Source organism: Sinohyriopsis cumingii, chromosome 9 (assembly GCF_028554795.1).
Source record: "Sinohyriopsis cumingii isolate HCF-2022 chromosome 9, ASM2855479v2, whole genome shotgun sequence".
NCBI lineage: Eukaryota > Metazoa > Mollusca > Bivalvia > Unionida > Unionidae > Sinohyriopsis > Sinohyriopsis cumingii.
In genome coordinates, this window is record NC_142969.1 from 99395969 (window position 1) to 99468057 (window position 72089).

General features: G+C 37.5%; 1 protein-coding gene and 1 long non-coding RNA gene across 2 annotated transcripts; one reads left to right on the top strand and one right to left on the bottom strand.

Moving 5' to 3' along the window:
• Positions 1-16212: 16212 nt before the first annotated feature.
• LOC149792332 (arginine kinase-like) lies at positions 16213-33208 on the bottom strand. The gene is made up of 7 exons (XM_089970907.1): positions 32904-33208; positions 24632-24735; positions 22884-23042; positions 20576-20724; positions 18438-18603; positions 17737-17917; positions 16213-17387 (listed from the first exon to the last, which is right to left on the bottom strand). Exons 1-7 carry the CDS (start codon positions 33142-33144, stop codon positions 17242-17244), a joined length of 1146 nt encoding a protein of 381 aa, XP_089827033.1. The 5' UTR covers positions 33145-33208; the 3' UTR covers positions 16213-17241.
• Positions 33209-33355: 147 nt separating this feature from the next.
• Positions 33356-50688, top strand: LOC149792333 (uncharacterized). The gene is made up of 3 exons (XR_016423546.1): positions 33356-33622; positions 42761-42888; positions 50321-50688. It is a non-coding gene; the product is annotated as an uncharacterized LOC149792333 (long non-coding RNA).
• Positions 50689-72089: the final 21401 nt, after the last annotated feature.

A 72089-nucleotide genomic window follows, 5' to 3' on the forward strand; every position in this document is an offset into this window, starting at 1 on the left:
TTCAGTCACTTCATTCAAATTAACACAAATTTCCAAAATATGTCCTAATGATATATGCTAATTTTCCACGTGTTTCATCCAAATTATTGTTTAACGAGAGTAGTATAGAATTGATTTAGGTTAGTTTAATGAAATGGACTTAAATCAACTTGTATAAAAATAGTTAATTACCCCCACCCACCCAAAAAAATACCAAAAATAAATAAAAATGGGATATGGAAAAAAGGAAGAAATGTGACTTATCGTAAATGTACCTCATATTTTGTTTAATTATGGAATTTCATGTTTATCTAATAAAATTATTGCTTAGCTTTTAAGTGCATCACAAAATCTTCTATTAATGGTCAGATACAGTAAAATAAATACCGAATCTATCCCATCGTTATACTAGTAATGCTCTGTATTCACTGGATGCAGTTCCCCATAGCTATCAGGGTTTCGAGCATGGTCTTCAAGCTTTCCCGACGATCGGTGCAGATTCTTATCGGACGATTGTGCAGGTTTTTTTTTGGTTTTTTTTTTTGTAATTTGATTTACTCTTTTTCTCTATGCATCGTCCCTTCATCTTGGAGAAGATCCATTAATACTAATGCACACCCTTTCGGAGACTGTCGATGAGAGTCCACAATGATGGGTGTTTGTGACCAAACAGTTCTGAAAACACCAGATTTCTCTCACACAAGTTACGTTTGCGGTTGCTCACATAAAGAGTGACCTGATGGACAGTCCACATTATTCGTGGGAACAGAAGAGGCAGATGTGGAAGCGGACTGGAGACACGTCATCAAAACCGTCTGCTAGAGGCGGCTGAAAAACGCCTGCTCTGTACCTACCTGGGTATTAGTAAGCATAAATCTCATGTCCTCTACAACGTCATCCACAGGGGAAAAGGCCGATCCATTCAGCATCTCACAAAACAGCCGGAACTCTTCCTCCGTCTTGTAATGGATAGCCAATCCTATAGTTTGAATCTTCCTCCAAGTACTTTGGGTGAAGCTGAAGAAACAACCCTGGAATTTAACGTGAGGACACTTAAAAGTTGGTGCGGTCCTGGATAGCTGCTGTTTTCAAGAACAATAATCACATCATATGGGTAAATATTGAAGCTCTGCTCTTCACATTTCCCCAATACAGCTCTCTTGGCGTATCCTCATTGCCCGGTAGTGCTCGCATGACGTACAACTGGTTACAGATGTGCGGTGATATCGTATAACTTCATGTACCACTTGTTTGATTAGGCAAGGTGACGCAATACAAAGTCGGTGGGGAACACCAGTGGATCCCCCGGTCCACGGTCTTGGATGAGAAACTGGTGTGGGTCAAGACCATCCGTTGTGGTCCATTCGTGTGGATGACGAGGTCTCACAGAGAATGGGATTGGTTAACTAAAATACCGCATCTCTAACGTCTAATGGCCCACTTCAGTTTGCTTTAGATAGAGCGCAAATGTCGCATTGCCCCTGATTATCTCCATACAGATCATTTAGTTTCAAGTGGTTCACATACCCAAAACTATAACTTATTATATGGCGATTAACAACGGGTTCTTTTTACTCCGACAAACAAAAATAAGTCCAAAACCAATGGGGCTCTTTTTCTAAATACGTTTTGGAGGTAGGGGATAGTTTCGTACATTGGACCCTGTCCAATTTCTTAACTTAAGGCTATGGTGTGCTTTTTCAGCTATTTTTGTGTACTAATGGATATATTTGTGAACTAGGCCTTTTGGGCGTGTATTGTTCTTGAAATTGATGTCACTCATGTACACCTTCCATAGTTACTCTGCAGTATGTAGATAGTGAAATTCTAATAGTCGGCTAGGGAGAAGAGCTAGCCTCCCATAGTAGTAAACCTGTGAGTTCAGGGCAAGTAGAATATCTCAAACACGGCTTGGATGACGACTATCTTCAACTGCATCAGCCTATTTAGTGCACAATGTTTCGCAGAATTATCACCGAGGAAAATGGCTTGTGTTTGCAACGTGGCTTCAAAAATGATCTTCGGACGTATAAAACGCAGGTATAAATTTGGGGTTGGGGTCATAAACTTTTTTTGTGCTATGAACTGCCATTGACTTCACTTGTCTTTCGCTTTGTTGACATTTGACCTCATTGTTTATATTTTTAATGATTTTCTATACTAGCCCGGTGAATGCGGCATTGAATTTTTGCCTAAAACTGTCCCTTGCACCCTTACGAAAATCTGATATTTGTATTGGTGCAGTCAGTCGTATTTGTTATACATTTCTGTTTTGTTGTATATATTTATATAATGTTTATGCATTAGCTTCATTATATTTCCTTCCTTTTTCCATGTATCACTTGGTGTTGTATATAATGCTCTTTTGAGGGGGAGGTAACTGTGTTTAGTACTTCAATGTTATAACTACAAATGACAAAGTAGTATATTTTGAACATTGGACTTTTCTTGCCATTTCTGTAGGTGTCAAGGTTCGCACCACTATTTTAATGAATATTAATCATATTTCAGTACAGACACTCAGAAAGAATAGCATAACATGTCAGCATGCATTCTTAAATGTAATTTAATTCTACGGGAGCAGATACACGTCAGTGTTGCACATGGTATATTGCGGGCTATATTTTAGGTGTGAAGAATAAACTTTTTAGCACACCGACTTAGTTTCAACCTTCATGACCCCACTGTAATGTTGACATCAGAGATTCATATCTCACACTTGAGTGATAATATAAAATGTATCAATGTTATGCATGTATCTTGAAATTTCTAGGTTCAGTTATCAAAGGGGAAAGGTTAAATTAAGTGGAAATTGTATGCATTTGACAATACACATACAGTTTCTCCTCTGAAATTCTTGTTTTTACTGAATGTTAAAAGTACATCAATATCACTTGTTTCTTTCCTTTTTGCAGGTCTCAGTTTACATGGTAGTATATTAGAATTAATCGGTCAGTCATGCTGAAAGAAACAATAGCTTCAATCTCATCCAGATACTCATTCTGATCCAAGTGCACAAGAGAGTGACTTTAACGGAAAGATTTAGCTTCCGCAAAAGTTGTGCCTTTTTGGTAAAAATTTAAAAACAAGCAGTTAAAATGCTTTTTATCTAGAACAGAATTTTCCACTGTTAATATTTGTTCTGCACCTTCTGTTATTATTTACTATAATTTTATCAACTCCGGAAATTATCAAAGTCAGTTTGTAAATGAATTGATGTCTAAGAGAAATTTCTCTGTTAAATTGTATTGAGTGATTTATATATGTATGGTCAATTTCAGTGACTCTGGACAATGGATTTATTATATATGTTACTCTATAAGTTTACCAGGGTCCCACACATCAGTATATCAGTATTCCAATATGGCCTGATGTTAGTTGATTAAACTTCGATCTCTCCTGATTAGCTAGACTGTTGATGTGATCACCCCCAGCACAAACCCACACAACACTGATGTTCCTATTCATGTTTCCAGAATAATAGTGAAAGGTTAGGAACTGTTTCTTTTATACCAGACTAAAATTACTCCTAAAGCACATTATTTACTTGAATGTGTAGTTTCTTTCTCTTACCTTTGCTAGAAAAGTCGATGCAGTCTTTTCTGATCTGTCACTGACAATACAGCATTTATGTCATTCACTCCTAAAATTTGTAACTCCCAAATTCCATCTTGGCATTCAAGAAGTATTGTAAAGGAATTTTAATTAAAGACAAAACACGTATGCGGTTGCACACAATTTGAAATCTTTTCAAGAAAAGCAGTCAGTCATAACTCACAATGTAAACAATACAATGCTTTTCGACGCAAAGTAGTCGCTTTTCTAAAAGAGTAATACCATTTTTAGTTTTGCATAATAAATACTTTTCTTTGTACACTTTTACTAGATAATGCCTGTATATGTGACATGTACACATATTTTGACATAAACTATGTTAAGTCAAATTCTTAAGATGGCAGGGATAGTTTCGTAAATTGGCTCCCGACAAATTTCTTAACTTAAGGTTATGGTACGATTTTTCATGTATTATTGTTTACTACTTAAATATATGGATATATTTGTGAAGTAGGTATTTCGGGCTTGTGTTGTTCATGAAATTGGTGTGAGACATATACACCTATTATATCTACTCTGCAGTAAATATTGAAATGCCAATAGTCAGCTACGAAGAAGAGCTACCCCCAGCCCCCAGCCCCCCCCCCCCCCCTCACGGCAATAAACACGCGGGTTCATTGCAAGTACAATATCTTTTTTAAAAATTACGGCTTGGATGGCAACTTTTTTCAACTGCATCAGCCTGTTTAGTACACAGTGTTTTGCAGAATTATCACCAAGGAAAAGGGCAAGTGTTTGCACTGTTAGCATCACAAGGTGTCCAAAGTGACCTTCGGACGCGCAAAATGCTGGTATAAATTTGTGTTGGGGTGCATAAACTTCATTTGCTATAAACCGCCATTGACTTCCCTTGCCAAGTGAATACTATTCTTATAGTTTGTTTTAAATAAAACATCGCAGAAGGATTCAGTGCCCTGGCTTAATAGCTGTGTGATGATGCTTGTGAGAACATGGCGGCAAAGAATATGGTAATGCAGTTAATCTTTAAATAAGAACCTAGCATCATAATCTCCCTTTCTGTCAAGATCCAACATATTCGGTTTAACCTGACTTGCATACTATATGTCAACAGAATAAAAATCTCCGACACTTTCAACTACACAAGGGAAGCCGACACTAATTTTCAAAGGGTCAACAAGCGAGAATATATAGGCCAATGCAAAACTTCAAAAGGTCCAAAAAGATGTGTATTTCTGCAAAGCAAGCAAGTAAAGAAAAAGGGGGCTAATCAAACTGGGGACCGGGATTATGACCTAAGTTTTGTTTTGCCCGGCGTGTGTATAATGAATAAGGATATTTTGTTATGTGGGGATATGAAGGGGGGGGGGGGCTTTTCTGTTATCGAGGGGTGGATGGGGGTGTTTTGTTGCTGTGTAGTAAAACACCGAACCAATGCTGTCAGAATAAGAAGTTAAACATCATCAGCTTGTGTATAAATATATCGTAAGGTCAAAACGTGATAAGTTTGTTTCGAGCTTAAACAAACAATGATGACCTAATATATTAGTAAATACGTTTAGCAGCTTTGTAGGTCTGATGAGTCAACATTAATTTACCTGCTATTAGTTGAGTACGGTACCAGCATACAGTTCAGCAACGGCCCCACGTAGACTGATTAGTAAAGGCTATTGTTTAATTATCTTTCCGAAATTATCTTTTGGTAACCATTCACTTCATGCAATATGAGCAGACCCAGACTGAGTTAGAAGATGGTTTGTTAACTACACATGAATGTGTGTATGAAGACTTTAAACAAATAAGGGCACTAATTGTCTTTGACATTGATCTCTCGATAAAAAAGAGACAAGCAGACAAATGGACGGACCGACTGATTGACAGAAGATAACTACTGAATGATTGAGACTGAGGAGAGAGAGGCAGACAGATAAATGGACATACAAACGGACAGAAAATAAAAAGTAATACATAGTAAACGTTATTTTACCGATTAATTTTGACAAGTTTGCAAAACTGGTGTAAAGGAGCATTCACGATAGAGATGTATGAAGGAAATGAAACATGTTCAGTTGTGCGCTAATTTATCAAAGGCATATGACTGTTTAGACATAGTTTTGAAATCAAGTTGTTTAATTACTCAACAACGAATGTGTTTTCTAATTCTTGCATTCAGATTTTATTACCAAAGTGGACATTTGATTGGTCCATGAACAGATCTAATATGCAGTTGCTGGGTCCATGAACACATCTAATGTATATTTTTTACTTTATAGTATGTACTTGACCTTTGTCTGTGATTGAGGGTAGAGGTTTTGGACTACCTGACTATTATCATGTTTTAAACGATTTTTACTCAAGTTTGAGTATATGGCCTAACCTTATTTACGACTTCAGAATGTTCTAGAAGCGGATTTCTCCATTATTTTTTCAGAAGATGTATGTAAATGATGTGGTAAACAAATTATTCATTCCTATTTTATTACCAGTCTTTGGTAATCTGTGAGCGGAGTTTTAGTGTTATCCACTGTTATAATTTGAGAGGAATTATTTATTTAAATTATTCTTTGGAATTACAAAATTTTCATTGACTATTTGGACTAAAACACTACTTTGAGATTATGAAGGACCCATTTAAAGACATACTAGATTGTATATTTGTGGTACATGAACACATTCAAGACTATTTGTACATTAGGACATTCAAGATTATTGGAATACATTCGGAACATTCTATACTTTTGAGCTTATGAAAGAACATTTAGCTTAATTGTTTGTTGAAGTCGACTAAATTTGCTAGTCTTTCTTCTTTCTGTTACAGCTTAAGAGCAAAGATCGTAAAACTAATATACATTTGCTGGGTGCATGAACAGATCTACGAATCATGTTTTCTTCTTGGCTTAGAAAGAGCTACATCGATGTATGGTGGGGTTAGGGTTTGGGGGTATAATTTCATGTATTAATCATCATATACCTATTTTTAAAATGCCACATTGGTTAAAATCATGCATAAACATCCAGCTGGTGCAATGCACACGTGCACGTATCTGACTGAAAGAAAAAGAAATAACGTCAGGGAGAACTCACTTTGTCTACGAATATGTGATTAATACACACACAGTCCGTCACTCCGCAGACTTAACTCGTAAATCCTTAGATTCGAACCTAAACAGTATCGACTGGAATAGAAAGTCTTGAGACAAACCTAAATAGCAATGATGGTAAAAAAAGAATGACTAGAGGATTAAAAATTAATCAGTATAATAATGTACTTGGATCATTTTTAAAAATAATTGATCTCTGATCGGCGCAGGTGGGTGGGGGTATTTGTATGACGTTGATGTAATTTAGGTAATGTCATATTTCGGCTTACATGTAGTAATAATGAACACTGCGCATTGATTTTGCCAAGTTTACTCGATGACCGTCGTCGAGATGCCAACAGTACTAAGCGTGTAAGCAGTTGTAATTCATCGTTCTGTCTCTTACTTTAGTCATTTCTGATGTCAATTTGTGTTACTTAACAGCTCTTATCTCATTACATTTAACCATTTAGAGGGATATAAACTGAAGCATGGTGTGAGTTTATTAAATTGAACCATTAGTGGGCTAAAAACTAAAGCATGGTGTGAGTTTATTAAATTGAACCATTAGTGGGCTAAAAACTAAAGCATGGTGTGAGTTTATTAAATTGAACCCACTAGAGGGCTATAAACTGAAGCATGGTGTGAGTAATTAAATTGAACCCATTAGAGGGCTATAAACTGAAGCATGGTGTGAGTTTATTAAATTGAACCCATTAGAGGACTATAAACTGAAGCATTGTGTGAGTAATTAAATTGAACCCATTAGAGGGCTATAAACTGAAGCACGGTGTGAGTTTATTAAATTGAACCCATTAGAGGGCTATAAACTGAAGCATGGTGTGAGTAATTCAATTGAACCCATTAGAGGGCTATACACTGAAACATGGTATGAGTTTATTAAATTGAACCCATTAGAGGGCTATAAACTGAAGCATGGTGTGAGTTTATTAAATTGAACCCACTAGAGGGCTATAAACTGAAGCATGGTGTTAGTAATTAAACTGAACTCATTAGAGGGCTATAAACCGAAGCATAGTGTGAGTTATCACATTTAGCCCATTGGAAGAGCTATAAGGGTTTAGTGTGAGTAATTACATTTAACCTATGGGAAGGGCTATAAACTGAAGCCTTGTGCAAGTGTATTACGTTACATAATGAGGGACATTATGTGGGGAAATGTTCCCCGCAGTTGAAATAAAATAATATAGTCTTTAAAAAAAAATTGTATGTTAAAAAATATTTTCTTCGAGCAAATTTTGGAAAGGTCTGCTTACTTACCGGCGTTTCAAAACTACAGCAGATGTGATGTGTTAATTAACTAACTGATATATTTTTAGTGTTACAAAAGAAATCTAATTAACAATCTTCATAATTATATATCTGTAGATATTATGTAACTGGGATTTTGTCACCATCTATTATGCACAAATAATTTCAATCCGAATATAACAGTGCAGTTGCATTTATTGGCTGGTCTTTCATAGATATTTTAATACTGCGAATTTAGATCGATCATATGAGAGAGAGAGAGAGAGGGAGGGGAGAATTCAAGCATACATACATACATGCATACAGTGTATCGAGTTTAATCCTGCAATCATGATTAGTATAACAAATATCGATATACATACTTGATTCGCTTGATTTGTTAATTTTGGTATCTTATCCATGTATCAGTTACTATGCCAAAGAAAACAGTACTTTTGGAACCTTAAACTTTAATTCTTCCCATTGTAGCCTTGAGGTCAATATCTCATTTATTGAAAACTGCTCACCAGTAATAAATCTCATAAACCGTTTAGAAGCAACAATTGTCTGTAACAAATATCTCCCCGCTGAATAGATTTTTCTGCAACAATTATTGTGTATTGGATTATTGTGCATTGGATTGTTAGGGGCGACTTAGCCCAACCCGAGGAAGGTAATGGGAATGATTAAACAATAGACTGGTAGATTGTTATCGAAATAACGTCCTATAGCAAAGTCGGTGATAAAACAAAACCGTACATACATGTACACACCTTAACTGGAAGGTATACAGTACCTGACCAGCAATGGGTCCCACTTAAAAAAAAATCAAACTAAAATAATATAACTTATACAGTAATTAACGCCTTTTAAAATCAGTTACGCAATGCATGAGCGGCCGTACAAAGCATATAGAGTAATCGATTATCAGGCTTTATGACCAGGGGTAAATGGGGGACGGGGGCGGGGAAGGGAGCACACTCCTCCCCTAATATGAGCGCGAAGCTACCGAAACGTTTTCTACATTAAATTTTCTTACCAGATCGATTGTTAAAATTATGCCATGAAAATACTTTAAATGCAGGAACTCCTGGTGATTTCGCCGCCACCCCCCACAGACCCTTATTCTTACTACGCACCCTCGGGGATCGCTCAATGGTCTAATGGTCTAAGGCGTTTGCCGTTACCAATCACTCACATCTCACCTTGTCCGCGTAGGTTCGAGTCTTGCCGTTAGCTTTCCGTATACTGATGGTTCTTCCCGGCTTCTTCCTCCACCACGTGAACTGGTCGCCAGGTATAGCCTATCATGTACTGAAATTTAGTGTTAAACAAACAAAACCACAAAAATCTAATGACCCCCCCCCCTCCCGATATTTCTGGACCCACCACGATCACTTCATATATCCTCAGGGTCGGCCTTACGCAGATTGAACCTATTTGGACCAATCGGACTCCGCGCTCACAAGTGCCTGGCACGTTAGTAATTTTTAGAAAGCATATCTATAAAGAAAATGTAATTTTAAAGCGATGGAAGAAAACTGTATGTTCAATATTTCCAAATGCCGTGCTCATAGAGGGCCCCGCGCGTAAATCGGGGGTGTGGGTGGGGGTTCCAAAATGATCCAAATCGGGCCTCGTGTTTGCTGAGGCCGCTACTGCATATTCTATGAGAAAAGAAGGCTAATTCCGAGAATCACAAAAAGATATATAGATAATACAGAATCTCGAGTATCAAATATCAAAACTATATTTTAACGATTGCTTAGAAATATTGTCGAAGTACGCAAGAAGGACGCATTAATATAGAACGAGTTTTTGGGGGTGTCATGAACCAATGCGTCACATGGTGCGGTTTTAACCAGTCTTAATAACTGTTACAAAGGTTTTGTAAAATAAAAATTAATTATTGATAGTTAGTCCTTTCATATTCAGTATATTACTGCAAGAAAACATGAAAAAGGATAAGACTTCCATGACAACCAGGTGGAAAATCCATTTTCAAATCCTACTCCAGTATGACGGGGCAGTTGTAATCAAATTTTGGAATGAACTATTCTTAAGAACATAATCTGCCAGAATTTGTTTTGACTGGAAGTCTTAGAAAAGTTACCTCTTCTAAAGCAACCAGGTAGAAACCTAGGTTCGACTCCTTCTTCAGAATATGTCAGCTAATTTTAATTATACTTGTTAGAAAAGTTCCTAAGGATCAGCTGTGCCATTTGTGCGAGCTGTTCACCCAGTAACAGTGTGGCTTCCATAGTAACCAGGTGAAAAACCTATAAATGATATTCATCTCACACAAAGTGCAATTACTGTTACGGATATAAATATCAGATCTTCATAGAAGGAATTTTTCTTCAAAACAGTCTGACAATATCAAATAAAATTTGATCGGCTGAACCCAAGATCTGACACATTTTTTCACATGCATATGAAAGATGACAATACTATCTTTAGTTCAGTCAAAGTTACTAAAGGTAGAAGCACGGTTATACAGCAAGTCAAACACCAACATTTGCAACCAAATAGCTGAAAATTATCGTGACAAAAGTTACCTACTATAGTAATACTACATTGACCTTTTAGACTAACGTATGCCATGTGAGCGATATCAGCCACACGTGGGCCTCTTTATTTTTCGTATGCAAACTTTAGCATTTGATGCTCGTAAGTTTCTTTTCCCATCTTCTCACCATAGCTTCGTACTTACGAAAAAACGATGAATCCTGACATTTAGGCTCATGTGTTATCTAAAGTAGAACACGTCCATGTTTATGTTGGCCTGACAGTTTTGTTTAAGCATTCAATGTGCACCAGATGCTGTGGATATCGACATCAGCATGATTAACACCAGGAACGAGTGCGGAAAAAAATGAGAGTAAATGCCCAATATTAGAAAGTAAAAACGTGCGTCAAATGTTTGAGATGAAAGTAAACAAGTTTTGCCGGTCAGATTTTTAAAAACTCTGTATAGACACCGGCATATTCAGTGACTACAATATATCATCTGAGGACATGTTTACGAATTTTTTTTTGTCAGAACAGGCGAGAGGATAAAAATACATAATTTTGTCATATTACCTTACATTTTTTAAGTTCACAAGGCGGATATCAAAATGCGAAGAAAATGTCCGATTTAAATTATGATCAATCCATAAACTACAGGAAGAATTTTATTTAGGATAATAAGAGATCTCTGTATTTAGCATTTTTCTCCGCAAGGATGGAACGTCTTGTCAAAGACATGCGTATGAGGGAACGATATTTTTTTTAATACTGTGGAGCATAAGCTCCCCCCCACCCCATAAAAAATAAATGTCGCGCACGTGGAATTAGGTGTTGTGCAAATCGTCTGTCTTCAAACCAGATACCAGTGTATACAGAGCAATCACAAGTGCGCCTCAGTGTGACATTCTTCTAGAAAGACAACAACAACAAAATGCATAACTTGCTGTATCCAATTCGGAAACAAGTACAGTTCTTACCCACTGTGGTGAGTGCGAATGGAATTATGTATTGATTTTTACGCAAACACGATTCTTCTTTCCTCTTGGTGTTTATTATCTACGAAGAAAGCTCCTACAATTAGCGAATCCTCCCATAACTCGTTCAACCAGACGTCTCACTTGGTTCCGCGAGATATGTGCCAAATGATGATCTGCTTTAAACAAAAAACAAAAACAAAAAAAAAAAATACTGCGTTATCTCGTGCGGCCAAAAGGAAACGTGATTTGATTGGCTGATGAGATGAAATGACGTAATACGCTATTGGTTATTGTGAAAATGGCGTGCAGTTTCGTTCTGTAATTGAGAAACACATGCATCAGCCTCTGTTACAAAGTGATCTTTAATGGAGGTCTTTGGAAGCTTGCAATATAATTTTGTTTTGATGGATTGCAGAAATTGTGTCTTTGGAAATTTTTGCAATATAATTTTGGTTTGATTGATCGCAGACATTTCGAGATAGGAAGTTACGTTTTCACTTATTCGTGTCAAAAAATTGGACCAAAAAAGCACATTCTGTCGATAGCACGCTACAAAAGCACAATGGAAATATAACAGCAGTTGCTATTGCTTATACATGTACTTTGCTTACGAATGACGTCATGTGTACGCCACACAACCACGCACCATCAAAGTGTTCATTTCGACGACTCGACTGAGATGATTTATTTTTGACCGAAACGTTTCTATCTTTGTTTCCTCAATTCAAACATGAGCTCACTAGGTAACATTTTTTGTGCTGAAATTGTAAAAATATTTCCAATATCCATGATATGTGTACCTTTTTTTTTCTTGTGTGATTGCATCATTTTTTAAAATCGTTTTGTGTATTTGCATCATTTTTTAAATTCTTTTTTTATATTAAGCTAAAGAGACAGAAACATTTTACAAAGATATGGACAAACAAAATGACACATACAAATACATACAAACCTAAACATTACAACACATATGTCACACATAGGAAGATATACATCCTAACACGTACAAATACATACAAACCTAAACATTACAACACGTATGTCACACATAGGAAGATATACATCCTAACGCACACAACTACATACAAACCTAAACATTACAACACGTATGTCACATATAGAAAGATATTCATCCTGACACATACAAATACATACAAACCTAAACATTACAACATGTATGTCACATATAGGAAGATATACATCCTGACACATACAAATACATTTTTTTATAAACCTGAACATTACGGGAACGGGGAGCGAGTGGTCTAAGACACTCTTCTTTATACATCACTCATCAATCTCACCTCTGTCCGCGTGGGTTCGAATCTCGGTTTGACCAACGTGGGTATGTGAGAAGGTTTCGCCAGTAGCTTTCTGTGGGTTGGTGGTTCTTCGTCCACTAGATAAACAGGCCGCCATGTTTACGATGTGTGTGTGCGTGTGTGCATTGTTATAAATGCACTATTTGCGACATATCAAATACTATATGGAAGTCTAAGTCATTTTGGTACCACATAATGATATATAATGTGTGAAGCTTTTAGCAATCAGTCATGTCAACTAGGTATCAATATTGGACTGCTTTGCCTTTGAAATATAATCTTTGGCTTTAAATACGTACTAAAATTTAGATTCGAAATTTAAAAATGTAAAGGTGATCTCGAATTAATGGGCGGACTTTAGCATGTGACAGAATTATATGGTGATTTCCCCCATTTTTACGCTGTTTCACTCAATCGAAATATTTTCCAGATCTAATTTGGCAAACTGATCTCTAGTGACGCAAACCTTTTGACCCGGGGTTTGGTCGCATTTTGAGTTGTCATTTCAATTATTTCTAAGTAAACTTTTGGTGAAAAAAGATGAAACAGAAACTGATTTGTGCTAAAGTTGCTGCTAAAGGCTTAAAACCTCGGTATTTTCCTGTACTATTGCGAATCCCTTGAAAAAATGAGGTAAAACAAAGAGCAGATATTTCTCCATAGACTGTTTGCAATATGTGCTGGCAGACGGTTTAGGAAATTGGTATAAAATCAGACTGGCATTTTTAACAGACCCTCATCGAATGTCAACTGTCTTTGTCGTCTTATTATAAGAGAAAGTAAATAAAATCTTCTGATGTAAATAATCGCTATTTTGAAATGCCATTGAAACCCTTTGCTGTTATTACAACACAATATCTTCAACAAAGTCACAATGACTAAACGACGTTTCATCACTATCAACATCGTAAGCAACAATCGATTGAAACCGAATGAGTTTTTTTTTCTTCATTTTTTTAATTACAAAGTTATACGAATGCATTAAGAGATTAGATTTCAGATATTTCATTGATTCTTGAAAGGTCGTCAATTATTTTTCTCAACATCTGTATTTCGCCAAAAACTTAACAATTTGGGACGTATCACTACAATTACACCCGAGTCTCTTTCACAGAGTCGAAGTTATTCGACTCACATGGAAAAGAGAGTAGCTGTTCCGAATGATCAGTCCCTCACTGAACCACGCTAGAGTCTGTTTGAAATGAGACTAACAACATGACGTTTAGAAGGAGGCTAGAGATTCTGGAGGACTCAAGGTACTAATTCAGTCCCCATAGTAAACATATAAACACTATGTTGTTAAAAATTCAGTACCTTTACATTTCTGAGTGCTCATGATCAAGCCATAGATGAAACCCATATGTTAGCTTCTGTGTAGAGAAAGGATATGAGTCGCGCCATTTTCTGGATGTACGTGTGTTTGAAACATGTGCTTTCAATTTCGCACCCAAAAGTCAGGGGCTAATTTCAGTCGTGTTCCAAACTCAACACTGTTAAGGACCGAAATTCTGTCAATAAAACTTGGTCCATATTTGTTCAGCTACAGCTAGGATAAGTTCTCAAAGGATTCTTTTTTGTTCTATATAATAGCTTACATTATTAACAAGTCCGGACCAGCCAAATCCATATATATATATATATATATATATATATATATATATATATATATATATATATATATACTCTATTTTATGTTCACGCATTTTCAGACTGGTTCCATTTTTTCACACATTTAGTACCGTGCGTCCTTGAGAAAATCGCCATGCTTGTACGCTAATAAATAGTCATTCTACGCAAGCCGGATGTAAGATTTGGCTCCACGTGCACATTAGATGGAAATCATTTTTATCTGATTTTATTGGACAGAACTACTCGGAGAATTGTTCACCATCCTGATAAATTCTGCCAACGTTTTGAATTTTACTTCACTTCTATGAACTTAAATTAGCACTGGAATAAAGCAGGGAATTTGTCGACCATTTTGTTTTAAACTGGCAGCAGTCATATTTTAGCAACTTATGTATTCTCTTGCTCAAAATCAATCGCAATTTCTTGCATTAATCATGTTCTAAGAGTAATCCGGAGTGATACACGAAAAGAGGAAATAGGGAAATACGTGTGATGAATGCCGTACAGGAAAATATTATATTAATACATCTTCCTGAGTTGTCTTGAGTAGTTCGCTTCTAATTCATCATATGACCGAAATTACCAACTGACTAGGTTTTAGCTTTCGAAGTAATGGAATGGCTCACACAGTATCTTAAGGTCACTGTAAGCAACTGTCTGCGAATACAACTTGCCTAAGCGACAAATATTCTCGAGTATTGTCGTAAAAAGCCTCAAGACACTATTCATGTCTCATCAATATTTTAAATTATGTCTTCCAACAAACTACTGGCTCATTTATCAGGAATTACTGTTACAATGTTATGCACTCATTTTTTTATATATTTATTTATAGTCCTAAAACGTACTTAAAACACGAACATTTGGATATTAATGGGAGGGACTGAGTGGCGGATGGTGAAGATGGAGACGTTTATGTATATAGTTATATACATATAAAGATATCACCTCCCGTAGATGACAATGTCCTCCTTCTCCACAACCAAAATATCCAGCATTATTGAGATTTCTGTGCTTCAAAAAGGTTAACATGAAAACTGGTTAAGCATAACAAACTTTTGGCACAAAATTAGTACCCATCAGATTTGGAATGTTTATACTGTTCTTTATATACAGAGGAAGTTATTATATAGTTTAAAAAGAAAACATGAGCCCCCTGTCCACGTTAGACAGATATCCTGTATGCAGAGAATAGTAATATCAGATTTTCATTGCGAATTATGGAAAGCGTTCATTATAGAAAGGTGCTCTTTAAATATAGATATTATTCGAGGAGGCTCCATTATTTACTTGTCGATTTTTAAGAAACATGGCATAATAAAATATTCCGTAAAATAAGACCCCCATATCTGTATTGATAATGATGGATAAGTTGTTTGTCTCACCTGTTCATTAAAATTTGCAATTTTTCTGCATGCAAATTTTCCGCAACACGTCCCATTACAGTTCAGATATTTTCCGGTATTTAGCAACAGCCTATCTAGCACGAAATTAAAAATGGCCACAGTACATAGGGTTGTGTTATTCCGCGTGGGGTTACAAGTCGCCAAACGTAGTATCCAATCCGGAAATATTATGTACATATCGCCAAAAGGACCCTTCAACCGACGATAGCTCAAGAGATGAGAGAAATATCGGAAAGGGTCTAAAATATATACAGATATGTTACGGACAGGTTTGTCTGCAAACAATTACTCGATTTTATTAATAGCACGTCAGACCCATACATAGTCCAAAAGTCTCAACAAAGTTTTGGGGGTCTGATTTATCGGATTATTAATATACAAAAGTGAATTTGAAATGTCCAGTGTTTAGAGATGTAATTCGGTGGCAAAGCGGATTCTATGCCCCTTAAAACAAGTTTTCCTACAATTAAATGACAACTAAAAGTTTTGTTTCATAAATACCGTTTTATTTCGATTGGATAAATTATAATACTGTAGTCAGTGCTGTATTATTTTTTTTAACAAAGCAATTTGAAAACATTGACTATATTCAAACAATAACAAGATTTCATATAAGTAACACTACGTCTGGTAAAAATAAAACATCACGCAAAGTTTATCACACAAATTATTAGAACTCCAAAACCAGTGTCACTGTCCATAGGCAATACATTTTTCCTTGTAAACAAAATATTTTCATTTTTGAAAATAAGTCTGTATCAAATGTGTGATTCATTTTTTGCATTAATCAAAAGAAGCATAAATCTATTGAAACATATTTTTCTCTTCCAATTAAACAAAGCAAACCCTAATATTCCTTCATCGGATTTATATTTTAGCTGTCAAATTCATATAGTAAAAAGGTACCACAGAGAATTTGCTTTCTCTGATGAACTACTTGTAAAAATGCAAATGTTCACCCATTTAAATCTTACAATTAGTGACCAGTTTTCAACTGCCATGGAAACATTATTTGTTTCTAAAAATGAAAATAACTTAATCTCGAAGAAATGTCCTTTATATTCAGACCTGCGCAGTCAAGCCAACATTAGGAATGTGGAACTTTTCCTCCAACCTTCTACAGACTAGAGTCTCCTGATAAATGAATCATTTCAACGTGCATTTTTCAAAAAGCAAATGTTCGCCCCCATACGACAATGACCGTTTGCGGATGGCAAGTAAAGCAGTTATGCCGTAATAACGTGCTTGGGTGTCTTGGGAATGTATTATGGTTTCATTACAGCACACAGTGTAACAGGTGCACAGACGTCAGTGAACTAGCCATTGTTTATTTATATGGTGCTTACCAACCTATATCGTCAACAATGGACTACCAGAGCATCATCCGACAGAACTTTATTATCCACGGTTTTCCGAGTTCGACATTATCGTATAAGAGACTAAACACAGTCAAAATTCTAGCTAAATTAACAGTCATTCACACGGCGTTAGTAAATCCAAGATGTCCTAAAGTTTATTTCAATTTCTTTTCCGCCTCTATAACAGCCTGAACTCCCTTCCTCATTTCTTCGATTGCCTCAATCTCACTTAGTCCCAACCTCCTCTTGTTGGATATGTCGTAGACACCACCCTCACTTTCAGTGTGCTCACCGTGGATACCTGGAAAAGTTGGAGTTCAAAGTTAGGTATTAAAATCAGTCAAATCTGTCTCAAACAGACACCTGTGGGAAGTAGAATACGCCATCTTTGAAAAGAAACAAATTTCTACATAATTTGCTTTACGTCCCGTAAAAGAAACCTACAAACAAATGGCCTTTCAAGACAAGGGATTGCTTACTATATGCGACCTTAAAGAAACAGTACATTATCTATCCGTTAAAACAAAAAAAATCTCCTGTCCCCAAAACATAGTGGTAGCATTTATTTTCGTCAACATATTTTGACTGACTGACTGACTGACTGACTGACCGGCTCTCTCTGTCTCTGTCTCTCTCAAAATTGCACTCACCTCGAGGCTGAAGATTGAACTTGGCACAGATGTCATTAAGTTGGTTGGCGGCTGCAAGCTTAGGCACTTTGATATGAACGCTGGCTCGGAGAGTCGTACCCAGGTTTGTGGGACAGAAAGTCAGGTATCCATAACCGTCCTTCTTGGCAAAAGTCAACTTCTTCTCTAATTGATTGATAGCCTGCAATACAATAGAATAGTTACGTTTTATAAACTGCCTTCTCTCCGTCTCCATCCCTCCCCTCTCTGGGATTCTAATCTTCTAAAATCGATCGTGTACTTTATAATCACTATTAGAGTTAATGTACAATGGTCTTTTCTCTTTTTTTAGAACGCAAACGCAAATGATTCGATCTTTTATTGTTTGAGATTCTAAACTTTTTCTTTTCTATCACCAAGATTAAATGAAAGAGTAATATGGATCATCTCTATCGATCGATGTGTGCATTTTCAATACAGCTCTTCGACCGTTTATATATTGATCTCATCACTAATCTTAATTTCAATATACCATCGTTAATAATAAAACGGAGAGACTTGGCATATGCTGGGTACAGAAGTAAGTCAACAATAATTTCGTCTACCTCTAACCTTTTGAATTCCTGGATGGAATAGTTTTTCTGTTTTCGAAAACTATCAAAAATTCCCTGACGTTGGTTTATTAATCAGTTAAAATCATTGTCACCATTATCGTCACTTACATTAACCAATCTCTTGTAAACCTCGGCCAAGTTTCCTCCTTGCTGCATGGAGATGAACCTGAGATGGTCCTCCTCGTTGATCCAGACCAAGAATGTCTTGCTGGGATTGTGGAAAATACCTCTGCCCTCTGGCCAAAAACTGTAACCGCCAGCATCCCTCAGGAATCTGAAATAATAATAATAATAATAATAATAATAATAATAACAGTTTTTCCTGATTATAGGGTACTCATAAATTTTAATGACAGTCATTCATTGTAAACTATTAGGGTACTTATAGACTACTCTAATGACAGCCAACCACTGTAAAATGTTATGGTACATATAAATTGTAATAACAACTAATCACTGTACACTGTTAGAGTACTTACAAATTGTAATGACAGCCAATCACTGGACACTGTTAGGGTACTTACTGTAATAACAGCCAATTGCTGTACACTGTTAGAGTACTTATAAACTATAATTACAGCAAATCACTGTACATTGTTAGGGTACCTATAAATTGTAATAACAGCCAATCACTGTACACTGTTAGGGTACTTATTGTAATAACAGCCAATCACTGTATACTTTCAGAGTACTTATAAATTGCAATGATAGTAAATCACTGTAAACTGTTAGAGAACTTGTAAACTGTAATAACAGTCAATCACTGTACACTGTTAGGGTACTTGTAAACTGTAATAACAACCAATCACTATACACTGTTAGGATACTTTTAAATTGTAATGACAAAACATCACTGTACAGTGTTAGAGAACTTATAAACTATAATAACAGCCAATTCTTATAAACTGTAATAACAGCCAATAGCTGTACACTGCTAGCGTTCTTATAAACTGTAACAACAGCCAATCACTGTACACTGTTAGAGTACTTATGAATTGTAATGACATCCAATCACTGTACACTGTTAGGGTACTTATAAATTGTAATGACAGCAAATTACTTGAAACTGTAAGGAACAGAAGACATCCAGCTTCCAGGTGACCAAAGAATGAATTTTTCAAAAATCCAAATTTAACGAATAAAAGTAATTTTGTATAAAACGCTGAAAACATATATAGCCACAGTGAATAAGGGAAATGATAGGGTTTTTTAAAATAATTTTCAAACTGTTTTACAAAGGAAACAATCTTGCATTTCAAGTAACAGGGTAATTTTAATAAAATCTCGGGTTTTTAGGTGAGTGTATGTTCTAGTGTACAACAGTGTGTGTGTTTATCAAAATAAGAACGAAGTGAGTTGAGGTTTCAAGGGGTATTAAGATGCATAAATTCTAAAGGAAGATTATATGGAGCATTCAGCAAATAAAATTTAAAGGAGAATATTTGACTGATAAAGGAAGCATCCGCTTGGCATTGAATTATGGCGACACTATTAAAACCATTTATATCTGGACAGTCTCGATCTTCATAAACATACAGCTGTCAAAGTGGACATGATAAACATTGCGGTGGAAGACTTGGTCAGGAAAACTCTATTTATACAATTTATACAGTACACCCAAAAGCGGAGACAGACACTTTGGACCTTCCAAAGAAGATAAGGTGTAGGGTCGTGTTGAATGCAGAAGAGAGTCTGAGAAAAGAAACTCGCAAACTGTGTGAGAGAAAGCGAAAACGTCCTCCCTACAGTTTAAGAAAACCCGTTGAAATGAAAGCAAAAAGGCTTACTGAGATTTGACAGTAAAGCAACAAAATCTGCGTGGAGAGGGAAGGCGATTTATGGACAGTTATTACAAACTCAACATACCAGTGTTGACACACCGTATTTAGAAGTGGCTAGAATGTATTGCCATGAAGATGGCGACAAAAGGAGCACTGACAGCAAATCAAGATCGTAAAGATGATAATAGTTGTACAATATCAAGAAGTCTCTCCGAGAAAACGCTTTATTCACATGATCAGAGTTCGCAGTTGGCTGATCCAAATGAACATAATATGGAAGTCCACCGCCCTCTCCCCCATAAATTCCGGAGAATAGCATTGTCAACTGATCCTTTTCTCAGTCTCCTTCATAATTTTCTCTCTGTGACTAACTCTTAGTGGTCTAGTAGAAAATCAAATATGTGGGATTCGTTTTTTCTTCTGTTTCATTAAAGATAAGGTGATGCTTAAAAAATCCCAACGAACCTGTCGTCATCCTTGAATAAGAAGTGATCGTCTATAAGCTGTTTTTGGTCTTCTTTGGACATCGTTTCCAGAGAGTAATATTTACCCTTCAGTTCTCCTTCTAATGTGTTCAAAGCCTCTATTGTCTTTTTCTCCATATCCTTACGATCCTAGAAAAGACAATTAGAAAATTCTTTGAAAGCCAATATACAAGTTCACAGTATTCCAGGTTTCTCATGTCTTGTTTTTATTTATTTCTCAGCTTTTGATTTTTACGTTAGGGATCAAGTTTTTAAGATGCAAATGACCACGTGAGAATTGTATCCCACTGTTAGGATATTGTCTTAAATTAATAGTTCTTATTTATTGCAAAAGTGCGCAATTAAGATCAGAATATGGCCAGAAGTAGGAACAATAGAAAACGTATCAAAATAGTTTGCTAAACGTTTCTCTAGTCACTACAAATATTCATGTTTATCAGTTCTGAGATCAAATACGGCCATGGAAGTTACACAGTATCAAATAGTACTAAGTTATAACTTTAAAAAAAAAAACATATCACAGCACGAAAATGCACTTTTCTTTGTCTATCATGTCATATGTTGACAGTGAAAGCACCAGCAGCCATTGGTGTCATCCGTCTAACATGGTTCACACTTCATATTTCGGTTTAATGAAAACCGATTATGTAACATAATGCTAATTAATAATACCCAAGTCTTACGACACTAAACTGATTTGTTTTGACTTAACTCTTACTGCAGTAAACTGAGGTGTTTAGACTTAACTCTTACAACACCAAACTGAAGTGTTTTGACTTAACTCTTACAACACTAAACTGATGTATTTTGACTTAACTCTTAATGCAATAAACTGAGGTGTTTAGACTTAACTTTTACAACACCAAACTGAAGTGTTTTGACTTAACTCTTATAACACTAAACTGATGTATTTTGACTTAACTCTTAATGCAATAAACTAAGGTGTTTAGACTGAACTCTTACAACACCAAACTGAAGTGTTTTGACTTAACTCTTACAACACTAAACTGATGTGTTTTAACTTAACTCTTACAACATTAAACTGATGTATTTTGACTTAACTCTTAATGCAATAAACTAAGGTGTTTAGACTTAACTCTTACAACACCAAACTGATGTGTTTTGACTTAACTCTTACAACACCAAACTGATGTGTTTTGACTTAACTCTTACAACACTAAACTGATGTGTTTTGACTTAACTCTTAATGCAATAAACTGAAGTTTTGGACGTAATTCTAACAACACTAAACTGATGTTTCGACTTAACTCTTACTGCAATAAACTGAGGTGTTTTGCCTTAACTCTTATAGCACTAAAGTGAGGTGAGGTCTTTTGATTTACCTCTTACAACACTAAACTGGGGTGTTTTGACTTAACTCTTACTGCAATAAACTGAGGTGTTTTGACTTAAATCTTACAAAACTATACTGAGGTGTTTTGACCTAACTCTTACTATACTTAACTGGCGTGTTTTGACCTAACTCTTACTAAATTAAACTTACGTATTTTGACTTAACCCTTACAACACCAATCTGGGGTGTTTTGACTAAACTCTTACTGCACTAAACTGAGGTGTTTTGACTTAACTCTTACGACACTAAACTGAGGTGTTTTGATCTAACCCTTACTGCACTAAATGAGGTGTTTGTACGTAACTCTTACTGCAATAAATTGCGTGTTTTGACTTAACTCTTACAACACTTAACTGAGGTGTTTTAACTTAACTCTTACTGCACTAAACTGAGGTGTTTTGACTTAACTCTTACAACACTAAACTGAGGCGTTATGACTTAACTCTTACAACATTAAAATGAGGCGTTTTGTACTGTTGGATATAGAATAGGGCATGGGGTGCTGCAGATGGCATATTATTTCATTTCGTTATGTGACAACGCGCGAGGCTGATCTAGTATTTCCCCGACAATACATAATAGTGATAACGTTGATGTAACGCCAGTATTAATTTTTGACACGATTTTTAAACTTTTTAACGTTCAAAATTTTATTGAGAGCTCAGACTTAAAAACCTCCAAAATCAGATACAAAATGGGGGTTATATTTGTGTAACTGAACTTTTAAGGAGGAGAACTAAAACCTAAAAAAAGGCTTGAGAGATTCATAACTCGTATTTAATTCTGGAAAAGTTACGGAACGTCTCTCTGGAGTGTGATCGTTTTTTATTCATCTATTTGCATTTATTTAATAATCCTACGCAATATCAAGCAATATTTCTTCTGATCATGAAACAAATACTGACGACATTGCAATATTACTTTGTGTACTTACCTCAGAACTCTTTATGCTTGGCGGGAAGGAATAGCCGTCATGACTTCTGCCAACTCGAACACGGGTAGAAATGATCATTTCTCCTTTTGGGTCAAGGTCACCGAAGTCAAGTTTATTGATATCACCAAAATTTGGTTTGGGATGGTTCAGACCATTTACCTGTAATAAAATGAAGAAAATATTACACCAAAGATACACATAAACAGAGACAGACAGACAGACAGACACCAAATTCTTTCACCGATCCGGTGGCCTAAGTGGTTAGAGCGTCCGACTCGGATGCGGGAGGTCGCTGGTTTGAATTTCTGTTTGTATGTTAATTAATGGATGAGTCGTCATCTAAAAACTGTAACTAAAATGGAATGGTTAAGATTACAATATAGCTGACACCACGTAAAAGAAAGTATGCTAACATTAGAGAGCTTGTTGATCTACACTGAAGCCTAAAATTTACAAGTTTAAATAATACCCAGAGCAAACTTTGAGAGGGACATAAAAACTTGGGCATAATAGTTATTGGAAAGGGTCAGTAAACATAAAACACTTACTCAACAAACGAGAAAATATTTAGTGGATTAGAGTTATTCAAACACAAAATAGTTGATATCTTGAAGATCTAAGGATGATACGCAGTCTTACAAAGGAATATATGTACAGAACACATTAGTGTATGCTGCTAGTAGTAAGCAAAAGATAGTATTGCTATTTTAGGTTGGGATTTTTAAATCCGAAAAGGTTCCAAAAAATGGATTTGGCCCGAATATTTTTCAAAGCATCCCATTTGGCCATCACGTTGGCATACATGATACGTGTCGAACGTTTGATTAAAAGGATCATAAATATAAGTACCTAAATGCATGGTAATATTGATATGGGTTTTCACCAAAAGATTTATGCTGTCAAGCTGGTCCATAACAAAAACTGACAAAATGGAAAACTTTTAAACATTTGACAATCAAAAGAAGAATACATCTAATATTCAAAATTAATTTGAGACAAATACATCTGTAAAAAAAAAGACAATTAAAATTACTTTTAAGTATTTATTCATGATAAATGAAAACATGTTGCTAATATCATTTAATTCCTAACAAGATTACTCAGTAATTTCCGTACATTCCTTGCTGACAGAAACGAACGAAATACCGGTACAGTGAAAAAGTACCGTGGTACGTAACACAGAAAAAAAAACATACCGTGGTAAAACGATATACCTGTAATACAGCGCATCTCAAAATCACAAGTATAGAGAACAGTTCTTGGCCTGACCTCCTTGACCTTTATGCGATATTGGATCTTGGTATACGTTCTTGGAACTTCAGCTCGACCAAACTGTATCTTGCAACTTCCGAGGTGCATTATGCGCGCGGAAAGGACATGTTTTGACAGAATCTTTTTGATAAATTTGGCGATATAATTCCGAGAAATTTTGTATAGGTCTAGGAGAAAACCTGTACGTATCCCATTAATTACGTTCATGTTAAGAAAAAAAATCAAATTGTTGAGGCTGACTACTGAAGTTATCGGAGAAAAAAAATGACGCAACAAATTTTTAATTCTTCCGATGTTATGAGAAATAACCACAATCTCTTCAATATACCGGGAACCGGAAACGGTCTGAAAATTAATTCTTAAATCTTTCATTTAGTGTAACACAGTGACATGAGAGAGAGAGAGAGAGAGAGAGAGAGAGAGAGAGAGAGAGAGAAGAAGAAGACGAAGAAGAAGAAGAAAAGAAACAGACGTACCTTGTGATAATCTTTGATGACCGCATCGAACAGATTTTTGAAAGTTGTGTAAGCTTCGGGGTCGCAGGCATAAAGACCCACACCGCTGTCCAAATTACAGCATCCTGTGAGAAGAAATACAAAAACAAATAATGTCCTCGTTCCTGATATAATTACTAGCTGCCTGTGCAACTTATACTGTTTCAATATCTTTATTGATTTTTTTCAGTTAAACAGGGGACCATGGAGGAGATACGTGGATCACTCACTATCTTCACAAGTACGTTTAAAAAGAATCGACACCTTCCCATCCCCATTCTCTACCCTGTCCCCGCACAAATAATGACGGCATAGTTAACACAGTCTTCACTACTTGTTGAAGTCATAAATTTCATCTTCTATTTAAATCAGAATTGGAACATTGAAAGAAGGTTATTTAATCCTATATTTCTTCCAGTTTGGTCTCATTAGTCAAACTGTATCATTTTGAAAATCAATTACATTGTATTCGTGCAGCATTGAAGTTTCAATGCAGTTACACGATGAGAAGTTGGGGGGGGGGGGGAGACTCGCACTCGAATTAACTCGCTTCCCTCTTCAGGTCCATAAACACGAAAGATTCTGATCCTGTTTTTTTTGGGGGGGGATGAGGGGGGGTATTTCTTTTGGGGGAGGGTTACTTTTGGGGGTTATTCTGTAGGTGATGTTTTTTTTTTCTTCTTCTATGTTATGGTTCATATAATCTCGTGTTTCCAAAGAAGTTCAAGCTGTGTCATCATCGTTTTTGGATTCAATCTAAACTTCTGAATATGTAACACACAAATGGAAATGCGGAAAGACGCAATTTACTTTTTGCTAGTACGATTCCTGTATTCCGTGTCTGAATTGACAATGTTACCTTTAAATTTCACCTTAACTTCGTTGTTCTTTACATATACTAAATATGTATTTAACAACCACTGAGAAGCCCGGCTAAGTGTTGTCGTTAACAATTGCTGGTCCTTATCTTAACACAAATGTGTTCTTTTTTTAAAATAAATTAGGATCTATTTAACATGGTTTTTATCGCACGAGTAGTCTTCATATGCAGGTGCTCGTTGAAGCAGGTTTGACTATTACTTTACTCGACCAGCATACCTAATTCAGCAGAGTTGTCTCAAACATTTGTTTCTGTGAAAATATGTGAAAAATGTAAGTTGTTGGCCTTGTAACCGAATTAGGATGATCCGTATGATGCATAAGATCAGATGCAACTTGGACGACTAAAACTATAAATTCGTCAGTACAACAATGTGAATGATACACCCGTCCATGTGATAAATAACAACATAATTTGTTTTCAAATAAAATAAAAGACAGTGATGTTATTCCAAGGGATGTACATCCATTAATGGCACAAAATCACCGCCTTTATATTTTTAGGTTCCTTTATATAAATAACGAACACGAGAACAATGACACATCGAAAGACAACTTTTTTTCTGTTGATCAGAGGTTAATTTACTATAATAATTTTTCTGTAAGAGACCTTAAAGAACTTGCATTTTAAGACAGATTTGTGTGTAATACAGGTGGTCTTTCAGGCAGATTTAACATGTGTATAAACCAGAGCACACGTAATTGGAGTGATATCTATCAAGTTACACATTGTGACCTTATTCTAAACAGTCGCTAATCAAATATTTTTCCTTCAAACTGTTTGTACTGACATGCAGCGTTATTCATTTATTTATGCTTGACATAAACATATTTCTTGAGAAACATTTCCATTAATTCTTTAACAGAAGTATTTTCTAGGTGCACATTTGGACATACATACATACACACGGACACAATCATACGAAGAGATAAGCATGCTATGTATACTGTAATCCATATATCAGTATACATATATATATATATATATATATATATATATATATATATATATATATATATATATATATATATATATATATATATATAGATAGATAGATAGATAGATAGATAGATAGATATCGTGTGCTTTAGCAGAAGTAGGGAAAGGAAGAGCATGTAGGAATTTCATTCAAACTTACGTGTAAGATTAAATCTATGTAATACGTATTACTCATTCTAGGAGCACTGCCCTTGATATGTCCTTCAAACAAGATAAGTTCTTTAGTTTATTTATCTACTAAAAGACAGCTGTTCACCGGGTGGTTTCAATAAATAAATGAAGACAAAAAGATATACAGGCAATTTAGGCACTGAGCCAATGTTTCTTTTCTTGTCGAGCCCTGTTTTTAGAATGGAATCGATTCAAAAAGTCACAAGGTTATGAGAAAACAAAGTGGGTCAGAAAACCAAGTCTAGACTGGTAGTCTAAACAATGACGAGCTGTGTTTGCCCAAAATGATGTGAAAAGATCTATTCCCAACTGGTTCGAGTATTTCCGATTGTGTGACAATATTTCAAGTTGTTGCTGTGCGGGGCAAAGTTCGGAACTAAGTTAGGTTAGAGTAGATTATGAGTGCGATTCCTAATTTCAATTCATCAGCAAAGTTGTGAACAAATATCCATGAGTTCGTCAAAGGATAACTTAACCAAATTGCAAGGAAAATATTATTCCCAACCCAAATTATTGTGTGCATTTTTATTCAGCTAAACGTAAATCCATTAACCAGTTGCTTAAAGTCTTAAGTTAAACGATCAGAAATTATTTAAATTGAAAGAAACAAATTGACACAACTCAGCATTTAAATCAAACTGGATGTAGAATAAGACCTTCTGGTTTGGACAGCCAAAACTATTAACCTATACTCCAAAACTCACCTCTACAATTGTCAACAAAGATTTAGCACTGCTGAAAGACTTGTAATGAATAGTGTTAATGGCAAAATATCTCATCTTGATCAGATTAAAGACTTTGTAATCCTTAAATCGTGACCAGGAATTAAAATATCTAATATGAAATTTGGACTTTTAGTCTTCAATACCAAGCACATACTGTACAAAGCCATCTGTAGCATGAAGCTTGGACTTCTAGTCTTCAATACCAAGCACATACTGTACAAAGCCATGTGTAGCATGAAGCTTGGACTTCTAGTCTTCAATACCAAACACATACTGTACAAAGCCATGTGTAACATGAAGCTTGGACTTTTAGTGTTCAATACCAAGCACATACTGTACAAAGCCATCTGTAACATGAAGCTTGGGAGTTTAGTCTTCAATACCAAACACATACTGTACAAAGCCATGTGTAACATGAAGCTTGGGTATTTAGTCTTCAATACCAAGCACATACTGTACAAAGCCATCTGTAACATGAAGCTTGGGAGTTTAGTCTTCAATACCAAGCACATACTGTACAAAGCCATCTGTAACATGAAGCTTGGGAGTTTAGTCTTCAATACCAAGCACATACTGTACAAAGCCATCTGTGACATGAAGCTTGGGAGTTTAGTCTTCAATACCAAGCACATACTGTACAAAGCCATCTGTAACATGAAGCTTGGGAGTTTAGTCTTCAATACCAAGCACATACTGTACAAAGCCATATGTAACATGAAGCTTGGGTATTTAGTCTTCAATACCAAGCATATACTGTACAAAGCCATCTGTAACACGAAGCTTGGGAGTTTAGTCTTCAATACCAAGCACATATTGTACAAAGCCATCTGTAACATGAAGCTTGGGAGTTTAGTCTTCAATACCAAGCACATACTGTTCAAAGCCATATGTAACATGAAGCATGGGAGTTTAGTCTTCAATACAAAGCATATACTGTACAAAGCCATATGTAACATGAAGCTTGGGTATTTAGTCTTCAATACCAAGCACACACTGTACAAAGCCATGTGTAACATGGAGCTTGGGAGTTTAGTCTTCAATACCAAGCACATACTGTACAAAGCCATATGTAACATGAAGCTTGGGTATTTAGTCTTCAATACCAAGCACACACTGTACAAGGCCATATGTAACATGAAGCTTGGGAGTTTAGTCTTCAAAATACCAAGCACATACTGTACAAATCCATATGTAACATGAAGCTTGAGTATTTAGTATTCAATACCATGCACATGCTATACAAGGCCATATGTAACATGAAGCTTGGGTATTTAGTCTTCAGTTACCAAGCCCATACTGTACAAGGCCATATGTAACATGAAGCTTGGGTATTTAGTCTTCAATAATAAGCACATACTGTACAAAGCCATATGTAACATGAAGCTTGGGTTTTTAGTCTTCAAAGTCTAGCCAATGATGTACAAAGCCATATGTAACATGAAGCCTGGGTATTTAGTCTTCAATACCATGCACATACTGTAAAGTCTGCACAAACGTAGTCAGATATAAATGCAGAGAAACAATAGATACGATACTACGTAGTGCGGACATAAGTAGTGCGGACATATATAAAACGAGACAAACAGACCTCCGGGAGGATTTGTATTATTCTGGTTCTGTCCTATTCAGAACCTTGACAACTATATTCGGCTTGTTTTTATGTAACAGTTTGATTTCATTTCACTTAAACTTTGTGAACCACTGTACCACATACGTACATACCGATGAACAGAGAGGCATTACATACATGTATACATGCATGCATACATACATACATACATACATACATACATACATACATACATACATACATACATACACGTTTGGAAATATAAATGAAGAAGGAACAGAGGAAGGGGAACATTACAATATTTTTCAGTCGGAAGTTTTAGAAACAAATAGTTGTGACCTGTAAGCACTGCTGCAAAACTTGGCATATACCTGATACTGGGCGTAATACAAATCGGGCATGGTTACAACATCTGTGTTCACACAGAGAATTCAGTTAAACAAATATCCAATAGACATTGTGGATTAATAAAAGCACTCTACATAATTGAATTTTGTATCAGAATTACTTTCATATTACCAATTGCATAATTAGAATTTATAATTTAAGGACTGCATTTTAATGATTTTTACATGCAATTTACAGCAAAATATTTACAGACATTTTTAAATTCGAGCGACCATTATTTGGAGAGAGAGAGAGCAGGTGTCAAGGTTTCAATGTATGTATTATATTCGTGCATAGCAACATTGTTATGTTTTAAACCCACGTGTCAGTCAGGACCAATGCATCGATTTTTAGTCCTTTTATCGCACTGTCGTTTTTAGCGCAATGTATCTAAGTCTTTTTTTCACTTAAAGCAAACACTCTTATCTATGGGAATTTACCTTTCTGAGTGCACTGCTTTCGTGCTAATGAATGTCAGTGCAAGATCATAGGGGAATGTGTACCAGAGACCAGAGTAACATATTTTTCACGTATGCCGTATGGTTTGGATAACGCGTTTGCAATAATCCCGTAGGGACCAAGAGAGAGAGAGAGAGAGAGAGAGAGAGAGAGAGAGAGAGAGAGTAATTCAAACGTAAAGCAGTACTTTGCTATATACCCTAGCATTTACTGAAATCCAAGTTTCTGCTATGAATGGATTTGATTATTTATTATTTCCAGAAAACACTTTTACATGGATAGTTAGCCACGGATGATTGCCATCTATATTTAGTTACAAAATTAAATGGAAGTCTGAAGTACAAATGCATCTTTTTATGGTGATGTTTCGAGGCGAGAAAAATATACTGAGTAAAATATTAGTAAGAAAGAAACGAATTTGCGAGAAAATAACAGGCAAAGGTAAGAATTAAGAACGATCCTGTCCAAATGGGTTACTCTTTTACATTCATTACGAAGCACAAAATAGATTTGAGTCTTTTCTTAGCCACCTTGAAAAAGCTTTAAAAGTGAAATAAGATGAATATTATAAATACAGATCTACAAATTTTCACCTTAACTTGAGCTTAATAAACAATTCGAACTCGGGCACATATTTTGCATTGCATGTTAAAACATTTATCATTTTTAAATATATCTATCTGGTTGTACAAACACGTGAAACAGCTAATTCCTCCAAAGTGCTTAATTTTGAACTATTGCAGTTTTAGCAAAGATTTAATCCGTACGTTAAAACTTGAGACAAATGTTCAGAAGTGCGTCATGGGATGACTTAATAGTGTCCGGTCACAATCCTATGGAAAGAAAATATTTTAAATAAAGAAAATTTTATACCTAATCAAGGAACACCAAATGAAATGTACCTGATTCACTATTTCTACGTTGATACGCTTTATTGTATGTTTTAAAACTGTGATTGATAAGATACTGAACGAAAATCTTAGTACAAATTTATAAATATTTCATTAGCGGTGAGACATGCCATATTTGATAGAAATCTGAAATCGAATATAAAGAAATTATTTGGTACTTTCAGTTATTAGTTGTATTGTAATGTTGTGTTAATCGCATTTGACAGTTATGCCACTGATAGGCAATTATTTACTTCAGATGATTCTAAAAAGGAGAATTTAAAAAAAAATGCATCAAAGAAATACAATATATCACTATATCCTGTAGCGACAACCAATTGATAATAAGCACAAGAACATGTGCAGTGTGGTGTATGTATTATTGTTTTCATCCTCTGTTATGTCTAATTTTTTAATTGTTGGTCTGTTAGTTTTAAAATTTTTTAGGGAAACAGATTATTTGTTTAATTTTATAAAACTTGTCTTCACTCTTATTTTACTTATTTAACACCTCGTTGGTATGTATGGTAATGGTAGGCCGTTTTTTCTTGGAACGTATTGACTAGGTCCGTTTTGGCTTGATAACCAGCACTTGTGATGAATATAGCAACATTTGTCTCCCATGTTTCAATGTTTACTTCTCTCATAAAAAACACATGCTGCATATTTTGTCGTCTGTTTCAACATAATTACACTATTTCCAGTGTTTTCTTTGTGGTTTTGAGTATGCTTAGTTTAATTTACATCATGTTTGTAGTGGATTTGGGCAGGTTTTGGGTGATTTTGGGTGAATCGTGCGGCCGTCCCAGATGAGGTACACAGCGGCCTTGCAAACAGTTTAGGTGCACAGCGGCCACCTTGCGAATAGCTTCGTCAATACAGCTCTGTTGTTGGCCACAACAATTTCAGGCAAGTTCTAGATTCAGAAGATGCACGTTTTTAAGAAACAGTTTGTTGAAACAATTTAAATATGTAGAGATCACATTATTAAATTTTAGAATTTCTTTCTAAGTTGAAAATCAACATCCCTGAATCTTTATTCTGAGCTAGTGTGTTCAAAGCGTCGAATAAACATAGACTAATAATATATAACATGTGTCATACTAGGTAGGTGTGTGTTGGGGCGGGGGTCGGGGTGGCGCGCTAGCTATTACAAATGTCCTTAACTTGCATAGATTCAAATTTCTGTGCATTCGTTTATTATCGCTGGTGTCGGTTTTCCTGGTTTTGCGAAAATTTTGCATTTTTAGTTGTCCTTAAGTTCGTGGATTGGGGAAGTTTTCCTATTGTTTCCGAAAGAAGGATTGTTGATTGTCGGGTCTTTAAATTCGCGCTGTCTAGCAACCAAGAAATCCATGAAATTTGGTACCGCCTCGAACAATAGTGAATTCACAATGTTCTATGCCATTAACCTATCTAATTGTATTATTAGTGATGGCAATTGCCGTTGAATATACAAACAACTATTGTACTCACTACCATTCACTCACTTCCGCCAAAGTAAAATTTACCATGAAATTAGCTAAGAACCTAACCATGGCTCGTTCAAGGTCATTTCAAGAACATCATATCGATCTCCTTGCAAGGCGCTAGGAAGATCTTATTTCGTTAACTTCATGGAATTCTAAACATTGCTGAAAGCTTAATGTAGTTTTGCTCATGCTTGAAACTGAAATTAAGCGTGTGCAAAGCAAACATATTAAATATCCAAAACATCAATTTGGTTTAGTCACAAAGAAGCTTGCTTGTTTAATTGATGCAGACAGATGACATTTATTTTGTGGGACATTCTGTTCTAAATTATTACGTGAGCAATCGAATTGTGTCGCTATATGTAATAGTTTTTTTTTGTGTTGAGAGACAGATGTCAATGTCATTTTACCTTACGCAAAATTAGCAAGGAAAAATTACAAAAATTAAATGAAATTTCACACACTACATCATCTCTTAGCCATTTTATTCAATCAAATATTTACAGATTATTAGTTATATATGAATTATTTATTATTCCACACGATTATTAAAAGGCGAGCAGGAAATTATATAAACATACATACATACATACATACATACATATATATATATATATATATATATATATATATATATATATATATATATATATATATATATATATATATATATATATATATATATATGAATAAACACTTACCTGAGCGGATACAGTCAGCAAGGGTTCCACCAAGGGACGTCTTGACATTCTTGTATTTCTCATAGACTTCCTTTGTTAGATGCTTTTTCAAAAGCGATTTGCTGTCGCTCTTACTAAGCATTCCCCATAGCTCATCAACGGTGTAATCTTTGGCGTCCTTCTTTGCCATGTTTGCGTTCTTGTCCTTCGTTAAACCAAAGCCGTTCTGAGCCTGAAGCTCACTTGCGTATTTTCTGTACATTTGGAATAACGAGGTGATTGCCAGCACGAATGAATCCCTCAAAACTACTGGTTGCTAGGGAGTATGCGCGACCGTAACTCTAAATTCCAATTGGCTGACACTGTCGCAATCCATGGGCACAGCAGTGACAACCCCGTTCGACAACGAACAGTGATTTACATATTTGTCATTGGTGCACACATAGTTCCTGTGACATGCTAATTTGATATCCCTCTTGTATACGAACCAGTAACACGGTCGTACACGGTCGACTGTCCGCACACGGCTTAAAATTCAAACCCAGTCAGTCAGGACCAGCAACAACACTATTATTCTTACAAAGGTCGTATACAGGGGCTTTAAATTGCCTTAACAGAGCATGAAAATATTGACAGAAATCAATTATGCTCAGTAACAAATGTTCTTAGGTTGTGTGTGCGACATTCGTTGTTACTGGATGTTAAAGTATGGGTACATCAAATATGCCTGCCTGATATTGGTAAATAATCATTTAAATGGCATTAACTTTAGCTATGTATGTTGTAATCAAGCTGACGTAAGTGCGGGCCATACATTGTTCGTCATACCAGGAAAGTTAACGTTACGAACATTTAAAGATTTTGTGAAGCTAAATCTCGAAAATTAATTGTTTCTCTTCTTTTTTTTTAAATCGGATATTCCAAACGTCAACTTCGTTTCGGGATATTTATCGTCCATGTTTCCGGATTTTATTGAATTGATTCAAACTTATTATTTTCTTTTCTCTCTACTTCAAGACAACAGAACAATATATATTGACCGCTTTTGCTCTTTTCAGTACCACAGTATCCGGAAAATATTTTTCGAGTAATGTTTGTATGCATAAGTTTAGTAAGGAATATGTCTTAATTTTGCGGTTGGTTGCTATGCACCAGCTTCCGTATAGTGTTTAAGTGTGTATATAAAGAAACTTTTAAAAATTATCTTATGAGTTAAATTTGTTATGCCATCTGTCATTTTAATGTGAATACATCCGCCGAGGAACTCTGCCAAAATGGAAACAAAGTATTCGCACCAGTACTGGGATTCAAATGCAATCATGAAATAATGCATGTCTCTTATTAATATGGAGTTATATTTCATACCACTGAAATTGTCTATGATGGTGCGGCATATTTAAATCACTTAATCTGGAATTACTTATATTCTTCTTTTCATCATCGTCGTCGTTTTTTACAGTGTGCTGTTGTTGTTGTACGGTTTAAAGACATTTTTCAGCACAAGATAGGCTATACATGGCGGCCAATATTAATGGTGGAGGAAAAACCCCGGAAAGAACCACCAATCCATGAGAAGCTACTCGCAAGCTTTTTCACATACACACATTGGCCGAACCCGAGACTCGAACCCATGCAGACAGAGATGAGATGGCAGTGATCCGTAACGGTGAGCGCTCAGGGCCCCTCTTTTGCATCGTGAATGTTGTGGAGATGATGCGTGTCCGGTAGACGGGTAATGCGTTTTGAAGATACAATTTCGACATGTACTGCCACTTCATTCATGTCAAATCCCGTTCAAGGCCCTAAATTTGTTTACTCGAACTCGGTGATCGACAATTTATTAGATACTAAATCAACTGCATGTGCGGTGAGAGAAGAGCAAAAGGTCACAAACAATATATGTTGTCAGCAGTTTAATCATTCACAAGTCAGCATCTGAGGTCATTCAGTACATATTTTTAAGTGTTTAAATCAGTAATGAAATAATGTGATCAGATGTGTTTAATATGGATTTTTAGTCACGAAGCTGTAAGCAAAAATGGTACCCATTCTAAATTTTTCACAATTTTCATTCTCTGTAATTTCACTTAGATATGCGGCTCCGTTACATAGCATGTCATAAAGAGACCATTATAGTGAGGCTACATGTTTTCCATGGTGTAAGTCCCGTGATGATGTTCTATCCGATGGGGTTTTCAGTAAGTCCCGTGATTCTGTTCTACCCGATGTTGTTTTCAATCTTTAAAAGAGTCAGATTTATATAGTAGAAGTATACCATTTATTTTAAGGATTTCGCGCTTTCCCTATTTCGTTGTTTCCATGCTTTTTGTGATATTTTCTCATTGTGCATGTTATTTTTACGTTTTGTTGGAAAGGATTTTTCTTTCTGAAAATTTGGCACTATATAGTCATGATTGTGCTAATATGATCGATTATGCATACATGTATGCATGTACATACATACATACGTACGTACGTACGCACGCACGCACGCACATACATACATACATACATACATACATACATACATACATGCATGCATGCAGGGAGGCAGGCAGGCGGGCAGACAGACAGACCTGGACCAAAGAGCAAACTCATTAACACCATAGGAAAATTAGATAAATTTTCTGAATATTGAAACTGATCTTAGATTGGAGAAGTCTGAATTCGGGACTTTTGGCTATTTTCAGGATAACTTGTTTTTATTATGAAATAGAGATGTTAAAATTAAAGAAAACTAGGTAAACGATAGATTGCACAATTAATTAGGCTAACTGTCAGTAAGTATTTGTTTGTTGTTATGTTCATTTCTTTTTTCGGTTGGGGGTGAGGTGGGCTTGGTTTTAACAGTATTTTTAACACGCCAATACATGCTGAGGAAAACTGGAGCTAAATACCTTTCCTAAAGACTCGCCAAAGCAGCCGATCCAGACAGTCCTGAGCGGGTATTGAACCCGTGACCCTTAGATTATGTGTCCGACGCTTTATCCATTGAGTTCCCAGTTCTCGATAGTATCATATACCTGAATGGCTCAATGGTCACGTAAACAGTCAATTGTCCATCTTGACGTTATAATTCCGGTAGTTTGAAACTAGCTTGTCAATTTAAGATTTGTACCAGCGAAGTACGTTACATACAGCAGTGGGGAGACAGGGTAATTTTTGCAAGTATTTCCACCTAACATGTGATGGTACGAACTCCTTGTGATACCATCACAGGTATCGGCCATTGTTTGTTGGGGGGGGGGGTACATTTACGTTCACTTTTCAGCTTGAAAATTTACCAAGATAATTTTAAAATAAACGTTGGTGTGTCCGTCCATTTATAGAAAAACTATAGCTTGATAGCATATGTAAGTTCACCTTTAAATACAATTTATTCGATAGGCAAGAAACGCTTCTTATGTTTGAAAATCATAGGATACTAATTTTATTGTGCTCCAATAAATTGACCTTTTTATAGGGACGGTATCCAAAACTGCTAAAATGAATATAAATTACTTTGATTTCAGCAGCTACGAACGTGGTATTGTAAACCGACCCTTTCAGTTGTTTAAGGAGTAACTTTCCATCTGGCTGAGGACATTTAATAGCTCCAAGAGCATTGCCTTCTTTCACAGTTTGTCAGTATGGGTCATGACTCGTCCATGCAGGCTATTTTTAGGTATTAGATAACAACGCGTTGCATCACATCCTCTTCGTTCGTGACCAGCCCTATTCATCGCCGGCCTTTTCAGCTCACTCGACTGTTAAAAGCTCTGCTAGCCGAGCAACTGCGCCATGCATATATTATTTAAAGGCGGGAACATCAGATCCCAATTTTAAATGTGCAAGCTGGCCATAGAGTCAGTCGTCAGTTTCACGGTCAAATGTAATCTGTCAGTGGTCGTATCGCCCGAGTAAAGATAACCTTTCTCTACTCAGTAGCATATCGAAGTATAAAACTCAAAATATTGTATGGTGTCACTTACCCCTTATGAAGTAGTGTCAATTGTTTAATGCATGATGAAAATAGCATGTGTGTGTGTGTGTGTGTGTGTGTGTTGCCACTACTTCGTATTTGAATCATTGTGGTGTTTCCCTTCTCAATTTTGTTTCAATTTTGGAGTTCTAGACGCTCTCGTTCAACTAAGCAACTGACACGGAGACAATTCATTCTGAAATATTGGATTGCAAGGGAGAAAATGCTTTGTTAAAACCACATTAATTCGACTTATGCAAACATAATACTCACCGCCAACAGAATGCAGTACCGACATAAACACATTTACACAACGTTAAGGTAGCACGTGAAATATCCGGCCCCCCCCCCCCATGTTAAACTTGAATTGCTTAAATCAGTGTCGTTTAGTTTGTATTTCATTTATTACTGTCGTCACGCTGCCAAATCTAATTCTTTCGTACCTGTGTATATGTTTGCTTCCTTGATAAAGATCGATGAATGATACAAGTTTGGCATTCAAGCCGATCGTGCGATTTTCAAGTACATGCACGTAGAGTGTCTTTCGAATCAATACGCGTTCTGTTCTTTTATCATTTGCCAAAACTGAAGTATAGAAGATTGAACTACACTGACACGACAAAAACGCTTTGAATGACAGAATGTGAGAGATTTTTGCACACGGCAAAGCTTGCCTGTACGTGCTTATTAACAGAAGGTTTGTCATTGTCAAGGTTACCTATATAATCTAAGTGGTTAATATGAGATACACATGAACTATTTTGTTTGAGGCTGTGTTGCTCTACTAATCAGGACGACTGCTCATATCCATTTTGAAGAATTTACAAACAACTTCATCAAAGACGTACAGTCAATAAAGTGTAAAAAGTAGGTCATTGTGACCTATGTTTATATCACTATGTCGTGCTCTTCAGGATGCATGCATCTGTCAGATACACTGATTGTATAAGCAACACCATCTGAGAAATTCGACATTGGTGGAGTAGAAGAGTCACTACAGCGTCAAAAGTAGGTCAAAGAAAACTACGTCCAGTACTTGCCAGTGCCGGATTACGCATCAAGCACTCAGCACGTGCTATGAGCACCACAGGGGCATCTGAAACAAAATTAAAAATAATTGTTGATGATAAAAATGAATTAATTATTGTTGTTGTTCTAGGGTTTAACGCCATTTTTCAGCACAGGATAGGCTATACATGGCGATCACTATAACTGGTGGAGGAAGAACCCTGGAAAACCCAGGGAAGAACAACAGATCCACGAGAAGCTACTGGCAGGCTTTCCCACGTACCCACGCTAGCCGAGCCTTGGACTCGAACCCACCCAGACAGAGGTGAGATGGCAGTGATCCGGAACGGTGAGCGCTTTAGACCACTTGGCCACTCGGGGCCCCCTGAATGAATTATATAAGACCATTTGGATCGGAATGTACGAATATTTTGATTTGGAATGATGTCAACACTGGTATTTTCACACCTTATTAGCTTTTAATATTTTCTTTTTTTAGTTTCACAATTTGTAGGTGGGTGGGGAACCATAATATTTTCAGCGCTTATGTCCCTGGAAAACTTTAATCCGACACTGAATACTTGCCAGAGTCCACACACAGATCTACTTTCATAACTCTACAGTCTACAAACAACAGTGTCTCAGAAGCTAATCTAGACGTAAAACGTGGACATGATTTTTGTAGCATGAAATCACTGTGCCATGTTATTTGTAAGCTGGGGTACTACTCCTAGGGCTGCATGCAGAAACAACATTCGAGATTGTATCTTAAACAAGAAAAGGTTTACATTTGCTAACATCAACGCGGACGAATATGTCGATGCCGACGACAACTACAAAACCGTGAGTAAAGAAAAAGATCTCTTACACATTGTGCATGCGAAATAAAAAGATAAATATTCCCACTCCCACCCCCGCCAAAGAAAAAGGTGGTACATCAGTGCAATATTCCCTTGCTTGCCAAAAAGATCCCCAATTACATGACCGTTCGGGTGGCCTAAGTTGTTAGAACTTCCACCTCGGATGCGGGTTCGAACCCCTGTAGAGTCATACCAAAGACTTATAAAACTGATTCTAGCGGCTGCCTCGCATGGCGCTCAGCATTAAGAGGTTAGTGTTAGGACTGGTCGGCCTGGTGTCAGGATACTATGACTGGGTGGGACATCATGCTACACGTCTGTGGCATATGCCTCTGTGCTCTAAATTGTCACACTGTATGCATCGTAGCGATATGACTGAACACTTTTTAAATCTTCGTTAAAAATCCAAATCACACACACACACACACACACACACACACACACACACACTTTTTAAATCTTCGTTAAAAATCCAAATCACACACACACACACACACACACACACACACACAATTACATGAAAATGCGGAAAGAATGCGAAAAATATGAAAAATAATTAAATGAAAGTAGATGGATAAAGGTTAGACCAGAGAATATACGTATAATGTGCTATTGTGGCCATGTAATTTAACGCCCACGTAATTTAACGCCCACGTAATTTAACGCCCATCAAGTTTTACAGTGTCCAAAATGATTGCCTTGACCTAGGCACTGTTTCCTTTTATTAATTTTTATATTATTTAATCGGTGTAGTCTTGTCTTTGTTGATCGCGAAGTTGAATAAGTTCGACCCTCGTACAACGTGGACCCATATGAAGGTGTGTACAATAGATAACGATGACCTAGGTTTCATGAAATCTTTATTTCACTGTCAAATTAACCAGACAATATTAAGTACATATCTGAACCGTGTGAACATTGTTTCCAAAGATTAATCTTAGCATAGGACCCCATTTAAAACTTAAAATATCGGGAATTAAATCCAGTGGGTAGTGCTTTTGTTGTGACCCCTCTTCGGAAAATAGTTAAAATTAAACCTTGGATGATTAACCGAAATGTTCTAATTTTTATTCAACGAATATAAAATATATAAGCAATACCTACGAACTTTGAGGTCTCTAACACTTTTAACTCAGATAATGACCGTCAGATTCATTGTGGAAGTGATAGTGCAGCGCAATTTAAACAAGTTCAGAGTATTCTGAAATTTTACATATTTGTTTAAAACATTTCTTACACAGATTATGTAAAACATGTCTACGTCTGTGCTTGGTACACGATTTATTCTATTTACTTAAATCATGGAAAGTATTTTAAATTCTTTTGAGAATAATATTCAATACATGCTCAATTCAAAGGAAGTTGAGCAGGAAATTCACAAAGGAATACATAACTTGATAATGCCAGATCTTTTGCTATCTAAGTTTTTGTAAATGTTATTAATGTATTTTATATAATGTAGGATTGTTGAAAATGTTACTTAAAATTTAAAAGTATGTATTTCTTAGTACGTTATACGGTACATCGTTTGAATGTTTTTCCTACAGCTAAAAGCACCTAATGATATTTTATTTTTCATGAATTACTGGATCTTTTTTCCAACAGAAATTAGTGTGTGTGTGTGTGTGTGTGTGTGTGTGTGTGTGTGTGTGTGTGCGTGGGTGATATTTGCATCTTTATCGTAGCTTTACAAAAAAATTCAGTCATATCTCTACGATGTCTGTTGTGTGGCAGTTTATAGTGATGGTTAGCACTGGGGCATCATGCCGCAGACATGTAGCATGATGTCCCACCCAGTCACATTATCCTGTCATCATTCTGACTAGTCTGATAAATCAACCGGCCCGACTAATCTGTATTGATACTGATGGACTATATGTTGGTCTGATGACACCTGTTCATTAAAATGTGAAAATTTGCTGCATGCAGATCTTATGTCACTTGTTTAGGCTCGAATAAACAGTAACACAAGAAAGAGTGAATACAACAAGCTTTTAAAAAATACAATATTTTATTCCTCTGGAAAAATTCTGTAAAAATGAAGAAGAAAAAAATATCAACTTACGGTTTTATAGAATCGAATCTGAAAATGATCCAAAAATAATCCGAGAATAAAATTTTAGTAGTCCTAATAACAAAATATTCTACTGATTTCAGGTTCAAATCCCAACGAAGAATCCAAGATGAAAGACGATGACGTATGTTGCAATCTGTAGTGTTGAAGTCTACAGTTCCTTGTAGAAATAAGAATTATCACTCCGGTTTCTGATAGCGGAATAAACTTTTATAAAAAAATAAATAAATAAATAAAAAATGTCATTGTTCCACAATATCACATGAGCGCACGTATTTTCCAGAACTAATTAGGGGCCCCGAGTGGCCGAGTGGTCTAAAGCACCCACCGTTCCGGATCACTGCCATCTTACTTCTGTCTGCGTGTGTTCGAGTCCAAGGCTCGGCTAGCGTGGGTACGTGGGAAAGCCTGCCAGTAGCTTCTCGTGGGTCGGTGGTTCTTCCCTGGGTTTTCCAGGGTTCTTCCTCCACCAGTTATACTGGCCGCCATGTATAGCCTATCTTGTGCTGAAAAATGGCGTTAAACCCTAGAATAACAACAACAACAGCCAGAACTAAACCTTTTGAATCCAAGTAATTTTAAATAACTCCAAAAAGCACAACATAAAACAGTTTAACAGCCCAGCTTCTACTGATTAATTCTCCAAAACATGGGTTATTTGGGCTTTCTAAAACGTAAACAATGTTCACGTGATCATCTTCTAGACGTTTATTGAAGCAAATACTTGCTACAGATCACGTTTACCCAGCGTGACCCTGACGAAAACCAACTATTTTTACTCCAAGAAATAAAAATTAAAATAATTGTTTATATCTGAAAGACAAGGTCCCATCATGACCTTGGAAACAACTAATCATTTTAAAATAAAATAGAACTTGTTTACGAAGGTTGCTACAAATTCTGAAACAATGTCAGTATTTAGATCAACACCTGATGTTTATAAACTTACAGTCAAGGTCAAAATATGTTCTACAAAAAGTATCATCTATAGTGAAAACATTTACATTACAATATCATGTAAAGAAAAATAAAAAAATTGAAATAAATATATATGAAATCAGATGTAATTAAATCAAATACACATAACACTTTCCCCCATAAAAAAAAGAAAGATTTATACATAAAGCTTTCTTTTTACCACAGACTAATTATACATGAGGTTTAAAAAAACTCATATAAATTACACGGTATACATGAAATAATATATTGTTATACACTGGAAAGTGCGTCTGCTATTAAATTATCTTTTCCTTTGATGTACCTGATGTCAAGGTTATATTCATGTAACAACAAACTCCACCTTAGTTGTCTTTGATTTTTATTTTTCATCTTACCGATGAAAGTAAGGGGGTTGTGTCACTAAATACAATAATCGAGGAAGGAGGTGAACTAAGGTAAACTTCAAAATGTTGTAAGGCCAGTATCAAAGCCAAATATTCCTTCTCTATTGTTAAATATTTCCTTTGGTGCTTATTTAATTTCTTGGAAAAATAGCACACTGGATGATCAATACCACTTCCTCTTCTTGAATCAAAACTGCTCCAACCCCAACATCACTTGCATCAACAGACAGTTTATAAGATTGGTTGATATTTGGAGTTGTAAGAACTGGAGCGCTTTTAAGTATCGCTTTCAACTTGTCAAAAGTCTCCTTACATTTTTCAGCCCAAAGAAACTTGTTTTTCTTAATAAATTTGTCAGGGATTCAGCAATTATAGAAAAGGTGGAACAAAATTTTCGATAGTATCCGGCCATACCCTAAAATCGCATCAGTTGCCTTTTATTTACAGGCACAGGGAAATCAGAGATAGCCTTGACCTTAGCATATATTGGTTTAAATTATCAATGTCCCACGATATGTCCTAGAAAAGTTACACTAGCACGGCAGAACTGACTTTTAGAAAAATTAATTGTCAAACATGCATCTGTGAGCCTGTCAAAGAATTTTCTAATTGTTGCTAAACGTTCTTTCCAGGTCTCGTTGTAGATGATGGCATCATCGATGTAAGCATCACAATTGTCTAAACCAGAGGCAGTCATATTCATGAGGCGTTGAAATGTACTTGGCGACCCATTCATCCCAAACGGAATTACTTTATATTGGTAAAGTCCATCTGAAGTCATGAATGCCGAAATGTCCTTTGTTCTTTCCGTTAGTGGAATCTGCCAAAATCTTTTCAGAAAGTCAAATTTGGTGACATCCTTGGCATTCCCGATCTTATCAATACAGTCATCGATTCTTGGAAATGGGAATGAATGTCTTTTTGTCACACTATTCACCTTCCTAATGATCAGTACACATACGGAAAGTTTTATCTTGTTTTGGAACAAGTATGCATGATGAACTCTAGTCACTTTTACTGGGCTCTATAAAATCATCTTCAGCAAATACTGAATTTCTTTTTTTCAAGTATTCCTGTTTGAGAGGATTTATCCTGTACATGTGTTGTTTCACAGGTTTAGAATTTACAATTTCAACGTCATGGAAAATTGTGTTAGTCCTTGTAGGAACATATGGAAATAAGTGCTCATATTCAAATAATAACTATTTAAGTTCATTTCTTTCTTGCATTTGAAACTGTGAAAGTTTCGGGTCCAGATCTTTGATAATTTCTGAATTCCAAAGATTTGTCACTCCAGTGTCAGTCGAATCCGATGATATTCCTTCACTTAAATCTTCACTGAGTGGGACAGGTACAACTAAATTAATTGCATGTTTAACCTGACTTTCTCTTTCAGTATACTCTTTTAGCATGTTAATGTGACAGAGTTGTTTTTGTTTACGCCTCCCAGGAGTATTTATAATGTAGTTTAAATTATTTATTTTCCTGTCAACTGTGTAGGGATCATAATATTTGGTCTGAAGAGGATTTTGTGGTATTGACAAGAGAGCCAGGACTCTATCACCAGGCTGAAAGTTCCTTTCCTTCGAGTTTTATCATATCTTGACTTCATTTTGGATTGAGCAGAGTGCAGATTTGCTCTTGCGACCTCACAAGCCTTTGACAGCTTGTATTTAAAATTAGAAACATAATCAAGAAGATTAATTTCAGAAACTTCATTAGAAAGAAGATTTTCTTTCAATAACTTCAATGGTCCACGAACAGTGTGTCCAAAAACCAGTTTAAAGGGACTGAAACCTAAAGATTCTTGAACTGATTCCCTACAGCCAACAATAGTAAATAAATGCCTTCTTCCCAATCTTTACCCGTATCAAAACAATATGATCGAATCAGTCTGATGGAATCTTTCTAATGCCTCTTGGCTCTCGGGGTGATAGGCAGAAGATTTGAATTGTGGAATGCCTAATTCGTACATAACTTGCTGGAAAATTCCAGTCATGAAATTTGAGCCTTGATCAGACTGTACGGACTTGGGAAGACCAAACTGAGTATTAAAAGAAACTTTATCAAAGCTTTTACTATTGTTTTTTGGATTTTATATTCCTCAAGGAAATTGCCCCATGAAACCTTGTTGACGCACACATAATGGTCAACAGGTATTGGTTACCTGACTTGGTCTTAGGTAAGGGACCAACACAGTCTACCATAATTCTACTGAATGGTTCGTCAAAGGCAGGAATAAGTTGTAGATGAGCCTTAGGAATTTTCTGATTGGGTTTTCCTACCATTTGACAGGTATGACAAGATTTACAGTGTTTACAGTATTTACCAACATCACTTTTAATGTTTGGTCCATAGAAATGAGTTAAGATCTTGTGATAAGTTTTACTGATCCCTAAATGACCAGCCAATGGAGTTTCACGGGCCAGACTAAGTATTTCCTGTCTGTGAGGTTTTGGAACTACAATTTGATAGTTAACTGACCATTCGTCAACAGCAGGTACCTCGGGAGGTCTCCATTTTCTCATAACAATTCCATTTTTAATGAAATAACAGACAGGAACTTCAGAGGATTCAGTTTCACTAATGGCCTTCTGAAAAAACAGAAGATCTCATGATCTTTATCATGTTCAACGACAGATGATTGTCGTTTATCACCCTGATTAAAATAAAGAGAATGAGTCGTTAAAAGAGGATTACTGTGATCAATACCTTCTGATTGATCCAAACAAGAAGTGAAAGTGACCTCATCAAAAGCCTGACCAATGCATGTGTCAGCTAAAGGAATACTTTCCTTATCAACATCATTCTCAAGAGCTTTCGTTGCCAAAGCTCTGGTAACTGCACAAGCTGGAAAAACATCAGGGAATTCTTTTTCAATTGGATCGATTTTCTGACCCAAGCAAGGCTTGTCAGTTACAAGTGGATTAACCACAATCTTGTCTCCAGCTAGGTCGTTACCTAGTCATAAATGAATGCCCTCAACGGGTAAAATAGAGACCGTTCCGACTGTCACAGGTCCTGAAACTAAGTCTGACGACAAATTGACACAATGGACAGGAACATGAACAAAGTCGCATTCTACATCCTGAATAAGAACACTCTCATTAGAAGAAGACTTCTCAGAAAAACTCAAAGTACCTGACAATAAAAGACTATGAGAAGCTCCTGTGTCTCATACAATCATAATAGGGATAGGATTGGCCGAATCACTCAAGAGTGATATAGAACCCTTCGATATGAATGGTTCATAATTATCCATAATAAAATCAGACTTTTTTTAGACCCAACAAATGTATTGCTTTCAATACATGACCGTGACCTTGACCTCTTAAAAATAAGAGCATTTGGAATAGGTCTGTCTTGATTCTGATGCCTATTTTTCAATTTGTAGCAATCAGAAATAACGTGTCCTTTTTTCTTGCAATAGGTACACGTAGGAAGAGACAAGGATCTTTAATCAAGCTTCTCCGAAGTTTGATTTTTAGAAGTTGTGCCAGTTTGAGTTTTAGAAGGGCTTGTATTAGGCTGAAATACTTTTCTGCCAAAAGACTTTTGAGTAGAAGTCTTATTTACAAAAGGAATTTTATGAGTTAAAGAATACGAATCAGCAGCACGAGCAGCATTTTCCAGGGTTTCAATCTGATGCTCGTCAAGATAAGACTTAATGTCACTATGGACACAGTTTTTGAACTCTTCTAGTAATACAAGTTGTTTAAGACTTTCATAATATTATTCAACATTCTTGGCTAAGCACCATCTGTCAAATAACTGATCTATTTCTCTAGCAAAATCGACTTGAGTTTGTCCAGCTTCTTTTCCAATGTTTCTTAAGTTTTGCCGGTAAGCTTCAGAGCCTAACTATTAACCCCTTAAGATGTATTCTTTAACCGTATCATAGTCACCACCAGTGGTGTCGCTAGGGTGGTGCGGGGGTTGCGGACCGCACCGGGTGACACCATCTCAGAGGGGTGACACCAAAATGAAAAATTGCAAATTTTACAGAGCACACACTGCTCGGTCTAGTCGGATTTCATAAGCGGATAACCGATCATAGTTAAATACATGACTAGCAGGCACAGCAGTGGCGTCGCTAGGGGGATGCGGGGGGGGGGGGGGGGTGCGGACTGCACCGGGTGACACCATCAGAGGGGGTGACACCAAAATGACATTACTAAGGATTCTGTATGGTCTGTTACGGAAGGAGGACCATGGGGGTGACACCATGAGCTACTGCACTGGGTGACACCAACCCGAGTGACGCCACTGGTCACCACTTTGTTGAACTGACAGTGAACGGTAAATATCACTAGCTTTACCAGTGAGTACACATTGTAATAACTGAGTCCAATGCTCCCGTGGCCACTTCAGATTTTCAGCAACTTTTTCAGATTAAAGAAAATATTTGTCTACTTCTTTTTCTTTGAAAGGGGGCACTAATCTATTATTATTTGCAAGATCAAAACTTAAATTTGGATTTGAAGTATGCATGTGCTTTTCACTTGCCAGTTCCATTTCTTTCATCCTGCATTGATATTCCCTCTCTTGCTTCTCTTTCTCCAACTGTAAATGTATTAACTCTTTCTGTAACTGTACTTGTTCTTTTTGTAACTGCAGTTGTCTTTCTTTCTCTCTTTCTTCCTTATATAACTGCTTTTGTTTTTCTTGTAATTGCATTTATTCTTTTTCTTTCTCCAATTTCATTTGTTCTTTTTCTTTTTTCAATTGTAACTGCATTTTCATTTGTTTTTCTTCTTTATCTTTGTGAAGCTCCAGCTTCCTCAACTCCAGTTCCATCTTGTATTTTAATTCTAATTCCTTCATTTGTGTGTCAGAGTCTGATAGAGAGTTACTGACTGAAACCAAAGCACTTTTATCCAACACATTCTTTCCTACTCCAAAGCGCTCTCCGTTACGGACCACTGCCATCTCACCTCTGTCTGCGTGGGTTCGAGTCTCGGATTCGGCTAATGTGGGTATGTGAGAAAGCTTGCCAGTAGTTATCCTGGGTCATTGGTTCTTTCCAGGGTTTTCCCGCGTTCATCCTCCACCATTAATACTGGGCGCCATGTATAGCCTATCGTGTGCTATTCCAGGTTGATTTACAAGTCGCCAAACATATGATTGGCTCCAGAAATATAATGTACATGACACCAAACGAACCTTTCAGCCGACGGTAGCTCCACAGGCGCGAGAAATATCGGCAAGTGTATAAAATGTACACCGATGTATGCAGACAAAATTGGCTGCCGATTTTTGCAGGTTTAATTAAATAGGCGAAATCAGCCCCTAAACCGCTGGTCAATATCATCTCCCTTTTAGTGTTGAGATTCGCACTTTTTTTTTCCTTTAGCAGAGCCATCTCCTTCCACCTCTGGTTATGTGTCTCTCATAGACTCGCAACTACAAGTCCCTTGGACAACCGTTACGAGAGTCTCGCCATCCCCCTGAGTTAAGACCTTGTCGCCTCGGGCAAGAAACTGGAGGGCCTGATTTTTTTGTGCAAGTCATTTTTTTAAACACAAGACTTCGCCTGGGAAACACTCTCCAAACCATTAACTACCCAAACAGATCTCAGGTTTATCTAATTTAACCGCCATTATTAACACACGCCCCTCCAGGGTTCGGAAAATGATACATTCCCCGCTCCTCTCAATATGCAAAATTTCAACTTATGACAAATATTTCAACAAGTACAAATGCTGTGTCTGCAGTATTTCAACCGTTGGCCATTTCGATTAACAAAAGCCAATTCGGCTAGTTATCAAATAGAAACTCATTAATAATCAATCAAATACCAAGAGGATGCACTCAAGTACCAGTATCCTTAAACATGCCTCTAACTTATCCCGATGCAAAATTGCATGTACCGATTTAAAATCATTACATGTTATAATGACAGCTGCAAAATTCACCCTGTTACACAAAGTTTCTCTTCCAAGCACTATCACATCTCGATCGATAAAACGGGCACTTTCATTGATCTGTGGAAACATTTGATTGTATTTATTTTCTAGAAACAATACAAATGCAATCAATAAACTCTTTCTTTTATCAAATTTATCAATGCTGTATTTTCATTATCAGATTTAGGTCACAAGTATTACTACCGGATCAATACCCACTAACGAAGTCCTAATCTACTTTTCTCCTCTCTTCTTTTGGGTTGATGACTTGCTTAGATTTAGGCATTCTTTGTATTGATTTAAAGGAAATTGTTCATTCACTTGAATATGAGCTATCTAGTAAGTTTGTCTGTGTCTATTTTGGCGACAGTGCACAGAGAGTAATCTGGCATTGATGCGTGTCCGGAAGTCAAATGTGACTCGTGAGCACGTTGTTTTATTCACAGCTGAGCCTCTTAAAAAAATGCAAGTACTTTATTTGGAAAATAAATGTGACCGGAGACCCGTCAGAGTACTGACCGTAAAACTTTAAATTGGAATGGCAATGATTACTAATTAGAGGTAGAAACGTGACAATTTGACATTTTATGTATACTGACATTAAAAACCGAACTATGTGCGTAATAATTTAAACTAAAGACGTACTTTAAAATTTAAATAAAAAGTTTGTTCAAAAATTAAATATGTGCAAAGTTTGAGAAACGATATTGCACATTTACGGTTTCTGTGAGGTTAATGCTCAATAAAAGCATAATGTACTACTACACCATATACGAGTTCAAATGGTGGATATTTTTCAAATTCTTTCAGAGAAAATATCTTTGAAAATCAGTATGAGGTCTTTATTCAAAACATATGACGAGATCCTTCAAGTCGATGTTGTGCAAGTAGGTCATTGCTGCACATGACGAGATCCTTCTAGTCGATGTTGTGCAATTAGGTCACTGCTACTATTTATTATGAGTCCAAGTAGTTAATATATGATGAGATAATGTATCAGTAATGTATATCTGCTTTTATAAAAATTTGTTTGTGCTAGATAGACATCATTATAAACTGTCACACTACAGACATCGTGTGTGTGTGTCTGATTTGGAATTTTAACGTAGCTTTAACAATTTTTCAGTCATATCGCTACGATGTCTGCAGTGTGGCTGTTTATAATGATGTCTAGCACTGTGGCATCATGCCGCAGACATGTAGCATGATGACCCACCCAGTCACACTATCCTGACACCAGGCCGACCAGTCCTAACACTAACCTCTTAATGTTGAGCGCCAAGCGAGGCAGCTGTTAGAACCATTTTTGTATATCTTTGGTATGACTAGGCCGAGGATCGAAGCCACGACCTTCCGCATCCGAGGCAGACGTTCTAACCACTAGGTCACCGGAACGGTTACAGACATCGTAGCGATATGAGTGAAACGTTGTTAAAGACACGTTAAAAATCAAAATCACACACACTGTTAATTTGGTTGAGACATTGATTGACAGAGTGAGGCATTGTAGTATATGTTGATATGACATTCTTTACGAACCATTCTTATGACCTGGGGGATCAGAATGTCACATTTAGTGGATGCTATATTATCTACTTGTGCCTAAAGTTGATCCGTCAGGCACACATTTCTACCTATCGTTGATCTCTCAGCCACATAAGTGTACATATTACTGGTCTGTCATACACTAGCTTGTACCTATAGTTGATTTGTCATGCACATAATTATGTCTATAGTTGATATGTCAGAGACATAATTGTACCTATAGGTGATCTGTCATGCACAAAATTGTACATATGGTTGATCTGTCATGCAAATACTTGTATTTATTGGTGATCTATCATGCACAGAATTGTTTCTATTTACTTGAAGTGTTCAAAATTATTATTTACATTAAGAGTTAGCTTACTTATTTTAATATCTTTCAATGTATTACTTTGCCGCTTATCTTCCTTGTTTATTGTTAGGTACTAATTGTTGCGCAAAGAACAAACCTCACCTTCCCCATATTACCCTAAACTTATTGATAGCTAGTGTACCTATTTAGTTGCTTAGTCTGTAAACTTCTGATTCCGCATGTAGATGGTCACTTTAGTACATGCTTACCACTTCACATTTGTGAGTGTCACTGGGTCAAGTTCAATGTTGTTGTGGGTTTGTTTGTTTTTTGCTGTGCATGCACACTTAATTTCATTTGGATATCTCCATGTCTAGTACCTTTTCTCTTCAATTATCTATATCTTAAAATATTAGATGAAAAAATAACTTAACGTTATCTCTTTTCAGGTCTGGCCTGATATTAAGAACAAGATGGTAGAGTTGTTTTAGATTGGATGCTCTCCTAGGGTCAGGTGATGATTACTGGCTGAGTAATTGACACAATAAATATGGAACATAGCACTTGTCATGGCTTCTTAACTGTGTATATTTATGTGCATTTGAACAGGTATATTTGGTGTTGTGGGTTTGACGCCATTTTTAGCACACGGTAGGCTATCGTGCTTTACTTCACCGGGACAAAATAGTATAATACATTATACAGATCCAAGCTACCTCTTCCCATAAATATCATTGGTTGGTCAACTTTTCTGTATATTTTTTAAAATTTGTATAAAAAATTTATTTTACTTTTTTAAATAAATATTATAAAATGATATTTATCTTTGTTTTTCTATTTTCAAACATATTTTCAAATGGACATTATCTTATATCAAAATTCGTCTTTTACTGCATTGATTCCTATAATTAAAGAAAATATAGCAAATTTAGTTCCGGTCCAAAAATTGCACCTCGCTGAACACCAACAGTACACAATTTCTGGCAGTTGTCATACCCTTTGTTTGCCATAAAAGTCACTAAGATGTCCTAGTAAAGTTAAAATAGGCTTCGAATGGAAATACTGGAGTTTCATTCAAATTTACCATAAAAATCATTACCTATAGTACTTAGGTCACAATTATTATGTCCGCGTCAATTCCCGCTAATGAAGTCCCAATCTATTTCTAAATAATTTTCATCTCTTCTTTGGTGGTGATCCCTGGCTTAGATTTGGGCAATTTTAGTATTGATTTAAAAGAAATTGTTAATTTTAATGCGGTTGTTTGTGTTTATATTGGCAACAGTGTACAGCAAGTAATCTGGCATTGCTGAGGGCCCGGAAGTGAACGTGACCCACGGCACTTTGTTTCGTTACAGTTTAGCCACTTTAAGTAATGTTAACGTATGACAAGAACCCTGTCTATGATTTCATCCTTGAAAGGTACTTAAGATTGACATATGATTTAATAAGATTTGGAGACATAGAATCTATGTTGGGGTTTGGACCGAGACCAGGAAATACCAGTCAAGGGGTTACATTGTTTGTCTACCCACGAGGCTTGTCGAGCGGGGGGTAGACATATTATGTGACCCCGCGACTAGGATTTCCTTGTCTCGGTCCAAACCTCAGCGTAGGTTCTTTTTTCTTACCCAATAATTTCCTTTACAAATATGTTGATGAGGACTGGGGTGACCGTATCATCCGAAGTACGCAGTTTTTATTCGTGAGCCAAAACAAACAACAACATTAAACTCTGCATAGTATTGAGGTATTATCACATTTAATGTACGGATTTTTTAAATGAAATTAACAATAAATAGTTAATATTTTTTACAAGAAAATGTTTCATTTTCATCAGTTCCAATTTAGAAAATTATATAATAAATAATGAAACGATACTGCGCTCACAACTCTGTTGTAGTGTATATGCTATTATTATAACGAAAAGTTACAAGTATCATGAGTGTCCGTGCTTGGGTTATTCACGGGTAATTAGTGATATGTGTCACTATCGTATATAACTCTCCTGTTCTTTGGAGGAGGCGAAACTGTTTGTTACCTGTAGCATTCATTTTTCAGGTCAGCGTCATTAAATGCAGCTAACAGTATATAATTTGTTTCACAAGAAGTATTTAAAACTAGTTAGGTAGCTTTAGCTACATTTAATAACGCTGACCTGAAAATGTTTTGAGCTAGGCCTGCATATAAGACAAAATTGACCATTCTAGCACAATACCAAAAAGCTCGACATCGTATGCATGTATGTCTTTGTCTGTCTCGAAATGCTTTTGCATGGTGTGTTCTCAAAGTTGGATTTACCTTAAGTTCCTGTGTTTTTGTTATATATTTGTTGTTGTTGTTTGATTTTAAAACAACTACGTCAGGCACAGCAGAAGACAACAGGGGTTTCTTTTTTTAAAGTAGTTCTGAGTGCGTGGAACCTTGACTGAGACGATTGGTCTGAGATGACTAGACTGAGATAAGAAAAGTAAGGTTCGCAAAACAGCTATATTTCTCTGTCGCATGGGTGAGAAAAGGGAAAGATCACTACTGACAACATGAATTATATAGGGAAAATAGTTGTGACCCAAGTGCTGTATGCACTGAGCTGAGAAGTAAATCCCATCCTACCCCCAAGTCAACTGATGGAAAATCACTTCACGTATAAAATTCCACGGAAATACAGTTATGTGTGCCTAACTGATATATTTTAAACTATCTCATCGGTTTATTATATTTTTATATCGTTACATTGTATCATTTCCTTTTTCTAGAAGAAACATAAATTATAATGAATATGAATTTAATGAAAATGTTTAGTATGCACAGGCTATACATATTCATTTGCAAAACTAAAACCTTGAAACATGAATTGGACAGGTTAATGCACACAAGTAGTGAAGGGGGACGATATAGCATAAATGGAAAATGCAAGACACCCCCTCACCGGAACAGTATAGCGTCAAGATCTAAAGCGACAGTGGGAAAATACATTGCAGGTAAAGTTACGTCACAGTACTCAAAATTGACCTCAATAGGGACCAAAGGGCGGGAATAACAACCTAGAACGTTTTTGGCGCGACAGAGACGTAGATAACATATACAACAGAAAACATGCAAACATAAACAACTATACAACCGACTAAAAAATATTTTCGACCAAAAAAAAGCAAATCTTTTCGAGGCATATGAGTGGCCCTGAAAAGGGTCTTTGGGCTCTTCTTCTATTTTTTCCAGTTCTTCCACCATCTCCTCACTTTCTCAAAAATTCCTTTCTTCTTCTTTTTCTTCTCTGGAATCCAGTCAGTATGTCACATCTCAATCTAAATTGTTCCTGTATCTTCATCTAATTTTCATTCAGTCTTTCAAACTCCTTTTTTCTTTCTGTTTTCTTTGTCCTTTCATTCTTTAGTCCACTTATCTTTAATCTTCTTCACCTCTTCTTCCATCACTTTTCTCATCATTTCTTCTACTTTCTTTGGTTGGTCCAGCCCCCACTTCACAAATGACCACTCTGTCCAATGCAATGTGTCTTCTATTAAACACCTTACAATCAAGTGCCTCCTTCAAGGTTCCCACTCTTACATTTGGAGGTTGAATGAAACCTCTTAACTTTTCTACTTCCTCCTCTATCATACCTTGTACCAGATCCCTGGCTACTTACATGCAAGTCACGAATTCTAGGCTACCTGGATACTTCCATTCCTTCTCAGGCCTTTCCACCACATAGGCTGTGATCCAGTACCAACAGTCCTACAATTTTTTGAACAACTCTTTTGTCATCTTCGTTTGTTCAATTTTGAATGGCGCGAACGACGAAAGCTTTATCTTTATATTTGTCAAGCACCGACGTGAAGGAAAACATCCCTTACACTCACTTCACATATTATCTACTATCCACACACGAGAAGAGGAAATACAAATCCACAATATATTATCAAAAACCCCAATATATACTATTCACGCAGGGTAGGAAGAGAAAACAAACCACAAATATACTATCCTCACACGGGAAGAGGATAAATAATAAAACGAAATATACTATCCACACACGAGAAGGAGAAGAAAAACAAAACAAAATTATACTATCAAAAACCACATTTATCATCCACACAAACGTACGCCGACGTTTACAAACCCCCAAAATCCACTCTCCACACAAACGTATGCGCACTTATGCAAACACACTCTACTATCCACACAAACGTATGCGAGCTCACACACACACACACACTAACATCAGTAAAGGAGTCAGTGTTTATAATCACACTACTTCACACTCATACCAACTGGCAACTTGAATATTCTCTTTACTAGAGATTTGGGCAGCCCTTAATTTTTTTTCTCCAGCTGCAGATGCACCGGGTTAATGGTGGAACCTCCCAGGCCGGGCACCACAGACACAGCGTCGGCTCCAGTCATTGTCCCAGTTGACTGTAGTTGCTTGGAGTGCGGAGGCAGCTTGTGTGGCCTCATCATCCCAAGCTTCAGTTTGCTGGACACTGAAGACTTACCTCTGTCTTCTCCTGTGCCAGACCCGGGGATACTGTGGTTCTCGTAGTTGTTCTCGCAACTCCTCCTCCCAGTTTTCCGTCTGTGGGATCACGGTCCTTTGTACTGGTGGGAGAGGTTGTGAATGTGGTTGACGTGGCTGTGGTGCTGATGCTGCCTGTGGAGGTGTACTCACCATTGGTTTCACACAGGTCTCATTATGAGGTGAGATAGTATGCTTTCCTTCATTTCTTCCTTCCTTTTCTTCTCCTCCTTCTCTTCCTTCTATATCCTGGCATCTTCTCCTAAGGCCTCCATAGCCAGTTCATCCAGGATGCGCCTGGCATACTCCAGGTGCATTTGGAGTTCAAGCAATTTAGCAGTTCTGTTGCGCATGTTCTTTAGTTGATGCGTGAACGATGGGTAGCCAGAATAACGAACGTTTCCCCTTATATATGTCAAGCTGGGACGTAATGGAAAACATCCCCTGATACCAAAGCGTACAATACCCATATCATCACCCATAAAACATGGAACGCGCGGACCTGAAAGAAACACTCACTCACTTTGTTTTGCTTACAATCACTAACTACAAAAACAATCACATAGAGAATAATTTTTGACAAGCTACGGACACGAAGTGCTTATAGACACACTTCTAACAAAGTCAAACGAACGATGTGCTTATAGACACGCTTCTGTTTTTTTAACTTACTAACATACCACTGGCAATTTAATTAGTATCTCTTTTTAGAGCATTGGGTAGCCCTGAGAAGGGCTGTTATTTTGTGGACGAGGAGTTATGGCAATCTTTTATTGTCTAAGATTGCGTTCCCGTTTGGTGACAGGCTTTCTTACAGGATAGGGTCTGCTTCTTCGGAAAGGGAAGGAGAACGCTTTTGTGTCTACACGGCCGTCGACAAAACCTCTGTCTGCTTCCTGCTGATGTTGCTGCTGTTCTCTCTGCTCTCTCTGCTTCTGAAGTCTATACCTATCCGTCCATTCTTTCTTTTCTTTCTTGATTTCCTCTCTGGAGAGCTCTTCTATCAGGTCTTCAGTCACTTTCAACATTCTGACATTCTCTATCTCTTCAGGCTTCGGTATCAGGTTTTGCCTGGCACGATGTAAATTCACGTAAGGATTGTTCAGCTTGGCTAGTCTTGAGCACATCTTCATAGGAGGATGAGTCTACAATAGATGGTCAGACTGGAGACTGACTCGCTTTTTATTGTTCAAGCGCGGACGCGATATAAAACATCCCTACAATATTTAGAGTCGGAAAGCTAGGATAGTTTGATTTGATATTCTGGGATAGAGAGATGTCAAAGATCATGGTTCATCATAAAAACTGGAAACAAACGACATACGCATTTCTTTTAAACACAACATTTTTATTTAAATAACTAACAACCAACAATTAACAATTAAGAAGAAAATAAACATTTTGTTCAGATAACAATATATTTTAGACAAGGTTGAAAACGTTTTGAAGTGAATCTAGACTTGCACTGATGGAAGTCATTGTGTCATTGATTTAAACTATGTTTCTTAGTTAAAGACAAAAGATAACCATAATGGTCACAAAACCATCGATCTATTTTGTCATCTAGAAGAGTGGCGATCAAAATAAGTCACAACATGTTCTAGAGAATATCCAAGACTGCGTTGATGAAGAAAATACACACAATATTGTCCACACACCATGGAATCTGTGCCTTGTAATTTCACATTATTGAATCGTGTCATCTGGGCAAGTCTTTTCATAAAATCAATGATGTAATCTTCCAAAGGTGGTAATCCATACGAATCAAAATACTCCACACAACTTTCTTTAGGAAAAGAGACAGCTACCCAGTGGGTTCCTGTAAGATGACTGTAATCCGTGTTGAGGACATAAGCCTGATGGTCTTGAGCTTTGCGATGAGGCAGTTCATCTTTATCACACACGATACGATTCCAAGAAGCAGTGTACGAACTGTGGTTCAAAAGGTAATAAAGTTCCCAGGTATCCATTTTTGTGTTGTTGTTTTTTTCTACTTGTTTTTCTTCACATTTAAAGATAAGTTATCAATTCAATCCTGACTTCTTATTTGAAGATGTCTGACAAGTAACCGTTTCTTCGCTTCGTCTCCGCACACTGATCCAAGAAAGCTTAGATGTGATAGATCTCTAGAGTCATCAGTGGAGGAGAGGAATGTTCACGCAAGTCTTTATACCACTGATGTAACACGGCTTCTTCCGAGATGAGACTCCAAGCGTCATCCAGACATTTATCTTGTTGAATATGACTGGGATGATCGTTTTGACATCCATAACAATCTTTTTTGATTAATTTCGTACTTTTTCTGCCAGGTGTTTGGCAAAACATTACACTAAATGTTGTTCTTGTTCTGGACATCTCGACTTCATCGCTGTAACCTCTTGGTCTTTGTCTTGGTGTTCTGTTTCCACGGTATCCCTCTATTCCGTTTCCATAGATTCTCTACCATGCAAAGAGGGATTACAGTCTTCCATAGTTTCTAATAATCTAGAATGACTTCTCTCAAACTGTTGACTTATATGGCATTATCGAATTCGTCATACAGGATGACGTTCAATTTCTCCTTCAGCTCTTCTGCAAACTGAAGTACCACACGAATCTGCCAGGATTTTATAGGGTGGAAATGTCCCTCGTCGATGCCTTGGTCAGGAGTGAAATCAAAAGCCCACAAAGCATAACCTCCTGCAAAATAGTCGTACGTAATACTGTGGCTGGTGTTGGTCCCTAGCTGTCCGGTAGTAATTCTTCTGGGAAAGGTTAGGTTCGAAAGGTCTGGTACATAAAGTCTTGTCATCGCGAGTGACTTCAATCTTGGACACGTTGAAGTGATGAAAGTTGAACGAATTTTTAATGGCGAATCCGTCAAAGGCTGAATTGCTCACGATACCAAGGATTAAACGCTTCGGTAACTGTCATTGGAACAGACGATCTTCGATCATGGATCGCTGATTCTTGGGAATGGTGAAAGTTTTCACTTCCTCGCGTCGTATCGGATACTTGGCAATCGTTCTGCTCAAAGTGTGACTGATGTCGTTTCCCAATTTAGGTAATACTTCCACGCGTCGTACGTAGAGTCGAGCTACTGGGATAATGGTTTTGTATTTGGTAGCATCGTCAGTTATCAGATGGAAAGCGGTACTGGTGCAATTCAGTCTCAGGTGGACATCCACACCGTTGAGCAAACACTTCTCTTTCAACCACATGACCAAATGCAAACGATCCATCCGCTGGTGTGATTTTGCTTCGACGGTCGACGAATCCCTTATTTCCACCATTTATATCGTCTAAATTCCTCGTGTCAGGCTTCCATAGCACGCAGGTATCCAGATGAGTGTTCTTGGCTTCTATTCCGTACGTCAAGAGATTTTCCAGGTACGCTCAGCAAGGGTAAGTATCCATGCTGATGCTGATCAGTTTGTTATTCAAATACAAATCCACCTCGCTGAACAAGGAATGCATGAAATTGTTGACGGGGGCTAATTTATCGGTGTCATCTGGATTAAAATTATCTTCCTTTTCAATCGCTCTGACTTCCAAATGCAAGTAACTGCTATTCAGATCGATGTAATCTTCGAGTTGTCCTTTATTTTAAACTCGATGGGAGCTGAATCCGTCAAAGAAGAGACGGGATGAAATTCGATCCATTGGGATTCTTGCAAGGTCATCATAAGTGGTGGCATGGGAAACAGGTCTTGTTCCGACTTGGAACATGAGCAAGACTCTCGGTGAATCATTTTTCTCTGTGATATTTATTATTAATTAAAAACGTTTCGGACGGTTTTTCTTTTCTTACTCGCCCTAGCTTTATGAGTGTGAAGTCCTCTAAAGGGATGTTTTCTTCGTCGTCTCCTTCTGCCTTGTCCTTGCCGCGGCGTCATGGAAGTAATAATGCTTGATTCGGCAGCGTCCAAGGTATTTATATGCTTTCTCGTCCGCAGAAAACGTCTTTGCCCATTTGCGGAAAGACATCTTTGCCTACTCTCAAGAATGCTTCTTTAGGGTTTTGTTTGTCGTTGATGACATTGTGGAGAAATTCTTTGCATTGCGTCAATGCAGAATTTTTCAAGGCGTGAAATCCTAGTGTCACCATCGGTTTTAACACTGGGAGCACCAAACGAAAGGCCAATTTCAAGATATCTCTTAAACCATATCATTGCTTTCGGGCGACGACCCGGTATACTGGATATATGACTACAACTCGTTAGAGAATCTTTTTTGTCCCAGATCTACTTTTATAGCAATGTTGACAGTGTCAAAATACGACTTACTGACGGGCAATAACGAGGATTTACAAATTCGCGGTGAACGTGATAGGTGTTTCCACCTTCCTCATCAGCGTTCGTGGCAGAATCCACTTTGAAAGGAATAACAATCAGTAATGGTACGGAGGTGTGCCCAATCACGTTGTACTCCACCACATCGGAGTACACAAAGATGAAAGTCAGTCCTTGGTTCAGTTCTACCTGGGAACGAAATTATTTTGCAAAATCCAGGTTGTTGGCAATGATTGGTATGGCGATCTCTTTGGTAGTCTTATCCGTGACCATATTAATGTCTCCACCCAAAATGTCATACAGTTCAGGGCAAAATCTAATATCTATCACTTTTTCCTCACTTTCAAATTTATCAGTAGGCGACGAGCAACATTATGGTACTCGGTGGTGACAGAATTTTTCACTTTGGGAAGGACTTCGTCAAATGCTGCATTTAATCTGTCAACAATCGCATTGACCAGATGTTGACCACTAAAATATTAGCCTGGGTTAATTTTAAACTCACAAATATAGAATGTATGATTACTGCCGGCTACTGCTCAATTTCCAGTGCATTTTTGATGTGTGGTAAACATGGCAAGTTGCACTGTTTCGATCAAAATTTGAACCTCAAAAGTGTTTTTAGTTTCAAGGACATTTAAGATATGTGAAGGGTGAATCATTTCCACCAAAGCCACTTCCCAATGGGCTTCGTGATCCGATTCGATAGCCTGACGTAATTTGGCCGTATAACAACACAAAGTATTGTGGGCAAACACCTCCATGGAACTGTCACTGGGTAGAAAAGTAAAATTGGTTATTGTTGTTCATAATTCCCGAGATCTGTTGCTGTCCTACGGGTTACTAGAAGTGAGAGGAGTTTCTGAGCCCAAAATGTTGTTGTTTGGGTGGTGACTGATGTTTGGCACAAGGACCCCGTTGCTCCCTTTCGATGAGTATTTCAGGGAAGGATTGGGAACAAGGTAACCGATGTAACTGCTCAGTAAAATAGTATACAATTGTTTGTCTCCTTGTTACAAACTCAGATTGGCTAAGGCTGCACCGATGAAGCAATACACCACAAAGATTTGGCAGAAAAAGACGATTTGCGTTTTAGGCACACGTTCTCCACACCACACCCACTAGGATTGCTTTTTCAGATCTTGCAGAGAAGAACTAGGTGAAGGAGAGGTCACTGCAGTGGGAGCGGTAGCTCAGGCTGTGTGAAAGGGCATGATGGTCACTTCTGTTTATAGTCGATGACTTGCGAAGCGTCGATCCAAGAATCAAAACCGGGAGGATATCCTTCAAATGTGCTTTGACTTCTTTGAACGTCGTTCTCCCACTTTACGGGTTATTAGTTTGAGAATGCTTTCGATGTCGTACACTTCTTCCTTTTTGGTCAGACATTGTAAACGTAAAACGTTCCTTGTAACACTTCCCCGATCATGTCTTCCAATTTATAGACGGCAGGGTGAGGTAGTCCATTTGGGGAAGTAATATTTGCCGAAAGTACGTTTGGTTTTGCCAGTGCGTACCCAATCTCCTGCTGTCAACACTCCACTTTTCTCTGGGGAGATCCACTATCGGTGACGTACCAAACATGCGATCGAAACGAGCACTTCGTTGTCGGGAGTCACTTCTTGGGGGGGGGGGGGGGCACGTCCAATGCTTCGATGGTAAGATTGGTTGTACGCTTGGACCAAGTGCGTTAAGATGTCAAAGTACTTGAGAGTGTGTTGATGCGTAAAATATTTCCACATGCGTTCTTTCAAGGTGCGTTGAAAACGTTCCACGACTCTGGCTTTTGTTTCGGTATTCTCAGTGATTTAAAAATGAATGTCACGTTTCTTTGATTCTTTTTTGAAAAGCTTGGTTCAAAAAGTAAGTGCCCTTGTCGGTTTGCCATCGAAGAGTGTGACGACACTTTGTTTCAACACCAGTTGGAGGGCTCGCACTAATTCACTGCCCGAGTTGGAACTTAATGGCAAGTCCCAGGCAAATTTAGAAAGGCGTCGATGACACAAAATAAATATTTGTAGCCACGATAATAGTTGGCCAAATGAGAGACATCGGCTAAATCGGCTTGCCATTGATGAGCGATGCCCTCCACTCGGGTGTGACATCTGGAGATATATTTTCGTCGAATGGGCGTGTGTAAAGTGTACGTGGCTTGTTCTTGTAACCATCGATGCACATGAGGTAAACGGAGACTTTTCAGATGAGTTTTGGCAGCAGGGTACAATTTTTGAACTCCTCTGTAACCTGCAGGATGGGATCAACGTAGTAAATGCTGGCTGACACATTCTCCATTTATTTAAATAAGTCACTTACCCATGCATGTCAGATCATCATAGACAATTATCCGGATCACCGATACGAGCGTTTGGAAAAGAAGAATTGAAGAGACTTCTCATCTATGGTAAAGAAGTCAGACGAAGTCTGAGGAAGAGAAGAAGAGCTATGCGATGCCCTCTACTTTGAATGGGGAGATATGGTGGTTTGGAAATGGCTTTACGTTTCCGATGTGCCACGGGAGTAGAAGTCGAAGGTAGTGGTGGTGGCGGTGGAGGTGGTAATGAGATGCCTTTGGTCTTCTTTTCTTTTTTCACTTATGGTTTCACTTCTTTCTTTTTCACTTCTGTCGAAGTAGGAGTGGACATCATCTTTTTAACCCAAGCTTTCCTTTCGTCTCGTTGGCGTGTGTGGGAAGGGGTCAACAAGGACGCTGCATGGTGTCAGGCACTCGTGGGGCTATGTCTGTCTTAACCGCTGTTGTTGGTGGTGGTGATGGACTTTTCATCAAAGCCTTAAAATCTTTAATAGTGGGAAACTGTTTCGTCTAAAGCTTTCTGGTGAAAGAGTTGTAGTCGATGAAAGAGTTGACCGTACTTTTGCGATTTTTCTGTTTCGGACAAATCGTTGCGATCCATCAACGACTGCAATTCGACTTGTAACTGGGACATCTCGGACACATTCGGATTGGGAGGCAAATGCGGGGTCCATTGTTTTTGCCAACGATGTATTCCATCCATTGTTTGTAAGGCTCTAAAGTCAGTTTTCGTCCTTCCATTCGATTTCAAGGGTCACGTCTGAGATGTTTGGACTCATGAGGTCCCTTTTATCGTCTTGGTCCCTTTTTATCTTGCTCCCATCAGTCCTCCCAGCATTGTTCCCAATACTCCTTTCAGCAAGGGTCATAACAACGGGGGCAAAATTCCTCCGCGTCCCAACAACGTCTTCATTTGACGAATGGGTATTTTCTTAACGAACCATTTGGCGAAGAACGTGACGATATTTGGCTAAGCATTTGTTCTGGTGTTTAGACAAAGATGCCGTGCCTTTCAGGACATTCAAACAACATTCGTACACGGTTTCAATGAGTTTTTTTTCGCATGCGTGGAGATGCTTTGGACAGGACGGACAACATATCCCCACGTTTGACTAATAGAGGAGGCTGTCCTTTCCTTTTCTTTCCGTTGGGTTTAGAATAGGGATGACTTCTGGGGGGTGGGGGTGACATCTTTGGGTGTTCAGGAGCACAAAAGCACTGATTCCCATTATTTGCCTCAGGTTCCTTTTAGACTGGAACATGTCGCTACTGATTGTCTTTACGTGGTATCACTTTGATGACAAGCATCACGCGTCGTGGAGGGGGTCTCAACGGACTAAATCGGGAAAGTCCTTGCTTGGACAAATCCAGTAAAATCTGTAACATTCCCGATATCTCCTGGACTCTGATTTTGGGAGAAGGCACTTTATGAGCAGCTGCTACTGAAGCTAAAGAGGAGGAGGGTGTCACCGCTGGAGGAGAAGATTTTGGAGACTTGGGTTTCCATTGTTTCATCTAATGAGGAAGAACGGGTGTCAAATTGGGTTTGGCAGGCATCACCAACAACGGAGAAGTGGAAGAACCTGAGGCTACTGGAGACGCGATCACCGTCGCTGCAGGTGGATGCTATGCGAATGTAAGGTTGCGTCTTGGCCGAAGTGTCTCTCTTGCGGGTAGAAGCTGTTTTCTGGGGGCGTTTCTTTTTTGTGGGGACCTTTTTTTCTGTGGGTTTTTCTTTTTCTGGCGTTGTGACCTGGTCTTGACACAGCTGCTCGTTTCTTCTTTGGAGTTTGTTTGGCTTTTCTGGGAGTGGCTTTTTTCTTGGCGAGAACTTTGGGGGAATTAGGATCCCATTTTAAGAGGGAACGAATGATGACACCTCCTAGAGAAACGCTACCTCCAGGTCTCAAAATTATTTGCTTTTTGGTTTGAGTGTCAATGCGGGAACCAACCAATTGCGTCTAGGCTACTTTGTTTCTCTCAAAAAAACGTTTGGTTTGATGAGGAATGTTAATGATACCTTGCAGTAATTGACGTGCTGCCACCGTAAACTACCGTAAGACTTCTTTAAGACTGGCTTTTAAGACACGAGGACATATTTGTGGAGTTTTTTCGCGATTGATGCCGTACAAGGCACGAATCAATTTGACGGTAAGATGAGACTGAACGGACGTCATGTTGACGCTGTGTGAGACAGATTTAAAGTGTCCGAGGTTTTTAAGTCGACGACGAGGATGTGTACACGATAGGCCCTCCGTCCTGGCACCAGCGTTTAAACAAATGGGTACGAAATCACAAAACTCGGGTGGTGGGGTGGAGTTGCTATAAAAATCCAAGTGCAAATAAGTGTATTGGTGTGAGTAAAATGGTTCATCCAATGCGTTTCTAACTATTGCGCTAAGACATGCACTTGCGATTTATCTCTAGGGCTTTTAAACAAGATCATGTAATGAGCATTAAGACGGATGGTGTGATGGGCTTTACCTTGTTGAAACAAATTTTAGGTAATGTAAATGACACTGGCATTACGATGATGCCCTTTGCGCGTAAACCACAGTTTAATTTTTTTTTTCGTTTTCTCCTGTAGTCGAAAATGACCAGATGGATTTTACTGGGGTCAGACACGATTTTGTCATCTTCGCTAGGAATGCCTTCCACAAACATGATGGAATCGCTTTGAATGTCTCGCAAGAGGCTATCAGCCGATTGCCACTCTTTGTAACTTCACACGATACGTTGAGGTGGACGATCGATCAAATGATGATTATGTTCGATCAAACGTTTGACAAATTCGGTTTTGCTTGAACCACTAGGTCCAGCAATTAACATGTTAAAGGGATGGCGAAGATACAAGGCCTCCCAACTGGCACGATCTAAGCTTTCGTCGATGACTTTCAAAGTGGAGTAGCGGGATCAGAGATAGTAGAGGTAGCCATAGCGGAGGGAATGTCACTTTTGACACGAAGACAGACAAGACAGCAGTTTTTTTACTTTTTTAGAACACGTTTATTTTGTTTTTAAATGGAACAACACGAAAGATAAAAGTACATAACAGCCAAATGGTTAAGTACATCAACAAGAAACACATCAATAAGATCAAAGTGGAATATAAACGGTCACTGAACAACATGTTTTTGGTAACCAAGGTGTCCCAGGGACAGTGTGTAATGTTCTTATAGTGTCTACATTGGGTACAATCACGCAGGTGTCCTCTCGGAATAATCATTCAGGAATGTCTATGGCTCCGTTCAAAGTCACTTTCGGACGTTCGGTACTTTGTCCCGTTTATTACCTAAGAAGAAATTGCCCATCATATTCCGAGAAATTGTGAGCCATTACCGTGGCGATGATAATATTCGTAACGTTTGATGTCCTCTTGGCTCCATGTCTCGTCGATGGAGTCTAAGATCCATTGGGTAAAATTGGCTAGCGTATTCGGTCCTCGAAAGATCTTTTCACGTCCTCCAGGAATATTGCTGCAGTAAGGGCGATGACTAAAGATCGGCTCTAGCATGCACTTATCGCACGCTCGGTGAGCCACATTGAAAGTAGGAATCTGAATGCCGGTCTCTTGCATGCATTCAAACTCGAAAAAAGATGACATTCCCTTTCTACGGGTCATCCTCCTCCTCTTTCTTGGAATGGTATTTTTTAATGTAGCATTCGTATTCCACGTCCACGATTTGGCGACAAAGGTGACATCATTTCTTTCCTGAACATACGTGTGCCTTAGCATTGTTGGTGCGTATGACTTGTCCACAAGTAGGGCACAATCTCAGCAGTTGACAAACACTTTTTTGCTGTGAACATTGCGTCTTTAGATGTTGTTGGCAACAGGCAGGGCTAACAAAAGTGCGATGACAAGCAGGGTAATGTACTTATTCTTGTCCTTCGCTAAGACAGGGTTGAGAAGCTAAACATCCTGAGCATTGCGATCCACAATGATTGTGCTGCGAGAATTTTTTTCCGTCTTTGAAATGTTTGCCTCAAAACAACAACGGTCCGCGCACTTCTTGAGGCTGCACTTGCATTTCAGGAATGCCGATGGATGTGTCTTTGTACAGGCCAGCTTGCTGTAACAAGATATCTGCTTCTCGTTGTTGTTTGGCTCGGTCCTATAGTTGAATTGTTTTCCAGGCTCTTTTCCATTGTAACGTGTCGTTCTTGTCGGCATACGTTTGTCCCACAACTATGGCACGGGCTAAACACATCTGGTCTTGAGTATTGTTGATTTAAACAAGGCTACGCTTGATGCTACGAAGGTTGTCCACCAGTAACACCTTTCTGCGTTGTTCGGTCCCTTGGGGAAGAGAAACGTGGGTCATGAACAGTGTGGCTTTTCCATCGGTGATGTGAAACTTGTCATTGGATTCTTGCACGTGTTGAATCCTGTCGATGACTTTGGAAGGTGACAGTTCTGTCGGACTGCTAAACTTGATCCAAACAGGGTACTACAAACTGTAGTGAGGAATGGAAAGTCTCAAGCGCTAGTCTTCTTTGGTTTGACATTGCCGTTTCAGTGTTGCTAACAAAGAATCCCTTCTGCTTTCTGCAGCTGTACGTGAGACATGAAATCTTTAAACTTCACTGTCTACGTGAAGCCCGTGGTTCTAAATTTACTAGAGGATGGCTTTTCCGTCTATTGAATGTGGTAGTGCCTTTCAGGGTTTAATAATGGTGGTGAACTTTGGTTGGGTGTAGAATCTTTGGGTCTTGATTTTGGCTCACTCATGTCATCTTCAAAATCACTGGCATGATGTTATGCCAAAGCTTCAGCTACTGTGCGAGGCGATAAATCACGTTTTTGCCTCTTACTTTCTTCTCCTTTCTCTACGACATGATGCGATCGTTTCATCTTGACTGAAAGAGTCAAAGACTACATTTTAAACGCCATGGGTCCCTTTATATCATGTTAGACCAGTGTATATATAAAGGTTAGTGTCTTCCCTTCCAATATTCATTTCACTCTCAAACTGACCAGAATGATGGAAGAACACGCACAAATCGAACTTCTAATCATAGCTTTACAAGGTGTCATACGAAAGTTTTCTTCAGACAAGCCGACGAACTACCCTCCACCTCCTTTCGAGATAAAAGTCAAGATACTTGCTGTATCTGTAAGAAGAAAGGACACTGGTCTTCAGAGTGTCCAGACCGTCAAAAAAGCAAAACAGGTGTCAGAAGAGACAAAAGTTAAGATACCTGTTATCATTGTCAAGAGAAAGGACATTGGTCTTCATAAGGCAACCTTCCCCAAAGGAAGAACCCAGACACATACAGAAAGAGAAAAAAGAGAAGAAAAGAAGAGGAGGAGAAAGTGAGGTAGAAGAGGAGGAAAAAGTTGTGACAGTAAAGAAATTCAAGATACAGAGATAGTGAACAAAAGACACAGAAGAAGTCTATGAACTCTTCAAAGTGTTATGTTGTTATATTGTAAAATAAGTACCAGAATAGATCAGGCAGGAAACGCAAGTGTCTCTAGGTTTTGATTTTTTAGACTGGAGTTTTAATTGATTTTGACAATTGAAATACCATCTCTTTTCGAGAGAAGTGCGTGGCCCTGAAAAGACCGTTGAGTATTTGTTTAAAAAACAAACTCAGGTAACGTGACGTAATCAGTTTTAACTGCCTTAACTGCCTTAAGTCTTTGCCATGGCCAGGGTCTACTTCTGGACTTGATCCTGTCATTGATGATTTAGTAGAATTCACTTGGGGTGGTATCGCAGGCGTAGTAACAAGGTTGTGTTATTTGGATCGGGGAGGTCTTTTTCTCTTGGGTCGTATTAAAGAAGTCTGATACATTTGTGTCAGACTCCTTAACTTTGCCACAATGTCTAAGAATACGGTTACCGTTTGACTTTCACTGTCCTCCCTCTCTCTTAGACCTTGTTTCTTCTCTGATACTGCTTCTTCTTCCTGTCATTTCCTTATTCTTGCCTCTTCTTCTTGATATTTCTGTTGAGGGAGAAAAGCTTGTTCTGCTTCTTTCTGCTGCGGTAAAATTTCTACAATTCTTCTTTCTGTCTCTGTTTAAAATCCTCGACGTGTGGTAAAGGAGAAGGTGGCGAATGTACTGGTACTGGAAAAAATTCTTGCGAAAAAGAAAGAAAATCGACTAAATCCCAATTAAAATTGACCTCTTCTAGAAGTAGGCTTGTGTTGACTTCGGTAGCCGCTGCTATGCCATCGATTCTCGTCTCCACGGCTGGTACACCCCAATTCATCGTCTTCTTATTTTCCGTCATGTTTGAAAACTCTGTCGCATGGACTGACTGCGCACAGAAGCTATATATGGAATGTGACGTCACAGTCAGCTCTCTTAGGATTGGAAGACAGACTCCACACTCTGACTGAATTTTGTAACGTGTTAGGATTGGTGAATAAGCTCAATCCGTTTCTATCCGCACTTCCACTATAAGTAACCCCGTTCAGTTCATTCCCTTCACCTGTTCTCGTCACAAGATGTGGACAAAAGTAGAATCATCTACTCTCGTATCGTCAATGTTGTTCCGTGCGGACTTACCCATGTATGTCAGATCATCATAGACAATTATCCGGATCACCGATACGATTGTTTGGAAAAGAAGAATTACGAGGAGAGATAAGGCTGTTTGAAGAGACTTCTCATCTATGGGAAAGAAGTCAGAAGAAGTTTGAGGAAGAGAAAAAGAGCTATGCGATGCCCTCTAAGTTAACGGAATAATTTCAACATAAACCCAAAGGCCCTTTTCAGGGTCACTCATATGCCTCGAAAACATTTGCCTTTCTTGCCTAAAACATTTTTAGTCAATTGTATAGTTGTTTGTGTTTGTGTATTGTCTGTTGTATGTGTTATCCATGTCTCTGTCCCGCAAAAACGTTCTAAGGTTTTTTCCCGTTCTTTGGTCACCATTGAGGTCATCCCCTTGCTACATTGTTACCAATCTTCAGTGCTGTGGCGTCACCTTACCTGTAATGTATTTTCCCATTGTTGTAATAGATCTTGACGCTATACAGTCCTAAGGGGCGGGGGTCTGTAATGTACTTTCCCATTGACGCTATTTTGTTCCGGGGGGGGGGGGTCCTTGTAATTATATGTTACTGCATTTGAATGGGAAAATATGAACGAGTTTTTCGAATGGAAATACTGAACCACCTTGGTAGTGCCGTATATCCATCCGAGAAAACGAGTTCATATTTTCCCATACAAATGCAGTAAACTTTTTATTATATGCTCATTTTTATTTTCTACCTAAGGCTTATCCATTTTAAGAAAATACACTACAAGAAAGAAAATAACTGAATGTATACCATATTCCAAACTAAATACACACGCGCAGATTCATCATTGCACAACAACAAAATTATTACTGCGCACATAACTCCGCCCAGATAAATATGAACTTAGTCGCGCGCTCGACATAACTTTCAAACGAAAATGGCGTGTCTAGTTATAATTGAAATTTGGAGTCATATTGTGAATGAATGCGCATTGCAACAACTTTTCCATTTGATCTGGAATGAATAGATATTGGTATTTTTTCAATTCTATGATATTTCGTGATTATGGACTGGATTTATATGTGACAATTCCACATGAAATACATCGGATTGAAGAAGCAAAGGAGAAGCATGCTGACATCTGCAAATGTGTTTCTGTTTCTGTCATTAAATGTTTGAAATCCTAATGTGGGAAAAATATGAAGTCTTTCAATTGCAATTTTCAAAAAGACGCTATGGAATTTAATGCATATTTCATTTTAAGTGCAGTAAGGAAGATGTAATTGCACTTATATTCGAAATTACAATACAATTTCGAAATGTATAATCAAGATTGAGAACTTATGACATGACTCATGTAATTCGGATTTGCAGAACTAAGAAAGCACATTTTGAGGAAATTCAGGATGTAAAACTGTAAGTATAATTTTTGCCATTCTTATCACCAGCTAAAGAAACAGTATATGTCTTGTCACTTGTGTGTTATTTGTAAGAATCCTTTCTTGCGGCTGTTGTATAGCTAGCATAAATTCGAAACATTGTATCAAAAAAGTTAACGCGGAATGTGCCAAAGCAACTCGTATGTGGCAGTCCACGAAGCAACTGCTTTACGACATTCAGAAACAAATTTAAACAACCCCAACGTAAAACGCCTACTACGCGAGTGTACATGATTTGTTTACAAATCAAAAGTGCTGGCGTTTGCGTCCATTGCTTGTTTGCAATAGAAAGTAGTTCCTTTATGTACGTGAATGCAATATGTGTATTTGCACGCGAGCTCAGTATCGGGTAATATTGCACGATTCTGACAAGGTAATGTTAACGGAGTAAAAAATGAGCGTATAATGTATTTTCAAATTGATGCTATATCGTCCCCCTTCACTACTTACACATGTACAAGACATATGTTGTTACGACTCTATGGATTTAACCTAAGTAATAGGAAAGGGCGAAAACCAAAAAGATTTGTAAATTCAACAAATAATTTATTTACCTAGATTACGAAATGAAAATTTGAAAAGAACTTACAGTATTGCGAATTAAATCCCAAATAGTCCTAAATGTTCGATCACAAGTTCAAAAAATAAAAACTTTCAAGTTAGTTCCAGTGGTATTCAAAATAGGTTTCGATATCGAATAAGTTGATGTGCATGTAGCACCGTATCATACCGTTGCTTCCCATGTCACTTTTTCCAAATTATAACTGACGAAAGTTAAAAGTTAGGTGTATTAACGATATGAGCTGCTTATTGTTATTTTCATACGACATCCATCGATTAAATGCGATAATACAGTGGTAATACAAAATGGTTTAATGTTTTAATTTTCTCATGTGTAGAACTTGTGTACTTAGGGTCAACAGATCACCCCATTTAGGTAATTAACATATTGGCATTAATGCTCAGTATTTTGAAAAACAGTACCATGTGGCTCGAGTCGCTCATAGTGCAATGCTTCCAACACCTAATAGTTATAACTTTTCTCTGATTTTGCTTCCTTTCTAATAGTGGCAAATATAGCTAGATTCTTTTTAGATAATTATGTCGATTTTAAATATAGTACATACCCTGGTGGCCTTTGCATAGAGTGAGAAGTGATGATAGCACCACCTGGTGAATACTTTTTTAATTTGCTAACTAAATTGCAAACGTGCGGAGTTATTTTAATTTAATTGAAAACAAATCGGTTGACAAAAATAATCTATGTCGTTGTTTGTACCCAGAGAAGGAAATCCCAGTCGCAGTTACATTTTTTATCTCCCCACTCGTCATAGCCTCGAGGGGAGACAAATAACTGGATTTACTGGTCTTGGTGCAAACACTAACATATAATATTTTATATTAAAAAAACTCGGAGTGATAGTACTTTGACTATGACTACTACTACTGTGGCTGTAATCAGTATTTTTCTCAAAAAAGAGGATAATATCAACTTTGTTCTGGCTGATTTCGCATTGTGTCCGGAAGAACGTTTTCTAGCAAGGATAACCTTCACCGTCTTCTCTGTCATTAAAAGTGGAAGACTATTTCAGAAGGAGACAGAAGGAAAAATTGGACAATTTAATTTTTGAAACGGAAGAAAGAAGCAGAATAAACATTTTTCAATATCAACAATAAAAGATCAAATCATAAAGCGAAAAGAAGAAGAATTATAGAAACTTTCGAATTGTGAATGGCAAGAGGAAGTGGGTGAAAACATAAAAGTGACTTTATTACAGGACATTTTGAAAAAGTTAAAGCATCATACTTCTTTCACCCAACATACAAGAAAGGTTTCTGAACTTTCCATCACGACATCAGCTCTCATTCCCACTGAGATTCCAGCAGAATTAACTGATATTACCACTGTTCAAGCATAAACAGTGGCAACACGAGGAGCAGGACTTGGTCGTGTAGGTGGATTTAGACAATTTAAGCTGATAATGTCAAGTCCATAAGTATTTTGTGATTCAAAAAACCACAACGCTTCTTTTCATGACCACCTATATCTCTAATAAAAGAGATACTATCCAATGTTTGCCGAATTAAGTAAAACTCAAATCCCTGCCCTATAAATCAATGTTGTGAGTGTTTGAGTGAGTTTCATCACATTATCCATACTAAAATAACAAATCACGACCAAGCTGCACTTTTCTTTCTTTCATGTATTCATTTATAATAAGAACCACAGTCAAAATTTCGTAACACATCACAAAAGTAAATTTCTTGTTGTGAAGTTCTATGTGACTCACTGTTATGCGTTGGGGTGGGATGCTCCCAATATTTATTTGAATTACTGTGGAATTCCCACCCTGGCTCGTTTGTAGGAAGAGAAAATAGCGATAGAGAGAGGTAAAGCTCCGAGCCCACAGTCAGCAATACCGACAATTAAATTATTAAGAATGCAAAGGTGAAATTCAAAGAATAACAATTTAGTACAAATTAAACGATATTAATTTCTCAACCAATCTTCTTCCTCTCGACCATGTAACAACCTATCTCATCACGTGATTATAGTGTGAGATGGCTATCCCTTGTACTTGGTTTCTACTCATCTGTGTTTACTCCGCCAATTCCTTTCCTCCTTCCGGCGTTTTCCGTACTCCGATTCTTCCTATCCTCTTCCCCTTTTGTCTTCTTTTCTCCTCCTCATTCACTCTCTCTTTCTCCAGCAACTAGGCTTGTTCTCGGCCTACTGCCTTGTTCTATCCTGTCTCTCTGAGACTCGGGACTTGACTACCCGGTAGTTCTGTCCCCAAAAGCTTCCTACGAAAAACACAAGGACGTTAGCATTTGTGATAGCCATCTCGCCTCACACTACATCAACAATCAATCAATCATCAGATAAAGGCTATCTACATCTTTGGTCACGCATTCGTGCACATCGAAAAACCCACACGTTCTTATTGAAACAACGTTGCAATAAGGGCGGTATCCTACTTATCATACAGAAATCACTAAATTGCGTCACATCAATATATATTTATAAATATTCTTAATCTCATTATTCTCAACAATATCACAACAATCCGACGCATTTCTGTACATTACACTCCCACAAGTGTACACAAATATTCAAATATCCATATTATTTAAATTTACACACTGCAACCATTTCCAAAGTTACAATTTAATTCAACAATTGCAAAATCTAGAATATTG

Excerpts from the sequence above, each read along its gene's own strand:
- LOC149792332 (XM_089970907.1), bottom strand. The coding sequence starts at position 33,144 with ATGTACAGAAAATACGCAAGTGAGCTTCAGGCTCAGAACGGCTTTGGT. Across the intron at positions 20,725-22,883 it reads CAAGCATAAAGAGTTCTGAG|GATCGTAAGGATATGGAGAA; the intron begins GTAAGTACACAA and ends TGTCTTTTCTAG. Across the intron at positions 17,388-17,736 it reads GTTCAATCTTCAGCCTCGAG|GTATCCACGGTGAGCACACT; the intron begins GTGAGTGCAATT and ends CAACTTTTCCAG.